This window comes from Neolamprologus multifasciatus, chromosome 2, assembly GCF_963576455.1.
Source record: "Neolamprologus multifasciatus chromosome 2, fNeoMul1.2, whole genome shotgun sequence".
Classification (NCBI taxonomy): domain Eukaryota; kingdom Metazoa; phylum Chordata; class Actinopteri; order Cichliformes; family Cichlidae; genus Neolamprologus; species Neolamprologus multifasciatus.
This window is the reverse complement of record NC_140440.1, coordinates 1,768,889-1,840,977: the sequence shown is the minus strand read 5'-3', so window position 1 is coordinate 1,840,977 and position 72,089 is coordinate 1,768,889. Positions and strand designations below refer to the sequence as shown.

Here is a 72,089-nt window from a genome sequence, read left to right as displayed (position 1 = left end):
ACCAAGGGTTTCTGTCCATCACTCATGGTGACTGCTCCCTACTGGGATATTGCTCTTTCAAATGCTCACATACAGACACTGTGAACCTCAGCACTTTTCCTATTGGCCACCCCCTACAGACTATATATCAACTCGCTATGGAAGTATCCCCAAGACCCCACAAGTTATAGACCCAAGACACATACACACTCACATACTGGTCGCAATTTATCACTATAGCTATAGAACAATCCTAGAGATCCCCCCCTACAGCTGAGGATATAGATGACAGAAAGGCACACAGACATATACCATCGTACTCAAAGCTGTTATTTGATAACTGAGCTGCCACCAGCCTCAGACTCCACTACAACTACCACTGAAGATATAGTGTAGTTAACATATACGTGTGTGAGCATGTCTCACAATTTCTCACTGATACTAGCCAGCATAATCACAAGAGCCCACAAATTACTTTCTGCTGGGAAAAAGCATTGTGGGTGCAAAAAGAACTGGCGCATAAACCTCAAATGGAAAGTTAGTCCTAAACACACAGACTGTTTCAGAGGCTAATAAAGGGTAAGTTCACTAACCCCGCCTCATCCCCTCACCCTCATCTCTCTGCAATGTTGGAATTGAATTTTTCCCTCAAGGCAACACACAGACACACACATACACACTTCTGTCAAGCCCTATTTCACACAGATTGCCATGGGATGTGAGAGTTATTACAGTGAAGCAGCTCAAGAGAGGCTTGACAGTAAATGTAATGAGAGGCCCAGCAGATGCTACAGATGCTGCAGGTTGGCTTTACCCTCAGAGAGAAGTGTCACTGAAGTTCTGTGTTTAAATGTGTCGTTCTTATACAGCTTTTCTTGCTGTATTTGGGAACATGACTATTTTGTCTTATACAATTGGCCCAGTATGGCGCATGTGCCATCTGGCTAGTTTCAGCTTGTTGTAAACCACAGTCATTTTCAATGTCTGTGTAATGGCTAGAGAAAGACAAAGTACAACATGATATACTAACACAGGAAAGTTCTAATGTCTGGTGTTGAGTGTGCCCAAGGTTTTTCAATGATTTGATTACCCAGAGATAGAGGTATAACGAAAAAACTATCACATAACTACATTTATAAATAAATTAGTGGTACTAAGTTAAGGTACAGATATAAAATAGACTCAGCATGGATACCAAGGATACTAAATACTATTCTAAAATAATAATAATAACAATAATAATAATAATAATAATAATAATAATAATAATAATAATAATAATTGTTTTTCACTTTATTGAAATACTCCAATTATTGACGCCTTAACAAAAAAGGTGCCAAAGTGTCACCAGCAGTGTAAAACTGGTTTCTGTAAGGAACAAACTGAAAAGGTATAAATAGGCACCTATGTCAAGGGTACAATGGCAATAACTGAAAGCTTATCACCACAGTGACAAGCCATCTTAAGATACAATAATGTGCTTATTTTCTGAAAGTCCAGCTTACCCCCAGAAATCAATGTTTTGGTTGAGAGAGGGTGACCTATGCAATAGTAGGAAGGTAAACATATATTTCAAATGACTGAAAAGAAAAATCCTTATAAGATGAGACACATACTAAAGTTTACTTGGTAAGAACCCCTTTGTTTGAACCACAGCTGTCCAAAAAGTATTAAATACACAACAGAGAGCCATTGTAGATGTATGTATGACTCATATACATTTCCTTCCTGCTGGAAATACTCGCTAGACACTAATGTCCATTAATCTCCAGCTGGGGAGAATTTCTGCCCTTATTAGATAGTGAAAACACAAAACAGTGAGGAAATGAGGGGAGATGAGTGAGGGAATGATGTGAAAAACAATACCCCCAGCCAACTGGAACTAGAACTTAAACCCCTGGGCCACCAGTATGACTCAACTGTAATGTTAATTTGAGTGGCCTTTGAACTGGACCTTTGCATTGGGAGGTAGCTATTATAACCACTGAGTCACACAAGCAGAAGAAATGTGTCATCTGTAAGAATAATAGAACCTGAATGTTAGTGTAAGTATAGATGTATAGGTTATAGAATTGTTTCTTCTTGCTAATCCATCTTTTTTAATGATGATTGTAGACAGTATTTTTTTAGCAATGCAAATGAAAATGTCAAAATTTTATTTCTATAGCATATTTAAAGACATATTCTTCTGTATTGAGAATGTGGTTATTGTTGTTGTGTTTTCTGCACCCGCATGTACAAATATTGCAGATGATTACACAGTTGCCGGACAGGCAGGATTGATGATTCATTGTCTGTAGGATAGATAATTACATTCATAGTGTTTTATGTTTCTACTTTTTAAACCAAGAAAATAAAGTTTAAACCAGAGTTACTTATTTTGGTGACTGATGACTAACTTATTCAAGTCACTAAATAGCTGGGTGACATACCATTTAAAACTTCAAAAGCAGGTAAAATAATCTTCAGATCAATTCAAAAATGGACAAGGGGGCATTCTGATCATGCTCTGGTATTCAACAGAGCCGTCCAAAGGATGATCATGCTACAAACATGATTCATGCCAGCTCTGTAGGACTGCATCCAGTGCCAAACAGGTTACAGGCCTGGCCAGCGGGTACAAAAGAACAGGAGGGCCAGCAGGTGGGACCCAGTGATGACGTCCAAATGCTGGAGAGTAGAGAAAGATGGCAAGATGGTAGTGGTATGACAATCAGTCAGGCCAACAGATTTAAGGTAAGTCTTGACGCATATCAGGATTCCATCTTATTTTCCTCGTCTTTTTGAGTGTCTCCTACAGAGAAATGTGAGTGGTACCAAGCTTAATCTGGGCATTCACTCTGCGATTTTTTCAGTCGCGTTATTCAGCTCCTGCTCAAACTGAACATTTTGCCAGCTTTAGGCAGACAGGTCTATCTCCCACTAGCTGAGTAAGACTTCCTGGCTTGTTTCTTGTTTCTCAGTTTACCTGGTTTAGTGTTTGGCAATCATGGAAAATAGAGCAGAGCCATTAGGACAACATAAAAGAGGAAAAATAACAACAAACAATAGGAAGAGAAACTGAGACAGAAGGCTTGTTGTCCACACTGCTGCCATATTAGATAGAAATGGAAACGTCAAAGAGGACCAAAATCTTTTCCTTCTTTAACTCTCTACAAGCCAGCAAATTGACCTCTGAATACTACAAGGGTAAAAATAAGACGCTGCACACTTATTGATGGTTTAAACCACTTTGCGCTTCAGTAAAACGTCAACAGCAGGTTGCTGCCAGTTTCTCACAAACAAGAATACTACAGCAATAGTCTGGGTGGCCTGAAAGAGACTTGGTTTCTAATCAATACAGCAGCCTTCTTAAAATGCAGGACTCAGTCTTTAATGTGAACCACAAAGTCAATATATGATGGATGGGACAGATTTATTTGGACACTGGTATTTCACCTGCAGTGCTGGCATGTCAGGGGAGGTCCAAAGCCTCCAAACCTAAAGGGAAAATTGCATTAACTTTAGACTGATGAATAAAGGACAATTACTCTTTCACAGAAGAATGATTAATGCAAATGTTTTCAGCAAATCAAGAATCTACCATAACACCAGTGTGCCTTCAAAGTACACAACCAGTTATACTGTATGAGTTTTATCGAGACGTTTTAGGACATTTGCAATCAGAGGTTGCTGTATGGTCTGTATTACATATACTGTATTATGTGTGTTTCCCATTCTCCTTGGACTTAGCTTAGACTTCATATCAGAAGAATTATTTTTTCTCTGCCTTTTGAAAGCTCACTGGCATTGGATGCAAGGGTAAAATTCACACTCAGAAGTTAGGCAAGGCATCCTTTTTTTTCTTTCGTAATGCACAAAAGATATTCAATAAATGGCCAGAGCATAGCATATATAATTGAATTTTGAAGTCTATATATTCCACGGGTCTTTACATCAAAATAATTGTGGGCAAACCCACAGATATGTGAAAAGAATAAGAACTTCTGCTTAGACTGTGTGGCCTGAAAGAGACTTGGTTTCTAATCAATACAGCAGCCTCATTTTTTTTTTAAAAATGAAGCACACATAAAACAGTTACTTAATCATTTCCAGTCTCTCACATTATTTGTAGGAATTAAGACCCACTGTTCTTTACAGCGTTGCTTCTGTTCGTTTAAGTTTGCAGACATTCTTAAGGTCTGGACTTTAAGTGAGCGATTGCGACACCTCAATTCTTTTCTTTTTCAGCCATTCTTTCTGTGAGGTCAAACGCACAGCAACTGAAAAAACAAACAAACAGATGTCCTTAAATTTACTTACTTCAATTTAGTTGTATTTATCTAGCGCCAAATCACAATAACAGTTGCCTCATGGCCTCGTCACCCTGGAATACTTTGGTACAGAGAGAAATTTATGGTCAACTGGTCTGACTTAAAAGTGCCCTGGCTGTGAGGTTAAAAAATCAGACCAAGTCGTAGTCTCTCTATCACTGTGCCTGAAGTTGGTATGAGATGTTTCATGAAATGTGACACTGTGTATTATAGCCAAACATCTTCACTTTAGTCTGATCTGTCCCCCTAAAAGACCCTTTCTCCTGACAGCACTTCAACAAGTTGTGCTTGTTCTGTCTTTTCCTAATTTTACTGTTATGAATTTAAAATGCTACTTAACATAGTAGCTAAACAAGGCCCGTAGAGCATTGTGTAGTCGGACTGTAGGGTGAATATGGAAAGATTGTGGCATTGTGTTAACACACGCATAAATGCTCCAGCAAACTGCCAAAACCCCTTTTCTGGAGATGGTCACACTTGCCGATGATCAGTTAATCAAGTGCGTAGCACCTGGCAGCTACTTTCCATCTTCATTTCTATGGAAACAGTAAGGATGTACATAGTGTTTCATATGACTGCATCTACTGCCTATGAAATTGTTTTTCACATGACTGTAGATGCACTCTAGGGTCCAAATATGTGAAGCACGGAGTTTACACATTTTAACTGGGTCAGGCACTGCCACAGGCCTGTTTGACAGTGTGGCTAAAGCCCATGTGGATCCAAGTGGAATCAAACAATAGTCGTAATATGTTATATATTTTGTTTGAATGAGGTTCTTTATTATGTTAATTGCGTTACAATTACTGTAACTACAAATGTAGTTATGTGATATACAATGACTGTAAAATGTTGTTGATCTATTGCCTAGTTTGATACAGAATGTTTTTTTCTTACTCTCATTTTCACCTCCTAAAATGTTTATTTGTTCTATTTTTTGTATGTATAAATGAATTATTTTTAACTTCAGTTTATATTATTACATTCATTTTAGTACATCATTATATTTCTGCTTGACTGCAGCTGCTTGTTGATGGATGGGCACAACATACTGCTTGCTGCTGGCTCACTTAGTCTATTTAGTCATGCCTGGCTGTGTCAGGGCCTTTTTTAATAAACTCAATTTACAAATCGTGGCATTGGGTAGGTTTTCCATGGCTTCATCTCAGATCAGGTCCACTAGTTTAGAGCTGAATAGAACTACTAGTTTTGCAGGTCGTGATTTGAAGGTTAAAGGGATGCAAACACCAGAGTACAACTTCTAAGTAGAATAAGTTCTTCATAGTGTTCTCACACTTATGGGCTCAAAATAGCAAGTGCAAGTATGGAAATACACAGTTTGAGACACAGCATAAGTTTGGAAGGAAAGTAACCATCAGTATTAGACAAAAGGTCAGGTAAAGATTTATTAATAGCCACTGTTATTCTTTCACAGTTTCGTATTGGGCCAGTACTTTCCCAGTTATTTTGTTCCAAGGTATGATTGCACTAACACTCCCAGCTAATAAATCCATAATCTCCACCTTTACTATTTCAAAGGTTTGCTTTTATTTCCTGTTTATATTGTAATGACAAGTAAAATAAAATCAACAGTGTTCTTTTGGAGCTTCATTGTTTTCATCTGATCTTGCATTTCGGTGATGAGTCAAGTTAAACAAGTTAAACTTGCATTGACTTGTCATCTCTCCATAGAATTTCCATTTGTACAGTTGGCAAGAATGTGTCTAAAAGACTTAACAAAAAGTGTGTCTCCTCATATATTTTCTCATTTTAACTTTTACTCTAAATACATGCAGGTGTGAACAAAATATGTTGTGACAGAATGTTTCTCAGAGCAATGCAAAGATCAGAGCTGTGATATTAAGGGTTGAGGGGGAATGCTGTAAAATGTTTGGCCAACAAATTTAGCACTGTCACCCCACATGCAGTGGTTAATCAAAGTATGCCTGTATTTGGCAAAGGGTGGTAATACGTAACAAGATTATCAGAATTAGCATATACATCAAACAAGTATTTGTTGGTGTCTGCAGAGCATTCACCATATAATTTTATTAACACCCTCACTCATCATCTACATGTATACAACCATCTTTTCTCTTCCACTCATGCCATGAGTAGAGTCAGAAAACTATTAAAAATGTATTTTTTTGTTTTAGAGATCTTACAACATGACATGACATACAAACACTTATATCAAATCTGGGGTGGGATCTGGTACAAAGGCCTTGGCTGGAAAAAAATAACAGTAATATAAAATCTCCCTTGTACAATATTTCTGTGGAAAGAACATCTTTGCCATTCTATTCAAATTTGTTAATTACATCACAAAATTTCACTCTTTGGGGGGTGGATGGCTTGGTTAGGAAAATGAGCTACATAGATGCTGTAATTTTGGGTGTCAGTGGGAAATGTTTTAGCTCAGCTGATTGGAAGAAACTTTGTTTTTTTGCTGAAGGTGCTTGTAATCAACAGAGCCCTGGATTAATAAACTGGAGCTCTTTTTGTACAGAAAAAAAGAATTAGCTACTGCCAAGGCTGAAATTTCTCTCCACATCTTACATGACTTGGGACAATGAAGATGCAGAAGGTTATCTGGATTAGTTGTGATATTTTCTTGAGAACATCATGAAGATTTTTGACATTTTTCTTATTTCATATCCATGAAATGACCTGTAAAAGTACTAGCCTAAAGCTCTGTTCAACAAAATGAATGAAAGCTACAAATAATCACAAGGAAAAAACAATAGAAATGTAAAATACCATTAATAATGATATGATGCCAAGTAAAAGGAAGGCTAGTCTTCATTCTTGGATGAAGAAGAAACTTAGGAAACTATGAGCCTACAATCAGAGACTGCAAACAGCAGTGCGTTCAGTAAGAAGCTGAGTCTGGAGATTATTTCATCCCCTGCTGAATTTGTATGTTTTGTTCAGTTTTTACTCTCATGGTAGTTTCACTTTAATGGATGGAGAATCCAGACAAATCATATATTTATATATTTTATATATTATTTTATATAATTCAATTCAATTCAATTCAATTCAATTTTATTTATATAGCGCCAAATCACAACAAATGTCGCCTCAAGGCGCTTCATAGATACCTTCAAGATATAAAACTTGGATGACACTGAGTGAAGTAAGTCGCCTACAACCCACCCAGAATTCTAGCTCCGGCTGACTGGTTGTGTGCTTGTGGCACATAGAATCAATCAATCAGTCAATTAGAATACATCATGCACTGTCTACAACCTTTTAACTAAAGCTGCTAACAAACAAAAAAAATGCTGTGTTTGTTTCTCAGAGCTCACCATCAGTTCAGAAATATTTCGCTTGTGTTTTCAGTTATTGTTGAAATTCTTTGGATGCTGCACAGCTGGGACTAGACTCTCAAACTCTCCAAGATAAAGATGATTCATGACTGCAGATTTCAATAAGAAATATTCAGTGAAGGATGTCCTCCTGCAGGTGCTGTCTTACAGCTTAAATCATCTACAAACAGCTCCGATGCCAGACAGCGTTTTGTGTGAGTAGGTGTTCACATTATATTCACTTTTGCACATCCTTCATGTATTGCGTATCCTTCTGATCTGAGCAAACATATGAAACCAGACATGAATAAAGGTCATTTATTGCCAGCTGTGCGTCACCTACCACACATAATCACACATCCCCTCCCTGCTGCACCTCTTCAGCCTAACGTGACACAGCAAAGAAGGAAAAACACACATTTGACCTTGTGTTTGCTGGATGTGGGCTGGTGGGGACACTGATGCATTAACACATTGTGCCACAATAGTGTAGACTGATAAATTGACACTGAAAAGCCAGTAAGCATAGCCACCCATCTACAATGACTCTCAAGGATTAGATTTGCAGTCTGCTCAGTCTGGGCATTAAAGCATTCTTTAATGCCCAGACTGAGAAGAGATGCCATTAGTCTGGACTAACACAGACAGAACTATATGTCTTCCTATATATTTTTAAATAAAGTTCTCTGTCAGTACTTTTATGTGTACTTCACTGACTTTGTCTCTCTCCTTTTTTCATAGATTCACTGTGTTCTTGCAGGCTGAAATTATCTTATTGAGTCAAGCTTCAATAAAACTGAAATGCATTCCCTTCAAATAGCTCTCCTCTGTAAACACATTTTTCTACCTATTTTATCTGCAATCATTCAGACACATCTGAAAAGGCTGAGCTCATATGAACCAGTCAGCAATGTGGAAAAAAACAGCACCAAGATTTCTGCCACTATGAACAGTAGTTTTCTTTTGTTGTTGTTTAGTGGAATAAAAAACACTTCAATACAACTATTCATCTTTAAAAATATTTCCATATTTCTTTAATGAAAATGAAAAATATCTGTTGCAAGCTGCTGCAGCTTTAGCGTCAGTGCCAGGTGAAAATCACTTCAGTGACACAAATACTTTATATCCCTTGCTATCAACTTAAGTGAAGCATTAAAAACCATTTAAACTTAAACTTTTTAGCGACAGAGTCAGATGATGAGGGAAATTTCCCTTTGTTCCAGATCATCATGAACAGAAACCCACAATGCACAATGGAAAAATGTTGTGTTGACAGTTAAGCATCAGTCACACAGGCCTAGAGAGCAGTTGGAGATATGTGCGTAGGTTCTGGTCATAAGGGAGAAATGTGCGCTTGCAGACCACTTGGCGAGCAGTTCCTGGACGTTGTGTGTGAAACTAATGACAATGAGCCTGCTGCACCAAAACCCTCTTGTCTTCTTCTTGCAACATCTCTAGCTTTTTGGTAAGAATGCCTGTTTTTTTGCATGTAAGATGCTGACTTGTCTGCACTCAATAACCACATAGTGACTTCAGTGATGTGCAACACGAACCAGAAATGGAGACCATTCAAATTAAAAGCTGTACCTTATCACTGAAATCAAAACATTTCAAAATGTGCATGTTTCACTCTGAAGCTGGTTTGCATCTCACTCTTTACAGTTTCTCAACCATTCCACTCAACCGGTTACACATTTTTCCCTAGTGACTAGTGATTGCATGGGGTCTCTAACCTGTCTATACTTCTCATTTAGGACAGCTCAAAATCAGACACTGTAGTTTTCACCAGGTTTTACATATGTGAGGTGATCAAGAGTCTTGTGGTTCCCTGGAACAGACTCCATTATATTTCTTTCTCACTCTTACATTTGTGAAGCCCAGTATAGTCTTTTCAAAATTAAAGGATTTAGGAAATTTACTTTTTTGTTGCAATGGTTAACTAACCAAATTAAGTATTTTAAACCATCCAAATAATGACATGGATCATTAGGATTATAAGCATGGGTACGGCTTTAACGGAACCATTTAATGATCCCTTGAGAATATCTCCTCTGGGGGGGATTAAATGACTCCCAGAGCTTTACATTTCAGCAGTTACTTATATAAATTAAGTTAATTATATAAATAATATTAATGAGAATCACTTTAGAGTTTCTCTATTGTACACCCATGTGATGTTTAATTAGAAAAGGAGCTGTTGTAGCTATTTATTATTCAACGTTTTATTACAAAAGATCTGCTTTCACGTCGACTTCTTTCTCTGTCCCCACCATTTCTATCTCCACTCTTTATTTCCTTTGTTTTTTGGATTTGGACATTTCATTTTCCCACCTGTGTGAAAACACTACAAATTGTATTAGCTTTGTGTTCGTCTGTTTTCTAAGCACACACTGCGGCTGCTCTCCCACACGGAGCGTGCTGCTGCTCTCATCTTGAACATTTTCTGGCAATAATGAATTAAGCTTAAGAACCAAAGTGCAGTTTTACAGCTAGATGGTCTAACATGTCCTTTCACAAATGTGTTATAAAAGTCAGAAAAAAAATCACTCAGAATTTTATCAAGCTAAAGTATCACTCAACACAAGGGCTCTTAAACTGCTTCTAGCCAGGGATCCAAATGAAATTCAGCCTGGGACCAAAAGAAAAATATGATTCTGTCACCACAGCACTCTGTCTCATTACAATTTATTAGCTCTCGCATCATGCGGTAGCACTGCTGAAACTACAGCTTAGGCAGACAATTACAAGCTTTTTCAATGGGTGAGCAGGAGTAGCAGTTTCAATTTAAATGCATTGAATTGTACAACAAATTCAAAACACAATATATCTCTTCAATAATTAAATTATGGATTTAAAAAACAGAAGAAGAAAAACACAAGGTGTTTTTTTGTGATTATGGATATGTTCAGTTTTTACTGGTGCTTCAGTTTTTATTACTGGAGAGACAGTACATCACAAGTATCTCATATGTTTTCAGTTTAACGGAACAGGTGACTTTGAAACCCACAGCATATGATTCACATCATTTCCATTAAACCATTCAGTGAGTCACGGTGGTTTTCTCTGACCCTAACCCCCAATCAGATGAGTAGTGACATGTTTAGCCGCATGTGCTCTTTAAACAGCTGGCTGTCTGAGTGGGAGTTTTGCTCTGTGTGATATCACTGAATGTTTTTCCATAACTCATCTCATTTCAAGATTACTGTATTTATTACTGTGATTACTGTGGCTCCTATATCCTTTCTCTGCTCTCTTTCCTTTCACCCTCAACTTGTTGCGGTGGATGACCGTCCCTCCCTGAGCCAGATTTGGCTCAGGAAGGAGTTTCTTCCTGTTAAAAGAGAAATTTTCCTTCCCACTGTTGCCAAATGTTTGCTCACACGGGGTCATATTATTGTTGGTGTTTCCTTCTAATATTCTAGGGTCTTTACCTTACAATACACACCACCTTGAGGTGATTGCTGTTGTGAATTGGCGCTACATAAATATAACTGAATTGAATTGAGCCCTTGTGTACAGAGGAAGGAGGTTTTGTCAGTCTGAAAGAGGACATCCCCTTCAAACTGGATTTGATAATAACATAAAATGATTCCTAACAAAAACCTGGTCTTGATTTTCTTACCCTTCCCCTCCCTGTAAATGTCATGGTTTCAAGAGTTTTGGGGATTTGTGAAAAAAAGAAACAAGCAAATGCGGTGACGATGCATCTTTTTGTTTGCTCATATTAAATTTATCTTTGTGTGTGATCATCTGGTTCATTTAACCAGTGTGCTCAAGTACAATTAAACATATCATGCACTGGACCACTTGAAAAGATGAACCCAGGTGCAGTTCACCTGGCCTCTATGCCCAGAAACACAAGTTCAACGCTACCTTAAGGACAGTTGCATCTGTGAAACTGAACTGCAAACTGGAAATATGTAAGCCTTGTGAGGCAACAATGTTTAGTCACTAAAAGCAACCCCAATTAAACCAGAAAACACATAAATCCACAAACCTCAACCTCTGTGAGAACGCCTTTCAAATCTGTGTGTGCATGAGAGGAGATGCTCAGGATAAAGGACACTTGAGCTGTGTCCCAAAACGTCGGCTGCATCCTCCGGAGGCCGCATTTGAAGGCCGATTACGTCACAGCCAGGCGACGAAGGCTGTCCCAATTCGTCGACTCCTTCAAATGTGGCCGACAAATGCGTCCTTCATTTTCCCGAATTTGAAGGATGGGTCGGGTGTGTCCTTCATGGCCCACCATTTCATAGCGTGGCCCAGCCAAATTTCAGCTGCCAACAATGGCAGTCGCTACTAAGTTTTAAAATTACTCTTGTTAATCTTTCTGGGCCACAAAATAAACTTTTAACATATTTTAAGGCGAGAAAGTAGCTGTGTAAATTACAAATGGTTGTGCCAACGTTTTCATCTGTTACCCACCAGCCGGGTCCTCCGAAGGATGTAGCCGACGTTTTGGGACACAGCTTTGGTGTCACTTGGTGTTCGCTTGCTCTCTGGTAGAGTATCACTTCCTGTTCCTGCTCAAACACAGTGGTGTTTCTGAGTAGTTTATCTGCTTAGCAATTTAATTAAAAACTTTTAAATACATTCTTTTTTCATAGTATAATCTTCACGTGCTTCATCCAAAGCGCACTTTCTGTGTACTCACTACCTAATTTATAGCCAAAGTATTCACTCACTGTCTCTGTACTGTTTCGCTAGCTTAGCTTAGATCGTAGCTGACCCGTTAGCACCATGGCTACTTCACCTGTCCCTCCTGCACTTTCTTGCTCATTGTGTCAGATGTTTAGTTACTCCTCGGCCTCCTTTAGCAGTAATGATATCTGTAACAAATGTAGCATATTTGCAGCTCTGGAGGCCAGGATTACTGAATTGGAGACTTGGCTTCGCACCCTTCATTCACCCGTAGCTAGCCAGGCCCCTGTAGCTGGTGCAGCTGCAGATAGCGTAGGCCCCGCTAGCTGTTCCCCGGCAGACCCCAAGCAGCTGGGAAAGAGGGCGGCTGGGTGACGGTGAGGAGGAAGCATAGTCCTAAACAGAAGCCCCAGGTACACCACCAACCTGTTCATGTGTCTAACCGTTTTTCCCCACTCGGTGACACACCCGCTGGGGGTCAAACTCTGGTAATTGGTGATTCTGTTCTCAGACGTGAAGCTAGAGACACCGGCAACCATAGTCAATTGTCTTCCAGGGGCCAGAGCAGGCGACATTGAAGGAAATTGAAAACTGCTGGCTAAGGGTAAACGTAAATTCAGTAAAATCATAATTCACGGCGGCAGTAATGACACACGGTTATGCAAATCGGAGGTCACTAAAATCAATATTGAATCGGTGTGTAACTTTGCCAAAACAATGTCGGACTCTGTAGTTTTCTCTGGTCCCCTCACCAATCAGACCAGGAGTGACATGTTTAGCCGCATGTTCTCCTTAAATTGCTGGCTGTCTGAGTGGTGTCCCAGAAACGATGTGGGCTTCATAGATAATTGGCAAACCTTCTGGAGGAAACCTGGTCTTGTTAGGAGAGACGGCATCCATCCCACTTTGGATGGAGCAGCTCTCATTTCTAGAAATATCGACAAATTTATTAAACCCCTCAAAATATGACTATCCAGAGTTGGGACCAGGAAGAAGAGTTGCAGTCTTACACGCCTCTCTGCAGCTTCTCTCCTCCTGCTAACCCCCCCCCCCCCCCCCCCGAATAAAAAAAACCCCCATCTCCATAGAGACTGTGTCAGTTCCCAAAAATGCAAAAAACTAACTAAAAGCCAGCAATAAACAACTTAAACATAAACAATTACAAAGAAAGAACAATACAGTATCCACATCTGAACCAAAGAGTAAAACAGTGAAGTGTGGATCATTAAATATTAGGTCTCTCTCCTCCAAGTCTCTGTTAGTACATGACTTAATAATTGATCAACAAATTGATTTACTCTGCCTTACAGAAACCTGGTTGCAGCAGGATGATTATGTTAGTTTAAATGAATCAACACCCCCGAGTCATTCTAACTACCAGAAATCTCGAAGCACAGGTCGAGGGGGCGGTGTGGCAGCAATTTTTCACACCAGCTTATTAATTAACAAAAGACCAAGACAGACTTTTAATTCATTTGAAAGTCTGATGCTTAACATTGTCCACCCCAGCTGTAAAACTCAGAAGAAACCAGTCTTACTTGTTATCATCTATCGTCCACCTGGGCCTTACACAGAGTTTCTGTCTGATTTCTCAGACTTTTTATCTGATTTAGTTCTGAGCTCAGATAAAATAATTATTGTGGGTGATTTTAACATCCATGTAGATGCTAAAAATGACAGCCTCAACATGGCATTTAATCTGTTATTAGACTCAATTGGCTTCTCTCAAAATGTAAAAGAACCCACCCACCACTTTAATCACACTCTAGATCTTGTTTTAACATATGGCATAGAAACTGAACATTTAACAGTGTTTCCTGAAAACCCTCTCCTGTCTGATCATTTCTTGATAACATTTACATTTACAATAATTGATTACGCAGCAGTGGAGAGTGGACTTTATCAAAGTAGATGTCTTTCTGAAAGCGCTGTAACTAAGTTTAAGAATATAATCCAGCCACTGTTATCATCGTCAATGCCCTGTACCAACACAGAGCAGAGCAGCTATCTGAATGCTACTCCAACAGAGGTCGATTATCTTGTTAATAATTTCACCTCCTCACTACGTACGACTCTGGATACTGTAGCTCCAGTGAAAACTAAGGTCTCTAATCAGAAGTACCTGACCCCGTGGTATAATTCTCAAACACGTACCCTAAAGCAGATGACTCGTAATCTGGAGAGGAAATGGCGTGTCACAAATTTAAAAGATCATCATTTAGCCTGGAGAAATAGTTTGTTGCTTTATAAGAAAGCCCTCCGCAAAGCCAGAACATCTTACTATTCATCACTGATTGAAGAAAATAAGAACAACCCCAGGTTTCTCTTCAGCACTGTAGCCAGGCTGACAAACAGTCAGAGCTCTGTTGAGCCAACCATCCCTTTAACGTTAACTAGTGATGACTTCATGAACTTCTTCACAAATAAATTTTTTATCATTAGAGAAAAAATTACCAAAGAGATGATTAATCTCACAGATGTAATATTATCTACAGCTACTCTTAGTTCCATTGATGTTAAGTTAGACTCTTTTTCTCCAATTGATCTTTCTGAGTTAACTTCAATAATTACTTCCTCCAAACCATCAACGTGTCTTTTAGACCCCATTCCTACAAAACTGCTCAAAGAAGTCCTGCCATTAATTAATTCTTCGATCTTAAATATGATCAACCTATCTCTAATAATCGGCTATGTACCACAGGCCTTCAAGCTGGCTGTAGTTAAACCTTTACTCAAAAAGCCATCTCTAGACCCAGCAGTCTTAGCTAATTATAGGCCAATCTCCAACCTTCCTTTCATATCAAAAATCCTTGAAAGAGTAGTTGTCAAACAGCTAACAGATCATCTGCAGAGGAATGGTTTATTTGAAGAGTTTCAGTCAGGTTTCAGAGTTCATCACAGCACAGAAACAGCTTTAGTGAAGGTTACAAATGATCTTCTTATGGCCTCTGACAGTGGACTCATCTCTGTGCTTGTCCTGCTAGACCTTAGTGCAGCATTCGATACTGTTGACCATAATATCCTATTAGAGTGATTAAAACATGCTGTAGGTATTACAGGTACTGTGCTGCAGTGGTTTGTATCATATCTATCTAATAGACTCCAATTTGTGCATGTAAATGGAGAGTCCTCTTCACACACTGAGGTTAATTATGGAGTTCCACAGGGTTCAGTGCTAGGACCAATTCTGTTTACATTATACATGCTTCCCCTAGGCAGCATCATTAGAAGACATAGCATACATGTAAGGAGAAAAACCTCAGGAAAGCAAAGAATCACGGGCCCAGAGTTAATTCATGTACATGGACGATTGCCTGACCACGTTCCGTCGACTACAGAAACGTGCAGGCAAAGCGCGCCAGGCATCTGGTCAGACTTTATTATATACTGTCCTACTCACGTAACACTCATGGGTGGAGTACAAGTTAGGAAAAAACAACTTCTTATCTGGTGATTGCATACGAGGCTGCACAGGATGCAGCCTTGCAAGACAAGGAGGAACAAGTTGATTAACGATCTTGTAGTGGGTTAAAACAATACATGTGGGTGTTGTCTAAACTTGAGCAACTTCCTCATGTGATCACTTTGTTCCAGCTAAAGAATTTGCTGACACGCTATGTACAGGCATTTCTGTGCAATTCAAATAAGCTAAACATAAACATTTATCACTGTTGAATATTAATAAAATTCAAAATCTTTTAACATTCCCGCCTGTTTTTAGCAGATTTGAATTGTACAGCAAAACACATATCATTTATCAGGACATAACTTCTTACAACATGTATTTTCAGTTAGTTCATCATAGAGTGCATTTGCTGGTTTTTATGGGCAACTTAGACTCTTGTATCAGAGTCTACATCATAGTCATCAGTAAGTAACTACTTGTCTTTCACATTTTCAGTTACTACATAATTAGTTGCACTTCATCTTCATTTAACAAATAGGAAAAGAAGTCTTCATGATCTTCATCGGTTTGTGGTACATCTGCGTATGTTGTGAGTGATAAACTCATCATCTGTGAAATTACAGCCTTTAAACAAGGTATAGCACAAGTAAAGAAAAGCAAAATAAAATAAAATATAATAAAGTAAAATAAAACCAGGAAAACTCCAATGCTGATCAACAGTCTCTTTAGAATCTGAAGCCATGTTTAAAGAATGTACATTATCTGGCATGTAGGTGCAGCACATGGTGTTGAATAAGACACACAATCCTCCTTTCTCAGCCAGGATCATGTCCAGTGCTACACGATATTGCATTACAGCAATTCGGAGAGCGTCCATTTCTTGGTTATGTCCCTCGTTGACCTTGCAGGATGCATTGAGGAACAAGCCGAATCTTTAGTCCAGTGTCTCACTTCCGAGAGCATGTTTTCCAGTCCCTATCCATGGGAAAAGGGCGTGGAGAACTTTCTGTCCTGTGATAGGAATAGTTATGACTCTTCTACTGCAGAAAAAACCCCTCTGTGGAAAGGGTGCTGGGTCCAGTTATCTTACTGCTGTTATGATCCCAGCAGTCTTCAGAGTGTCATCGTATGCACAGTACAGTGACACAGCATTAGGTGATGTTCATAGGAAACTGCTGTCATCACCACCATAGCTTCTGGTTCCTGTGCTTTTCACATAATCATGATGTCATCCTCGGACTCCCCCTGCGCTGTCGATGGAGCTTGGCACGCTCCCCTCATCCTTCAGGTGCCCGTCTGTTGTCCAAAATCTCCTCTGTTGTCCTCTGGAAATCCCCCTTGGCACAGCGCTCATTCCAACGCAGCTTCAGTTCCTTGCTGCGGCTCCAAAGTCTAATCTCATGATGGGCCCCAACCAGCTTGACCTTTGACCTCAACCACTGCCTGGGCTGTCAGCCATGCCTGGAATGGTTCTTGCTTCTCACCGGGCCTCTGAAGATTTCTCAGGAGATGACTGCTGCACCTGTATTTCCTTGCTAGGAGGAAAAACTTCTATTTGGAGAGCATGTCAACAATCATCAAACCACATTCTTTAGTTCAGTGAACTTCACTTATAGGCCATCACAGCCTCATCTGAACATGGATGCACCACTTGCATAGGTTTAATACCCATAAATGAACTGTTAATCACACAAATCGCTGCAAAAATCATATAAAACATAGTTTAATGTTAATTCATTGTTCATGTTAATCCTGGACCCCTCCTCTTGACGCATGGACACTCCCATGAGTCAACTCATCAAAACCAGATTCCTGTCTTAAAGAAAAAGGTTAGCTAGATCATGTCCCAGGCAACATCAGGGCATCTCCTCCTCTGGAGCAGCACCACCTCGGACCTATAATCCTGCAGTAAAAGATGTTAGTGTGATTTGCATATTAAGTTTGCTTAAAAACTGGCTCCACCAGGAGCCTGCATACACACCATCATGGCCTGAAAAACAAGATCTGGAAGTGAAATCAAAATAACTTTCACATTTTCCCCAAAACACAGTGTAACAGCATCACCACTCATAACCTGTAAACACAGTTTCTTCACACATAAACCCAGAAATCCTGTAGTAGAAAAGCATTAACTAGTTGTTCTGGTATAAATCACATGATCAAGTCACATGAAGAACTGTAATGCTGTAGAAAAGAAATATAAATGTTAGCGCTGCGCAGGTGTATACACTCTTTCTCACAGTAATCTCTGTGAGCAACACAAACCCATGAATAACACACCCCTGGTAGATTCACAAACACAGAAAGTGGCATTTAAAAGTCAAATCGGTATGCAACCTCGGATGTTGCTGTCATCTTTCTGCTCCTGTAAAAGAAACACATAAATTCATCCACCCTTTTGGCCTGTCTAGGTGGAGGTTAACTTTGAGTCGTGGTCAAGTCTTGTCAGCTTTTACCACCCAGTCAGTTTGTTTTTATTTCCATTTATTCATTCATTCATCCATTCTTTCTTTGCTGATAGTGGAAACTATCGCCGCATTTGGTTTCCATCCTCAGCAAAATGACGTCATTTCAAAAGAAAAAAGAAGAATTTTAGATCGGATTACCTACCTAGAGTCTCCACTCTAACAAACTCCAACACATCTCATTCACTCGTGCTAAGAATTCAGTCACCTTTCATTAATCTAAGAACGATCAACTAATTTGCATATAGCTATTAACCCACTAAGATGACAGGACAACAGAAATGCATATTCAAAATGTTATCACAAAAATAGAATTTCCCTCATACAGTAAATTACTTGTTCTGCATCAAACAAGCAGAAAACATCTCCCAATTTACTGTATTAACAACTAAATTTATTGTCTGATCACTGGTTGGTCAAACCAGAATCTTTTTTCCCCACAAAAGTTAAACTGTTGTCCTGCAACCTAGAGAGTCAATTTTTTTTATTGGATAAATTCAGCATTTGATAACAAGTGTCTGTTAAATTCACACTATTTTAACACTGATGAAAGATAACAAGCTAATTTTCATTGCATGTGTTTGTGTTATTAGGCAGGTTTAATCAATGTCTGTGGAGCTGCATATCCAGCAGAGCATGTTCTTAAAGCTGCCTTTCCTACACATTTCTCTGCTATTATTTAATCATTTTGTAACTAATGTGCTATGAGTCCATTGATCTTTGCATCACACTAAGTGACTTGGACAAGATGGTAAACAGACTCACATGCTTAAGATGTTGTCTAATCTTCATGAGCTCTCTTGTGTTTGGAAGTGTTAGTAGGGTTAATGCATGTTCTGCTTGTGTGTGTGTGATTTTGTATGTTTCTTTTTGCAGTGTTTCAGACTCCTTCACAATTTTTCCACTTAAGCAGTCAGTTTTGTTTTTCCCAGGTTTGCTAACCCAAATTTTGATTTCCCACTTTAAACACCAGCATTCTCACTTACTCTCACTGTTGTCCTCTCCCACTTCAACAGTCCAACAGCCGGCAGTTCTCCTTCAGCTTTGTCCTGTGTTCCACTGTCTCTTCTTGCCATTTTCTCCAAAGGTGGCAAATGTCAAACTCCAACAGTCTCCTCAGTTCTCCTCAAACGTTCTTGTCACATGCACAGTGAATTTGCAGCTTGTTGGAAACACAGTGCCATTCATCCAGTCAGGCGGGATGATGGGTTTGCTCTTCTTCTCTGATGCTGTTTGTCCACACTGCTGCTGCTTGCTGGGACTCTTTGCCCAGGACTTTGCTGCTGTCTCTTTATCTGCCATGTTATTGCTCTTTGGAGCTGCATTCCTTGTCTTCAGGGAGGAGTGAGAGCTCGCTTGTGAGTTTAAGAGACACATGGTGCTGTAAATAAGTTAGCCAGAAACTTGGCCTGAATGTTTCTAATGATGTTAAACTGTAACTTTCTTCCGACCGCTGCATGTGGAAAATTGATTCAGGTCTGCTTTTCACCTGAAAGTGAAAAATTAAGACATTTTCATTATTATTATCACTGCTTAACCAACACACACAACTCTCTCTCTCTGTTTTTGTGAACTGTCCTATCTTAAAAGCAGAAAATGAGATTGTAGTTGTTCTTGGCTGATAAACACAAAACCTTTTTCCTATGATTATTTTTCATCTACAATGTAAATTTTGTCTCTTTTTTTACTCTTTTTTTTTTTTTCAATAGCTGGTGACCTGCAGAATCACCGCTCTCACAATCAGAGGCAATTACTTTTACACAGCGCACAAAAACACTGTGACGTCAGACACATTAACACTCACTTTTTTCATCTGCGTAAATAAATCATTTGGCCAATGGCATGTGCTATCGTGATCCATAAATATGATCACAAGTTTATTTAACTATTTTTCAACCCACCAAAACAAATAAACAAAAACATGATGCTGAAGCTATGAACACTGTGCATATATGAGTCAAGATGCAGGAAAACTGCTCACGGAAACTCTGCACATTCCAGTTATCACAGTTCTATTTCCCTCTCTTTGAAGAGTTCTCAGCCAGCTCCTGATCTGATAATGTGTAGCTTGCTCATCAGCTCAGAAAGACCACAACGCAACCTCACACAGTGGTTGCGTGCTTTGCCCCACAGTGGCAAAGACTTGCACTTTCATATTCAATTCAGCTTCTCCGTCATGTAGTTTTCAGCTGTTTCATACAGGGTTCAGCATATTAGTTGTTATTATAGGTTTGCTCTATATCTGAACCAAGACGACAGTCTTTCAAACAGGTCAAGTGCCTCTATACACGTAATTAGTTAAAATATTTACCTATTTTACTTCATATGTCATTGTACTGAATTTGAGCAACCCTAAACTTAATGCAGATTACTTTCAACAATTATCCACCTCACATCATAACTGACTGAGGTGCCTCTTCATATTAATATTATTTCATCATTAACACCAGTTTACAGGTTGTTATCCTTGCTATTATTAGTATGAATACATTAAAGATAAGTTGTAATTTAATTTTGCCGTTCGTTTATTTTTCATTATTCAGTCAGGTCTGTTTCCAACCCTTTTTAAACTACTTTAAACTACTTTGATCTCCATGTATAAACACTAATTTGTCCGGCGCCTGGACATTTTTCTCTAGCCACTGCTCGCTAGCAGTGAGTTTGGTGGGCTGATTACCCATTATCACACAACTGCAGAGCCGTCTCTGGCACGAGACGCGGGGGTGGTTGCTGACACGCCCTTCTACTTCATACTACTCATGAAGCGGTGTCAGTTTTATGGGATGAAACCCAACCTTTCCCCTTTGTCACCAGTACTTGAGCTCCTTACAGTAAATAAAAAGACAGTAACAATGGAAGTAGTTCAGCAACTTATTGTGCTGTCAAAAAATCACTTACTTCCGACACACAGAAAACACAGACATTTACACACAGTCGCGCAGATCCTTACGGCGGATCACTCCTAAACCCTTACGGCGGGTGAGACCTTTAACGTGTTTTACTTTACAATCCTTTCGGCGGATTAGTCCTATGAGCTCTTGTAGTGGGTCAACCTTATTACATGTATTTTTAAAAATCCGTACAGTGGATTAGACTGTCAAACCCTTTCGTTTTACGCGAGTGTGATTGAGTGGATTCTTTACCTTTCCAAGATCTCTCCGTCTATGTTTGAGGTCTTACACTGGATCCCAGCGTCGTGGACCGCTTAACCGGCCTGGACCCGAATTTTTTACGTCCCAGGACTTTCACTCCTTCCTTGAGGAGGCTGTCGACAGTCTGCGGTACGCCCCCCCCCCCCCCCACGGCGACAGGATACAGGTAGATCTCTGGTTTGGAGTCACAACAATCGAGTTGCTTTTTCCAACTCCGGCTCGGAGGACCAAGAAATGTAAGGAGAAAAACCTCAGGAAAGCAAAGAATCACGGGCCCAGAGTTAATTCATGTACATGGACGATTGCCTGACCACGTTCCGTCGACTACAGAAACGTGCAGGCAAAGCGTGCCAGGCATCTGGTCAGACTTTATTATATACTGCCCTACTCACGTAACACTCATGGGTGGAGTACAAGTTAGGAAAAAACAACTTCTTATCTGGTGATTGCATACGAGGCTGCACAGGATGCAGCCTTGCAAGACAAGGAGGAACAAATTGATTAACGATCTTGTAGTGGGTTAAAACAATACATGTGGGTGTTGTCTAAACTTGAGCAACTTCCTCATGTGATCACTTTGTTCCAGCTAAAGAATTTGCTGACACGCTATGTACAGGCATTTCTGTGCAATTCAAATAAGCTAAACATAAACATTTATCACTGTTGAATATTAATGAAATTCAAAATCTTTTAACAATACATTTTCACTGCTATGCAGAAGACACCCAGCTCTATCTGTCCATGAAGCCAGATAACACACACCAATTAGTTAAACTGCAAGAATGTCTGAAAGACATAAAGACCTGGATGGCCGCTAACTGTCTGCTTCTTAATTCAGATAAAACTGAGGTTATTGTACTCGGCCCTGAAAATCTTAGAAATATGGTATCTAACCAGATTCTTACCATCCAATAGTATAGTAGTAATGCTGTGATGAACCTTGGTGTGATTTTTGACCAGGATATGTCCTTCAACGCACATATTAAACAAATATGTAAGACTGCTTTCTTCCATTTGCGCAACATCTCTAAAATTAGAAATATCCTGTCTCTTAGTGATGCTGAAAAACTAGTTCATGCATTTATTACTTCCAGGCTGGACTACTGCAATTCATTATTATCAGGATGTCCAAAAAACCCGCTGAAAAGCCTTCAGCTAATCCAAAATACTACAGCAAGAGTACTGACAGGGACTAGAAAGAGAGAACATATTTCTCCTGTATTGGCTTCCCTTCATTGGCTTCCTGTTAAATCCAGAATTGAATTCAAAATCCTGCTCCTCACATACAAGGTCTTAAATAATCAGGCCCCATCTTATCTTAATGACTTTGTAGTACCATATAACCCTATTAGAGCACTCCGCTCTCGCACTGCAGGCCTACTTGTTGTTTCTAGAGTATTTAAAAGTAGAATGGGAGGGAGAGCCTTCAGTTTTCAGGCCCCTCTTCTGTGGAACCAGCTTCCAGTTTGGATTCGGGAGACAGACACTATCTCTACTTTTTAAGATTAGGCTTAAAACTTTCCTTTTTGCTAAAGCATATAGTTAGGGCTGGACCAGGTGACCCTGAATCCTCCCTTAGTTATGCTGCAATAGACGTAGGCTGCTGGGGGATTCCCATGATGCATTGAGTTTTTCCTTTCCAGTCACCTTTCTCACTCACTATGTGTTAATAGACTCTCTGCATTGAATCATATCTGTTATTAATCTCTGTCTCTCTTCCACAGCATGTCTTTTATCCTGTCTTCCTTCTCTCACCCCAACCGGTTGCAGCAGATGGCCGCCCCTCCCTGAGCCTGGTTCTGCCAGAGGTTTCTTCCTGTTAAAAGAGTTTTTCCTTCCCACTGTCGCCAAAGTGCTTGCTCATAGGGGGTCTTATGCATAGCTGGACTGGTCATCAGGCATACCGGGCATTTGCCCGGTGGGCTGATGGTGATTTTTCGTTTTTATGGGCCGATGTTTTTTTTTTTTTTTTTCATTTTTTGCCCGTAACGGTATAAACACTGAAAGGTGGTGGATTGGCAGATTCAGTAACATTAGAAAGTGGTGGAGGCCGGCAGATGCAACACGCTGGCAGGTGGATGACGGAAAGGCAGGAGGAGCAGAGACCCGAGGTGGTGAACTGAACTTCAGGTAAGAATTTATGACCTGCAGTGTATCTGGGTCAGATATAAACCAAGTTTAGGTGGAGTTTACTTTCGTTGTGCTGACTTTTTACAGTCAGTTACAATAACTCGTACTGCGTACTAGCTAGCATGACGGAGTTTATATACTGCTGGGCGGGTGCTATGATATTATTGATGTTGAACTTGTTTTATCTTATTTTATTTGTGAGGTTAGTTATTAGAGTTTCCAACCGTCCTGTAAAAAACGGAATTGTCTGGTATTCAGAGAAAATATTGCGCATTTCGTATTGAAGTGAAAAGGAACATAGTTTGTCCCGAACTTCAGCTAGAATGAAAAAGACACAAAGCTGGAGTTATTCTGTGTCTTTGCTGCACAGCTGCCTCTTCTTCTCTCATTCTCCCCCCTCCCTCTCCTGTTTCTTACTTCAATCATGAAACTGATCAATGATCAGCTGATTAGCTTTTCTCTCTTGTTTGTTTATTGCCCACTTTGCGCCAGAAAGAAGAAACCAGCAGATGTCGCGTTAAACAACAGCAGCACGTTTAAGCTTGATCAGCTGTTGTTAGAATTTATTTAATATTAATTTCTAGTATCAGCTGATGTTTGCTGGAGCCACAGCTGTAAAAGCTGCTGCTCATGATATCGGTTTGGATATCTGGTGAGAGGGAAACATGAAGATGAAACCAGGAGATGTCCTTACTGGATCATCAGAGCTGAACAGGTGATGGAGATACAGGTTTACCTTTTAGGTGATATGAATGAGTTGAAGGGAAGTTATGAACTGTTTCTGAGAGACAAATAACACCAGGATCCTTTTCTAAGTACCTGACAGCTGGTAACTGTGCAGGGGCGGATCTAGCAAAGTTTTGCCAGGGGGCCAGGTAGGGCATTAACACGGAAAGGGGGGCACAAAGAAATACTTTTCTTTCTTATTCTCATTTAAATGTCTCACTTTTAACAAATAATTATCTGAATCTTGCAAAAAATGTTTTCATCTGATGTAAAATGTATAGAAATCCAATATTGTACATAGTAATTTTTTTAGGGTCCCATCATAATTTCTTCAGAAGTAGCTAAGTAGTAGTATATGATGCCAGTATTGTCCCACATTTTCTAGATACTGTACCCGTACTGTGTGTAAAATGCCATCAAAAAGTCAATTAAGTTTTATTCTTTCTCACCTGCCTTTCTCTCCTTTCACTTTTTAAAGGTTGCCATGTTAGAAAAAAATATTTTGCCCTGCCATGCTGTTTATTGATGTGGCAAATGAATGGTTTATGAAAATATATCTAAATCTGTCATCAGTAATCAGTAATGATCATGTCTCACCTCTAGTCTTCTCTGTCTTAATTTCAGGTTTTCACCATGTGTTGTAGATAGTTCAGGAGGTTAACTCGACCAAACAGTCTACTTTCGGGTACTGTTTAGAATACCAGAATAGGGAGGATGTGTAGGTTTAAGTTTATTAGATTGATACATATATACCAACAAGACAGTGTACATCACTGTGACAACAGCGTTTGTTTTCATTCAAAGGCTTTATGGTTTTTCCTATAATACCTGGTGGGCTGGTCTCTAGTCAAAATGCCCAGGCTGATTTTTTGTCCCAGTCCAGCCCTGGTCATCTGATTGTTGGGTTTTTCTCTGTATCTATGAAGCGCCTTGAGGCGACTTTTGTTGTGATTTGCTCTCATTTACTGTTTTAACTGTTTGGTGGTTGTTGAAATAGTTTTGTGAGCTTTAACCTGACACTCTGACTTTTCGGGCAAAATATATTGTATCAGGATATAATGAATCGATATCGCTTTATTCAAGCTAAATTCCATTTTAATTGGAAAACTGATTTTTTTAAGTCGACCCCTATTTATTACCAATATTCTGCATCAGCAGTCCATCAAAACTAAAATTTCACAAGTAAAGTCAAGAATGTGTAACTATTTCAATTGGACAACATTCTTAACGCTTTAGACGTGACAGTTGTTTAGAGAAAAATATGTGTTTTTTTGTTTTGGGTTTTTTGGTATGGTAGAGTCCTTCTCTTTTAGTAGTCATTCTTTTGATACATTTCTGAAACCTGTAACAATCACAGAGTAAACCCCCGCACAGCACCACATTCACAGGCATATGTCAAAACCATTAAAACAGCGATCCTTCAGTCTGTCTGCTCAAGAAATCATTTTCATCCATCTGTTTCTCTACCACATCAGACAACTCCCTCACTCCCATTTCTCATCTCATCCATTTCAACATTTCCTCTGCTTGACCCGGCACTTTTTGTTGTGCCCTAACACTACACCGACTGTGAGGACTCAATATAGGTATGTTTACTCTGAGGCAAACAGCAAAAACATGAAAACTCTCTACCTAGACTAAGACAATGAAGATTTAGGTATTTTTGTAGCCCTGTTGCACATAATCTGCATTACTCTTAAGGCCTGGTAGCAACACAAACTGTTCATGTTCATCTACGCAATCTATTTGGAACAGCAGCTATACAGACCGTGAATTAGCTCTGGTTTGAGTATCTCAGTAACCAGAAATCTGTTTTTGCCAGGTATGGAGAGAAATACCAGTGCATTCACTTAACCTGTGCTCAGATTTTATGAATTTAAAGTACAACACACTGCCTGGTTGAGAAAACTAAAACGAAACTATTGCTGCACAGTAGTTGCAGAAAAATAGACAGACAGGCATTATGAGGTTGTTTATTTATTACCATTATGGAGGCACTTTATTTTCTCTGAAATGAGTGTAAATGTTATTTCAATAAAGAGAGACTGATAAATATGTAGTGTTGTAGAGCTTAAGTAATATATTATTTAGTTTGTTAGTTTCCCCAATAATGGTCAGAGATTGGACAGGACTCTGGTTGTGGTAATTCTGGAGTAGATGGTAAACAAAGACTGTGAAAAGACTTTATGTGGATAAAGTGGTCCTGGAAAGGTTATAAGAATTAGATACTAAAGGGGAGAAAACCAAAAAAGCATTAAGTATTGAGGAACTACTATCAGAGAGTATCAGATAAGGCGGCCAAGAAGAGAACTGAATCAAAATGATGATGGCAGAATGAGTGGCATCATGGGAAAGTAGAAGTGACAAAAAGATTGGAACAGAAGGAATAGCCTAAACATCCAGGACTGCAGGTCGATGAACACTGGTTCTCCTTATATAACAAGTGCAAAGGGTCATTTTAATATCCTTTTGACCACCCACATACATGCAAGCAAAGCAGATTTAACCATCTTAGATGTATGTCTGGAACCATGACTGCAATGTGCCTTAGAACGTTACAAAGCTTGCAGTCTGTTGAGTATGATCAGATGAATCTAAATGTTTCAGAAGTGGCAGTTCAGCCTGATAAAACACCACTGATTGAAAGAATCCTGGAAAGCGTTCCCTTCCAATTACAGTGTGGTATAGAGCATTTAATATTAGGGTTCAGTTGGAAATGGTCACTGTATACAGGATAATCCTTTAATTATAGTCTGCCTACCCCTCAGCTTTGACAGTCTCAGCTTTAAAGCAGCTATCTTGAGATGCTAACAGCTGTCATTCCTCAATCAGACAGTTGCTTTGAATGTTAATAGTCCATTAAATGGGTATTATGAGATGACATCAATCAAATATGCTTCAGATTAGGAAAAGTGACTCTACCAGTCGGGTCCTAATTGATAATGGGCAATAAGTAACCCGCATAGGTGTAGGTGTGTTTTGCAGTTTTTTAAATAAATTAATGTAGTATTACAAAAAACATAAAATGATCCTTTTATAATTATAGTAATAAAGTGCCTATAACTAACCACACATCAACTGAAAATAAAACTCAAAAAAACTCCAAAGTTTCACACTGTGCATGAACCCTAGACTCCTGGGTAAATGTTCAGAAGATGATTTATGGAACCAGTCATCCCAATGTCCAGTGCTAACTATTGTTTCTCTTTTTTATTGAGAGCACACAAATATGAATGCTTTTTTTCACCACCACTTTTTAATAAAGTGATTGTTGTCTACTGAGTTGCTACTGGAGGAATCCCCCATTTGCATGTGGTGTTCCTGACCCCCTATTGACAACATTTTGGGTGGTGCATCACATCCATGCAACCTTACTGAACTTCATTCACCTTCAGCTTCATTGTGACCAATGTGCAAGGGGATACAAGTATACCCAATGCCTTTCCTCCAGGTCAGCTCCAGTTATTGCCCCTCACCAGAAGATTAGTTTCAGATCTCAAGCTGTGCATTGCGATTTCGACTATATTTAGCCAGGATCTCTCAAACCCGCACCCTAAAGGCAACCTTGACAGTTAGCAATTGGATCACCAGGGTCTGTGTCTATTGGCACCCAACCCCTATAGCACTGGGTGGTGGGCCCAAGTTATTAATTCAAGCTGCTCCCGGCTGGGGCCCATGTATTAATGTCTGGCCGCCTGGTTTTCCCCTTGAGTCCCCCTCTCAGCAGGATAACTTTATCCCTTGTTTGCTTTCTGTTCATGGGTGCTTTCCAAAATGCTATCTATTTGTCTAACAGGTCAGACAAATAGCAGGGAGATGCTATCAAGTCCAAATAGCCCCTGACAATACAGCTCCTTGGATCATAAGGGCACACAAACCCTCTCATGGTACCATCATTCTCGTGGTAAGGTGGCGATTAAGGCAGAAGAAATTACATCCTGATGTAAGAACTGCTTCAATATTGTTTAGCTTTTTATTGATGGGCATACTGGGTTAAAAACAATTTAATTGCTCTTTAAGTCTCACCTGATTAAATTAATTGCAGTGATTTCATCAAATTAATTCTACAATTTGAAATGCTGATGAAACTAGACCCATAATATTCCTAGTTAGGTTTATTATTTGCCCATTCACAAAGATTTCTGCAGGCTCTCTAGTGTTACCATAGTTTACCCTGCTTTGCCCTTTGCTTTCGTTTTCTCTCTCCAACACACCCACACATTCACGCTTCGGGTACAGTTGTCTTCAGTGGCCTGTGATTGAGTTGACAAATGTGCTGTGGAGAAGCACTGACAATATATACCCACCTGGTCTCATGGTGAAACCTGCAGGCTTTTCTACCCAGCACTCCTTCACCCCATCAATCATAGCCGAAATGTGAGGTGGCTATCATTCTCAGTAAAAAATAAACAAAGAAAAGGCTGGCTCACAGTCATCATTATGTGCATCACTCTCTATCATCATTTTCCTCACGGATGCTATTAGGTGATATATTTAGATTGCAGGTGGGTCTCAGTCAGGATTAACTTTAAAAATATACTTGTGAAATAGCCTACCGCTTCTACAGCAGCTGTCTTTACAGCCGATGCTCTTTTTTTTCCAATTCATGGAACATAACCAGAGCTGGACCAGTCCTGTCAGACTCAGACATGGAGAAAATCATCCTCACCTTTGTGTCTTCACGCCTGGCCTGCTGTCACAGTCCTCAGGCAGGCTGCAGTAAGGCCACTGCACCAGCTGAGAATGCTGCCTGCAGGCTTCACCACAGCTCCCACATCACTCCCTTCCTGATTCTACTTTCACAGGAATGAGTTAGATAACCCTTCACAAATCGCATATCAGTCATGCCATGGTGTTGCTCCAAGTTCTATACAGGAGTACAAATTATGCACCTTTAACCTGAGGTCATCTAAAGATGGCCTTCTCTATTTAGGTTCAAATCAAAAGAAGATTTAATTTTTTTGTGTGAAAGAAAGAAAATTTTAAGCAAAAGAAAAAACTGACTGGGTTTAATCTAATGTTAACTATCCTGTCCACCTAATATTTTCAATCTTTCAGATGAACTGCATATGAAAGATGGACATAGCTTCAAAGTCTACCTTGTGACTGACATATTGCTATTCTATGATGGTGACATGTTTGTCGGGTTCTCAGACAGATCCACCCTTTGGTTTCAAAACACAAAGACAGTGACAACAAAAGCAATCAGCTCGAGCTGCTTGGACCTCAAGTTGACTACTGCTAAAAAAGTATATTTGCATAAAATCCATAACTTGTACCTAATTTTGCATCTTTCTTTAAAAGGCAAATTATTTTCACAGTGGTGGACTGTTGCCCGATAGGAAAAATCTCAGCTGGGCCTTTGTGTGTAGAGTTTGCATGTTCTTCTTGTGCGTGCCAAACATATGCATGTTAGCTTAACTGATCATTCTACTTTAACCACAGATGTGAATTAAATAAAGTGCTCTATGAATGTATGCTAAAAATATGTCTTGTAGTCTGAAGCGCTGTATAAATGAAAGTACATAACACTGAAGTAAAGATTTCTCACCAGAAGTTCCAGACTGATCTCCATTAAGGAACAAACCACAGGAGTACAAATAAGTACACTCTGCAAACGGTACAATGCTGGTACGGCAGAGTGTAAAGCTCCAGTGAAAAGCCATTTTAGCCTGAAAGGCATAAGCTAGTTTTTATAACATGAAAGTGCTTGAAGGATTTGGGGAAGTAAGTTTTATGTTCCTGGACTTCACAATTACTTGATGAGTGAAAAAAATAGGCAACATATGGGTGCATATAATGTACTACTACACTGTTTAGCGTAATTAAAGGAACACTTTGAAAACACATCAGATCTCAATGGGGAAAAATCCTACTGGAATCTTTACTGATGTGTAATAAAACTTTGTAATGTGTTAGGAACAAAAGGATGTCACATCATTATGTAGAAATAAAACTAAGTAGTTTGTATGGCCCCAACATGCTTCTGTGCATGCCTGACAACAGTGCATGATCCGAATAAGCCAACAGATGGTGAGATATCCTTCCAGATCTGGACCAAGGCATCACAGTCTGGACAGTCTGAGGTACAACCTGGCAACATTGGATAGACGGAAACATAATGTCCCAGGGGTGTTCTGTTGGATTTAAGTCAGTCGAGCATGGGTGCCAATTAGTGCTATCAACTCCTACATCCTCCAGGAATTGTCTGAATACTCTTGTCACATGAATCCCGAAATTGGTGTGCGTCAGGAAGAACCCAGAACTCACTGCACCAGCAATGCTCTGACAGTGAGTCTAAGGATTTCATCCTGATACCTAATAACAATCAGGATGCTGTTGCCTATAGAGGTCTGTGCATCCCTTCATGGATATGCCTCCCCAGACCATCCCTGACCAACCACAAAACCAGACATGGTGCATAATGTTAAAGGCAGCATAACCTTCTCCATGGCTTTTCGAAAACATTTCACATCTGTCACATGTGCTCAGGGTAAACCTGCTCTCATGTATGAAAAGCACACGACTCCAGTGATGGACCTGCCAATTCAGGTATTCTATGGCAAATGCCAGTCAGACTCCACTATGCCAGGCAGTGAGTACAGGGCCCACTGGGAGACCTAGGGCTCTCGGGAAGTCTGTGCCAACAGGAACAGGATGAATAAAAATGAAACAAAGGAGCAGACAAAGGTCCTGCTGATGGGTTAAGGACATTCTATGGCCATGTTCAGCACTCCCAGAGTTTAAAAAAAACAAAAACAGTCAGAAACGAAGGGGAATAAAGAACGGCAGTGGTCCCCACCTGTAAAAGTATTCCTGTTTTGGCAGTTGTTCATTAAGTTTATTTTATGTTAATTGGTGTTAATTTCATTAACACCAAAGCAACTGAAACTGATTAACAGTCCCTCTATGACATAACTGAACAGATCAATATCCCAGAAGTTTCACTTGCTTGACGCTGTACTCTGATTAAAAATTGTTCTTTTAAATGTTTTATATTAATCTCTAATGGGCTCTGTTAATTAGAATAATTTCAATTTTTATCTGAGTTTACTTCTTCCTGACATTAATAGCATCTCTGTACAGTAAAGGGGTGTGTGAACATGAAAGCGACATACGACAAAAGAAAAGTAACAGTGAGAAAATCATGAGACACATGAAGATTGTAAAGAGGCCTTTCCTGCCTCCTAGTGGTGTCATGGGTAACATATACATATATTCAAAAAAGAAAGCTACAAACGCATCTTCTCATGATAGACAAAATGATTTCTGTAATTCAGTTTCTGTATTACTGCATTTACACTTTTTGCACGTTTTGCAGCTATACGGCGTCATTGCATTTGTATTTTCAGCAGTGCGGGTAAGAATGTGCTGAATGCACTTTAAATTGTTACAATTGTGGCTTTTAAGTGATATTGTGTAACAGCTTCCAGTTTGAACTTACTTTGAAAAGTAATCTTAAACTTTAGAGAGCAGACACCCCCCCCCACCAAACTTCCATTTCTAAAACCACACACACACTGATAAACTTATAGCATCCCTTATTTCTAGATAAAACTTTCTCCTTGCTTGCAGAGACAGGAGTAAAATTCGCATTCACTTTGGGAAAAGATAAGTTTGCTATGCGGTCGGAGTCAATAAAAAAGACGTATCGTTTTGCGGGCTGCTGGTTTCCTTCTCAGCCCGTGTGTGTGTGTGTGTGTTGACTGTGTAGGTGACGTAACGGCCCCATGGGCTCCTTCCTCTCTCTCTCAAACACACACGAACGCAGTCGGGCAGCAGCAGCAGCAGCAGACGCTCAGTGCTGCTCTCAGTGTGCGGAGCGGAGGAGGAGGACAACACAGGCTGTAGTTATGTCTCAGCTCCGGGAATATTTCTCTCCTGTACTTCTCTTTCAATCACAGCGCTGCTTTTTCTCCTGTTTTCTTTCTGCGAACTCACTTTTGCCCTCCTCTTTTCTTTAAAAGGGAAAACGAAGAAAAAGAAAGAAGGTTATAAGGACTGCCAGTCGTTCGTCATGGTGCGTCTTTGCGCAATTTTTCTGGATCTTTTTTAAGTGCTTTTTCCTGCCTGGACTATAATGGAGCGCCTCTTCTGCGTGGAGTGGAAACGAGGCAGCGTTTCGCGGCCACTGTCTCCCTGTGAATATTTGGCTGCAGCTGCTGCTGATCTGCGTGAAGCCGCTGAATAAATCGGAGCTCTCTTAAAGGAAAAAGAGGGTTGCAGTAAGCGGCTTTTTTTCTCTGCCTCTGACAATGTGCCAAGTTCATCCAACAAGCAGGATCCCGGCGATTCGCGGTGGTTTGTGTCTTTTGCTTGTCAAGGATAGATTACATTTGTGAGGGATTTAAAACAGTTTTTGGAAATCATCGTGAAGGTCAATGGAAAGATTTGCGCATCCCCTGTGCGTCACGGTCCCATTTTTTATACCAAATAACGGCGGTGCGCCTTTTCCCCCCGCGCGCCTCTGAGCTTGTATGAGCGCGTGTTTGTGTCCGTGTGAGCGCCTCTACCTCCTTTTTTCTCCCCTCTCTCCCTACAGTGAGGACTCACTCCCAGTTTTTTTTCTTTTTTTTCCCACCCCCATATCTTCCATCCCAGGCTCGTGCAGCAAACTTAAATGCTGGATCTATATTTCAGCGACCTTTCCTGGCTGTAAAAATGCTGAGCGGCGTCCTTTTGCTGAGCGTCCTCACGGTCACCAGCCTGTCACCGTCCAAAACGGAGAGCCGCAAAACTTCAGCCTCCAAAGATATCTGCAAGACGCGCTGCGTCTGCGAAGAGCGAGAGAACATCCTGAACATCAACTGCGAGAATAAAGGATTTACCACCGTCAGCCAGTTTCAGGCGCCTCCCAATAAAATCTCCCAGCTTTTTCTGAACGGAAACTTCCTGTCACGGCTCAGCGCAAATGAGTTCGTCAATTACGGCAATGTCACCTCGTTGCATCTGGGAAATAACGGCTTGCAGGAGATCCGACCGGGCGCTTTTAATGGGCTCCGCTTCCTGAAGCGGCTCCACTTGAACAACAATAACTTGGAGGTGATTAAAGAGGACACGTTTACGGGATTGGAGAGTTTGGAGTATTTACAGGCAGATTATAATTATATCAGTGCCATCGAGCCAGGCGCTTTCAGTAAGCTGAACAAGCTCAAAGTATTGATCCTCAACGACAACCTGCTGTTGTCTCTGCCTCCTAATATCTTCCGCTTTGTGCTCCTCACGCATTTGGATTTACGTGGTAACCGACTGAAGATGCTGCCCTTTGCGGGGGTCCTGGAGCACATAGGTGGCATCATGGAGATTCAGCTAGAGGAGAACCCGTGGAACTGCACCTGTGATCTAATCCCCCTCAAATCCTGGCTGGACACCATCTCTGTGTTTGTGGGGGACATAGTGTGTGAGACGCCATTCAGGCTGCATGGCAAAGACATCACACAGCTCATAAAGCAGGATCTGTGCCCCCGCAGGAACGCAGGGGAGCGTGTTCACCCTGCCTCCGACTCTCATTTTCCAGGGGCCCTGGCCCCGACCTACCACCCTGGTATTAACACCCCCACCCGAGCCCCAAAAGCTTCTCGCCCTCCCAAAATGCGCTACAGACCCACCCCTCGCCTCTCAAAGGACAAACACGTCTTTGGGCCCATAATGGTTTACCAAACACGCTCCCCTGTGCCCATGCTGTGTCCCAGTGTGTGCGTTTGCACGTCACAAAATCCAGAGAGTGGACTGAACATCAATTGCCAAGAGCGGAAGTTACACAACATTACTGAGCTTCACCCCAAGCCCTCCTACCCAAAGAAACTCCACCTCACTGGTAACTATTTACAAATGATTTACAGAACTGATCTGACTGAGTACAGCTCGCTGGAGCTGCTGCATTTAGGGAATAACAGGATAGCAGTGATTCAAGAAGGCGCTTTTGAGAATCTCACAAACCTCAGACGGTTATATCTGAATGGGAATTATATTGAATCACTCTCTCAGTCTCTCTTTGCTGGTCTGCAGTCTCTCCAGTATCTCTACTTGGAATATAACATCATCAAGGAAATTTTACCACAAACATTTAACTCACTTCACAACCTTCAGCTGCTGTTTCTCAACAACAACCTGCTGCGATCCCTCCCTGACAACGTGTTCGGGGGCACCATGCTAACAAGACTCAACCTGCGGAATAATCATTTCTCCTACCTTCCGGTTCGTGGTGTTCTAGACCAGCTGTCTGCATTCATTCAGATCGACCTGCAGGAGAACCCCTGGGACTGCACCTGTGACATCGTCGCCCTCAAAAACTGGATGGAGCTGTCCAGTACCAGCGTGGTGGTTAATGAAATCACCTGTGATTCCCCCTCGAAGCATGCGGGGCGCCTGCTGCGCTCCCTTCGCAATGAGGCCATCTGCCCTGAGCCCAGCGAGGTGCCCCCACTGCAGCAGGCACCCCCTACGAAAGCTCCCACATTAATCAGCCCTCGCACTGAACCCCCCACCCCCTCTTCCTCTTCTTCTTCTCCCTCTTCTTCCCCGTCTTCTTCTTTCAGCTCAGTCAGCCCCACTGAATCCCGCCTCCACACCCCTGAGTTACACCCCGAGGTCCCCCTTTCAGTCCTCATACTTGGGCTCCTTGTGGTTTTCATCTTGTCGGTCTGCTTTGGCGCTGGCCTCTTTGTTTTTGTTCTAAAACGGCGCAAAGGGGTCGAACACATCCCCACAGGAGCTAACAACTTAGATCTCAACTCTTTCCAAGTGCAGTATGGCTCCTACGCTCCTGAACCAACCCAAGACAAAAGCTCTGAAAGCCACGTTTATAACTACATTCCCCCGCCCGTGGGCTCCATGTGCCAAAACCCTATTTACATGCAGAAGGATGGTGAACAGGTGGCTTATTACCGCAACCTGAAGGAGCTCAGCTTTGGGCCTCTGGACACAAAGAAGGACGACATCCTCCACCGCAGCCCAGGGGCCTACACCATCAGCACAGTGGATTTTATGGATAAATCTCCAACGTCATGTGGCTTGGTCACCCCGGAGCCTCCTGAGATGTTGTATCAGAACTTAGGGGAAAGGCCCAACAAAGAGCTCCCCACAACGGCAGGCATCCCTCCATTCACCTACAACTTTTGCACTCTGCCTAAGAGACCTTGCATCGTGCCCCCCTATGAGGCTGCCACAGCACGGAGGCACATCAGCAGCCAGGACAGGGTGAACAAAACTGTGTTGTATGGCACCCCGAGGAAATACTTTGGGCCCGAACACCCTTCTAAAAACGAGCACCCACTCCTGCTCCCTGGGAAGCTAAAAGCAGAACCCGACTACCTGGAGGTTCTGGAGAAACAGACTGCCATGAGCCAACTGTAAGATAGTGACAACGGCCGCATTCGTAATAATCACGCTGTTACTGTAATAATAGCCCTCTCTATATATCTATCTTATCTATCTGTGTTCAATCCTACATGACAGACTGGAAGTGAACAGAAGCCTCTGATGATCTTTTTTTCTCTCTCTCTTGCTTTTCTTCTCTCTCTTTTTTCTTTCCAAGATGTATAAAAGAAATATAAGAAGTATATTATTATGCAGGTCTATTTTTTTCTTCTGGAAGGTATAAATTATTTCTTCATTTTTGGAAAAAGGATATTCTAAAAAAAAGAAAAAGACTTTGATGACAGCAGGTATCCAAAATGGGCAGGACTGTGTACAAAAACTGTATTTTATTTTCCCAGTGACAAAGACAAAAAGAGTTATTCTTTGTAGAAGAGGATTGACATTCCTGTACATATTTAGCCTACACAGATAAATGGTGAGTGTTAAAACCATCAAAGAAAACCTTTTCAACACCCGAGAAATGGCGAAATCATATGATACTTATCCCAGAAAGTGCCTTTGCACTCAACTATTTTAGCAACGATGCTCTCTGCAAACTGGAAATGTCCTTTTTTTTCTTTTTCAAAGTGCTGTATTTTAAAGAAATCTTTATGTAAAATAGAAGATTTATTTGTCCGTTTCAAAAGAAAAAAAAGAAAAAAAGTGAACTCGAGACTGGGTGTGAAGTTATATGTTGGTTCCTGCCAGGGAAGACCATATTATTTTGCTATGTGTCTTTGGAGCTGTACAACTTCTAGACAACATTGTATGCTATAGGGGAGCAATACAGTGCGGCAAAGCAGCGCAATTAAATTTTCACTGAAGCACTTTGTCAAGATCCTGAGCTGGGAGTGAATTTTGTTTCCACTGTGCATGATTATTTTTGGATGTGGCGTTACGCTGTGCCGACTGCTGTGTGTGTGTGTGTGTGTGTGTGTGGTTACAGCCAGAGAAAATGAAAATAGAGCCTGCCTGCAGCTCCTCCTCCTCCTCTCTCACTCACTCTGTCTGTAATGAAATGTGATGGGCCCTCTAATGATTGACGAGATTTCTTTTTTTCCCCTTTTCTCCTGCAGCTGAAAGATATTTGCTGCATTCCTACCAAGCAGCAGATGTCAGTGAATGTCGGCTTCTGCTCAGTCATCATTTGCTTGTCCAGGGAGTTTACAGAAGTGTTGGCGAGTCATGTCCAAGTGACCCCTAAGACATTTTTTTATTTTTATTTTTCTTGACTGTCTGACCAGATTTAGCCCAAAGATCTACATGTGTTTCTTAGTGCTCTGGGTCTGGGTTCGGGTTTGCTGGCTGTCTTGCAGATGTACTGAAGTGGAAAACTGGCTAATCATGTCTAAGGCTGTCAGACTATAATCCTGACTGAAAGGGTCAGGATTATAACCTTGATATCAGAGGGCTGAAGAACTGAATATGGTTGAAAAGTGAAATGGGAAAAGTCATCATTGTAAAACAAAGCTTGGATCAATTCTTTCAACCTTGAATTGTGTCTATGGGGAAGTTTTCTGTAGATTAAAGCTTGAAAAAGAAATAGTGGATAGTCAAATTAGCCATGTACTGCACACCAGGCAGATTTTAGAGCAGGGGAAAACTGGGTTAAATTTTCTACAGACATGATGGTTTAGACTTTTAGATCATACCTAGCTATATTTTCTGTGTTTGTAGAGCAAACAAATGCAGCATTTGATCAACCTTCGTTTGTCTTTGAGATGGCAATCATCATACAGCTACTCATCATGTACAAACCAGTACTAATGGGCTCTTTAAAAAATAGAACATTGTTATATATATCTACATATAAATGATTCTTTCTATTTCATGGTAAAATTTGCTTGAGACCGTCTCACTCAATATATATATATATATATATATTAATGATGTTAGTTTGGAGACGCATGCTCGTATTTTTGAAACACCAACATGTGATGCACGTATCTCTCACACTTTAAGTTTTGAACCAACTTTAGCCTTTATTTAATTCTTTCTAATGTGCAGAAAAGATTTTCAACCAAATTTAGACATAAAGGAACGCTTCTTTAGAGGTCACAACTAGATTTATCCCTAAAATCAATCCTGCTTGGTGGACAGGATTTGTAGCAATGTGGCAGAAGAAGACGGCCTCTATTTTCCCTTTGTGACTCAATATACGTGATGACTTCTTTTTCTAAACATCTTTTCACCTTTCACTTTATAGCCTCATAACATCACCTGGTGGCTGGCAAATCACAGGGGTAGAGTTAGGGTTGGACTGCATTCTTGGCAGTTTAGAAGACATTATCTTCTGAGTCTCTTACATACATTTTGACCTTATACATCTTGTGTCAGGAAATTTCTTTTTGGGTATTGCAAATAGGTGAAACTTGCACATAAAGAAGTCAATGTAAACCAGCTCCAGGTCTCATCGGGTCACCAGCAATCATGTGGATGTTAAGAGTTTAACCAGATGTCAGTGTTTTGTAGTTCTCTGGCAAAGCTGCCTTTTTAAGTTATTTTCAAGAACCTTTTGCAAGGTGGGAGCTTCTTTGTGGCTAACTTAGCCATTCAACACTTCCTTGAAAATCCATCCCCAGTGTGGGTCACTACAAGGTTCAGTTTTTTCTTCAACAGGGTCAAGGGTTTGTCCAAATATATCTTAAGTGCTGCTTGTATTGGCAGAAAAGAAACCAGCTGGACTTGAGGGAGGTATGTAAATAGAGAATGTGGCTTTTTCTTTTAACAACTGCTCCTTCTTGAGCATTTTAATCTTGCAGGAGAGAAGAACTGTCGTTAATGTTGCAATTAAAAGTAGTAGGTAGCCCCTTGTGAGTAAGCAGTAAAAGGAAACTTGAAATAGAGGGCAGGCTGCAGTATGCAGAGGGCTGACAGCATTTCTCCACATGTAATGCCAGCTATTTGGGTTCTATTTGGCTACTTTGTGAACTTTGCATTGAATAGAATTGTTCTCAGGGTGGGGGTACCATTTTGAGGAGCAGTAAAAGAAAATGTGCTGCACAGCATTAAGAGGTCTGATTTTCCATGACAGCAAGCTGCTGTTGGAAAATGACTGCTGTTTGTGTCATCCCCCTCTACACTTTTTGGCCTGTCCTCCTCTCGTTCGCAGGCGTGCGACATGGATGAACTCTGCAGGCCACTCTAATGCTAATTCTGTTTTCTGCCCTTCAAGTCCTACCCAAGTTGACATTGGCTCTTTGTATTCTGTGTGAATGGCCTCCCAGCAGCCGAATTCTTCTCTTCCCTCACTTCTTCCTTTTGTATGTCCTTTGGCTTGCTGCCCTCCTTCACCTCCTCCTCTGTCTTTTGTCCTTGTTTTCCTGCCTCTGCTGGATAACTCCAGGCTATTGTGTTGCTGTCCAGGGTGCTGAAATGTTGTCGGTAACAGGGCCTCGTTCCAATCTGATGGCTGGGACCAGCAGAGAGTCTCACGCCAAGGAGATGAGTACGTTTTTACTCCATTTCATTGAAACGGTTGTATTTTCCAGTGTTCTTTTTTTGTCTGTTTTAATTCAGCTAGAAATCCTTGCTCTAAAATAGGTCTGCTTAAGCTTAAAGGCATTGGGCGAGCCGTGCATATTGCATATGTACGGTTACATGTGCTGGTTTGCTACAAGATGATCTGGTTGCACTGAATCATATGAGAAACTATAGTTTAGAAAAAAACACCTTTCAAATGGAAAGCAGATTTTCAGATCTTTTTACCACATCTCCCAGTCGTGCAATGACAGAACTATGGACTTTCTTTTTTTGCTTGATTTTTTTTAATCTTGTATGCTTGATGTCTTCATTTTTATGGTGAACCTATGTCACTTTCTTTTTTGTTCACCAATCAGTTGTTGGCCCTCGCATGGCACCAGTTCCACAGGTCTGTGCTGTTGACCTTTGAATGATGTAAGGCCTGTGCATAAGATGAATTCTTACAACAATTCTCTTTGTAGCTACACAAATGGACGCAAACATGTGACCATGAATCAAATATCAGCTGGCTGCAGCTTTCAACAGTAGTTTTGTCAGAACATTGGTGCTCAGACCTGCAGGTTCGGCCCTCCTGGTCCTCTCCTGAACCTCCAGAGCATAACCGTGATGTTCACCATCAACATAAGCTGGTGGAGTTTGAGTTCATCCAGATGCAGAAAAAGATACTGATTGGAGAAACAGCTGCATGAAATCTAGGACTACCACAACAGCAATCTGGTCAATAAACCTGCCAGTTGGGAAAATGACAAGAAAGTCCTGGGTTGGCTTGTTACCAGTGACTGAACTTTCAAAACAACGATATGAAAACCAAAAATGGTAATTTACTATATGAGAAAATATACCTGGGCTAAAGAACAAGATCATCATAGTTCAACATTTATCCCAGCAAAAGTAAATGAACTGGTACATAAATAGTGCTTTTCTACTTTATTTGAGCGCTCAAAGCACTTTCTTATTTCAAGCCTCATTCACACAAGTGCTTTTTACCCAACATTCACACACTCACACACAAGAACTACATCAACTGACCATAATTATCTATTTGTCCAATGAGAGTTGAGCTACTTACATCACTGGATCATTGGATTGCAAAGTTCCCGTATTATTTTTGTAAACTAGTATTAGCAGGCAGGAGCCTGACTTTCTCTCAGTAGGCAGTTTTTTGAAATAATATGGTTTGCAGCCAGACTGTGTTCCTGAGCAAACACACTGCAACCCTGAACAGGTAATAATAATAAAACAAAGCTCTTTCTTTTTAATGTTGTTCTGCTATTCCCACTGAAACACCTCATTTACTCCAAATCCTCACATTTTCTCTACCCGTTCCCCTCTCTTTCTTCTTCCTCCCTCTCTCGCTCATGGCCCCTTAACTTTTCTTTTTTGAGACAGCGTATCGAGTTGCTTTCATCCACGGTTTCTGGTGCAAAGGCGCATGGCGTGCGAGAGGGTAGGGGAATGCTGCGGTAAGCTAAGCTGTGAATGCTGTCATGCGGGCTTCCTTTTTAACAAGCTTCACCATTTCAGCTGCCGCGTGAATGGGAGGGGAGAAGCAAGAGATAGGGAGAGAGAGGGAGTGCTGTTCATTCCTCTCCTTTTCTGAAAATGGAGTGATTTTCCTTCCTTGGGCACAATAGGTCCTCTGTGTCTTTTTAGTAGCTGTGAAGGAAAGAGAGGGAATGCTAGCACGCGGACATGAACACACACACACACACACGCACACACACAGAGGGGATAGAAAGGAGGGTTGGAACATGTGCAGCCTTGCACACCAATGAGGAAGCTTTCTCCCCAGAACACTCTCCTCTCTTATCTTGCAGCTCTGGGACTACTGTGTGTGTGTGTGTGTGTGTGTGTGTCAGTGTGTGAGACAGAGAGAGAGAGAGAGAGAGTGTATTCATATATTCATATATGCCAGGAGTGAACATCAGTAATTTTTTTTCTGTTTCTGTGCAATTCAAATGTATAAACAGGTATTTGAAATTCTCACTCTCTCTCTCCCTGCCTCTCTCGCCCCTCACCTCACTCTGTCCCCTTGTCTCTTTCAGTGATATGATAGAAGACTATAAATTGGTATTCCTATAGTGCGGCTCAATGAGTGGATAAGCGATTCAGAGATGACTTTGAAGCATAAGGGCTGCTGCTTTGAGTTGATTTATAATAGGCATTTCAGTGGGACTTTTCTGTATCTGTGTGTGCACACGTGTGTGTGTGTGTTTACTTTTTTTTTTCCTTTTCTCAACTTTTGTGCATGACTTCTGCTTTCACATACAGTATATGTTTTTAATCGTTTTGCTGCAGACTGCTGCAATCCATTTGGTTTTCCTACTCTGTTTGTGTGTGTGTGTGTGTGTGTGTGTGTGTGTGTGTGTAGCCGTTCTCCATCAGTCTGTTTAGCCATTCCACTTTACTTGTACTTGTAGTGTTCACATTATCCTCTGCTGTCATTTGTCATTCACAGATTTGTGCCTTAATTTGAGTTACAGTACCATCGTTTCACTTCTTTTTTTTTTTTTTAATGTCGCCCTCCCTAATGCCTCGAGGTCTGAAGTTACCGGGGAGTCATATTTATGTGAGGTGGATAGTGGGGAGGTGATTTATTTAATCTCTTCCATCTTAAAATGTGTAAAAGAGCGACATTAGTGCTGAGCCTGAAGCATTTGTAGCTGAAGTATAGATCCAGCTCTGCTCAGAGGTGCCTCAGTTGGGACTACAGATGAGACACAGATGGCAGGAAGATTGCTGTGCCTTTTTTCTGCTGCTTCTCATGGACTTATGTGAAATCAGGGCATTTTTGTGATTTGCTTGTGAGCACATTACACAGGGTTTGTTTCTGTTTTACACTTTAATACTTTTCTACCTGTTGAGGTACAAAGGCTTGCCACTGGTCTTGCACCTTCTGAGGTACACTTAATGTACCCCACAAACAGGGGGTACACATTTGTAGCTTATGGAGTTTGTAACATCAGGTGAGAATTTTGTAGCTTAATGTAGCAATAGAAAAAAAATTCCGTGCCATGCAGGGATGCATTAAGCTGCTTCATATATTTGATAGTGTTTTTCTGGTCATATTGATCTGTGCTAACATGCATGTGTCAAACTTGTCAAATTGTATTAATAGGTTTCCATTTATCTTAAATAAATTTGAAACAATAACCTTATGAGATCTAAGTACTCCTAAATCAAACTGCGTGTGATCAGATTATAACATTTGTGGGTTTTTTAAAAAAATTGTTCTCCTAAGAATTTACAATCAGGGGACAGAAGAGGCCAAAATCATCACTGGTATTGACCCAAACCCAAACCATACCATATTTTTCTGTTGTAGAGGAAGGTGAAAAGGGATCTCTGGTAAAAAAAAAAAAAAAAAGTGAATAGTTTTTGAGGTGTGTCAGTTTGTGAAAACCTTGGAGGACAGTTTAATAAAAATAAGTTCATAAGTTGCATTTTTCAATTGCAGTGTTAGAAACCTGGGTTATCATTGATGACTTACCCCAACTGCAGTTTTGCCCAAGTAAAACATAACATAAGTGTTATTATTCCACATGTTTTGTATCATATTCCTAAAAATATTCAGCAAAGGTAATCCTTTAACTCCTGGTAACCTAAGTACAAAGTGTGGTCAGACAGGAAGACTTGTCTGAACACATACAGGAAGCACTTTTTAAAAAACATTTTCTGTTATCTACTGTCAATATGATATTTTTACTTTGAGTCCAATGGAAAAAAAAACTAAAATGGGATGGATGTTAAGAATTATCAATAAAGTAAATGCCATTGACACAGTGAGCAGTAGAAGATCTGTTAGTTCAGCTTGATAAATTGAGTCAGCATGTTGAAGTCGGGTAAAAATGCAGCCACTTCATATCCGGCCTCAGGTCTCATTTAACATTTCAAACAGGTTCAATCAGCTCAGATCTGAAAGGCACACTATTGTTGCAGTTCAAGTCTCGGTCTTAGAAAACACTTCCATGAAAGCCACTAAAATGTTGCTCTGTCTTAACTCAGGGGGTCTCAGTCTTAGCTTCATTTTTTCTCAGTTACTTTGTTTTTAAGTGAGTAGATTCACATGTAATCCAGTCATCTGGGAATGTCAGCAACAGATTTAAAATGCTCCAACACTCTGTTAACTGGAAGACTAAATTACCTTTATCAACCTAAAATAAGTTCTTATTCAGTGGAAGGACCTGTCTGACCTTTTTTAATGACTGCCATCTGGTGTGTGTATGTAGTAAATGTGAACAGTTTTGAAAAGGAACTTCTTCAAGCAAGCAATGTGACATGTGTGCTCAAAACTAACTACTTTAGAAAGCATTAACATTGCTCAGTCTTAGCAACTTAAACAGGCACTTGTATTTTCAATGTTAGCAGACTCAAGCCTGCTTTTGTAATTTCGAGAGGGAACTGCAGTGTGCTGAGCTTTCTTCAGTAAAACAGCCAAGAGCAGAGGCATCACAGTTAACCAAGCAGGAGGGAGACATGCTCTGAATGCAAGGCACAGCCCACTGAGGTGGTTACATGTTATCAAAGTGTAATTACCTTGTTCACATGTAATTACAGAGCCTGATTAATACCTAATGGAGCCATGATTGCCCTTGATTAGATTATTGATTTGCAGTGTTTTAAAGGCAGTGAGTACACAGCCATGTTAACAGCTGTCTGGCTTAGTGTGTTTTAATGGTTACTGATCATCTTAAGTTGGTTTTAATACTAACAGTAGTTTATATGTAATGATTATATGCAATATTGGACTTTAATAAAAACCTCAAAGAGGTTGAAGTCACTGAGGATTTTCAGATTTATACAATAGATCCATCTACTAGGCGACTGAGGGGCAGCACTGGTAGTACCAAATATTTTTCTTTTGTTTGTTTGCTTTGTTTTATTTTATTCTTTATTGTAAATTTAGTAACTGCCTGGGTGTTGCTCAGGAGGTAGAGCAGGTCATCTACTAATTGGAAAGCTGGTGGTTCAATCCCTGGCTGCTCCGGTGTACATGCCAAACATCCTTGGGCATCAATTGCAGTGTTAATGCTAGACAGAAAGCACAGAAAAAAGTGTTTGTAAGAATGGGTGAATGAGGCATGTTGTATAAAGTGCTTTGAGTGCTAAGAATCAGTCCATTTACCAAAACCCCTTGTGACAAAGTCACTACAATTTTACACCTAAGATGGTTAAGACAGTAGAGCAAGCTACAGAAAAGGCACATGGCCATGCAACTGTTGTATGTGTAAACAAGTAACTCTGTAAATGTAGAATTTGTCAGGGGAGCTGTTTGACCCTTTTTCTGACCCTGCAGTAACAAATCGCTGTATTTATGGACCTGTGTGTCCAAATTTAGACAAGAAAAGCTGGGTTTGTCTTTGCTTTTTTTGACTTTATCGCACGATTTTAAATGACATTCAGAGCTACCTGGAGAGCTTGTTTACACTAAAATGATATTTCTGTTGTTTAAGGACTTTAAACTGTACCTACCCTGGATATATTCGTGGTAGGTATATGGTTTCTCGTGTGTTGTGCTAAACGACACAAAAAAAAACCACTCCCTCACCTAGTCAGAGGGGTATGACAGAGTTGTATTCGACAGTCGGTTTTATCAGCTGCTCTTTGTTCTGAGTGTCTTCAGGCAGTGATGTTGTGTATATGACACTGACTGCAGCAGCTGATTTCTAGATTGATAAAAAAATGTTCAGCTTGTCTGTGTAAAGGGTTGAATGTCAGAAGTGTTTGAAGCAGAGAGGCAGATTGTGTTCCTCTGCAGTCTCAGGTCTCTGTTTGTCTGTGGTGTTAGCTGATTGTATTCTAACAGGATCCTGTGGGGGAAAAAATAATTCTTAAAATTCACATTTGACTTTAGAGGTGACAGTAAGAGTTCAGGACAAGATGATGTGTTAAATAAGATACATAGGTACATATGGAAAGATACCAGTGACTAAGTAACGGACACTGGTATACTGGACGCTGCTTTTCTGGAGATGGAAAGGTTGTGGCACGAGATAGGAGACTCATTTGGTTTCGAGTCATTCTAGCTCCTACATGCTGCATTACTCTAATCAAGGTTCTTGTACTTTCCCCTATCAGTCTACAGGATTGGATATCAGAGGTGCTGAACCTGGTTGTATCTTTTTCAGGGATGGAAGCGATACTGCTTTGATCCAAAATGCTTTGGTATTAGATGTCAGAAGTTGTTTGACAAGTTATATTGGATCGTGCCTGCACTGTGAGAGTAAAAAAAAAGAAAAGAAGAAAAAACACCAGATTTTAACTCATAAGGAAGCAGTAAACCAAACTGTGTTGAGTCTACCAAAAAGAAGAAGGATAGATGTTTGTGTTTGAGCAAGGTTCAAGGTTACTTTATTTATACCCGTAGGTAAATTAGCTTTGCAGAAAAATTATAGCATTTGGCATCCCTTCATAAAACACACACCTATTGAAACCGGACAGGCACATATTTGGTAATTAGATAAGATGAATCAAATATGTGCCTCTTCGGTAAACCTAACAGCTTTCAAAGGAAAGGTTTTGCACTCTAATGCAGGGATATTTTCGCAGGCTGTTCTGTTTTTTAATGACCTGCATAAAACAGCAGGGTTAGAACACATTGTGATGAAGTAAGATGTGCATTTTGTAGTCCATCTTCTGCACATTGTAGTTTCAACAAAGTGGACGTCCGGTATAACATAGTTTAACCCTCTGGGGCAAGGGCGTAGATTTGGCATGGACGGAAGGGACGTGTCCCCACCAATATCCAGCGATTATTGAATTGTCCCCACCAATAATTTGATCTCTTCGAGTAAAGAAAAACAAACCCGATAGTAAGAAAAAAACGATCTGTCAGCGTCTCATTCAGCGAGCGGAGCAGAAAGAGTTAAATTACGTTCTCTACTGGAGTCCTACGTCATGTGACAAATATGGCCAATGTGATTGGCTGAGCCTTTCAGGGAGCTCTGTTTAGTTTCAGCAGTGGCAAACCTGCGCTGCGAGGAGGAGAGGAGGACGGCAGCGCAAAGGAAGAACCTGGATATAAGAAATTGTTTTTCAAAGAAACCTGTAAGTCACTTAAAGTCAAGTTCACTCATATAATATGTCCGTCACAATATCGTTACAGGCTATGCTAGGCCATACATGCCAACACTCACGATTTTTCCGGGGAATCCCGAATTTCAGTGCCCCTCCCAAAAATCTCCCGGGGCGACCATTCTCCCCCCAATTTCTCCCTATTTTCCACCCGGACAACAAAACTGAAAACCATATCCCAGACTGGCCCAGCCAATTCCAGTTTCCAACAATGGCTACTATTACTGCAGCTACTTAGTTTTAATATTACTCTTACTCTTACCCAGAAAGAGTAATATTACTCTTATTACTCTTTCTGGGTCGCAAAATAAACTTTTAACACATTTTCAGGTGAGAATGTAGCTGTGTAAACGTCAAATAACTTTTCACAACTAAAGCACTGCTTTAGTTGTGTTTTATTTGTTGGTGAGTAAATCGTTTTGGCTGAGATTAAAGTTATTAGATTAAATTAGATTAAATAAAACTTTATTAATCCCTCGGGAGGATTCCTCTGGGGTTCTCACATAGCTGAATAAACTGCTGTGTGAAAACAGCAGTTTATTCGACCATCTACGCCAGCGTCCAGTTATATTTTAGACAGCAAGGAGCAGACGGCAGGTGACGTAATTCTGAAGGCTAGACCGTCCTTTCACAGTCGCTCATTTCCGGTCTACCCGGCTTTCGGAGGACCCGGCCCACTTAGACCACAAAGGCCGGGTCCTCAGGTGGACGCAGCCTCTGAATTTGGACACCCCCGGCCTGTTTCCGGCCAGACAATAATAACGGTGACATTTAACTTATTTTATCCGATAAATAAACACTGTAAGATTCAAGTTTTTTGTATATATATGTACATGTATATCCCCCCAGCCCCTTTGAATGTGTCCCTAATTCTGAGGTCTCAAGGTTGGCAAGTAGGTGCTAGGCTTGGTCCACATCAGTCTAAAATTGTATGTAACCATGAATAATGTGATGCCATGTCCACCAGGAGACACTGGACAGTATAGATGTAAAACCAATATGCCAGCAGTTCATTTTAGCTACTGAGAGGAGCAGGCATGTGTTTGTTGTGTGGGGCACCAGTAGTCCATGTCTGTTGCTGTAACAGTAGTTCATGTTTAGAATAAAACATCCCGGCTCACTGATCTGATAGAGGGCAGTAGTGCCTAAAATGTTGCATAATGTTGCTGAGAGATCTTTTACTTTGTGGTAATCTTAGATGAGTAGTTTTATGGACAAAACCCACCAGATCATTCAGTGTTCCCTTAGTGCTAATGTGTCAGAGATGTTGATGTACTATAACTGAAGTAATGTTGTTAAGTCCTTAAAGTCATATTCTTTTATTGTCATGACTGTATTTGAAGCTATTTTTACTTATGTATACCTGATTTATATGGAATATGGCTGAAGTAAAGTAAAGCCTAAAGTCATTTGTTTAATAGTAATTTAACATTATATAATTCACATATAAAACTATGAATTGTAATTTTAAATGGTTTAAAAGCATGTAGAATAGCATATGTAGGCAAGTATATTTCTCCTTTTTTATCAAGAAGCAAAAACAAAAAGGAAAAAATTAGAAACGGGGCAGGGGTCGATGGTTGAATCATCCGTCCCCACCAATGCCACAACCAAAACTACACCCTTGCTCTGGGGTCCAGGGTATAATTGGCTGTTTTTAACTACTTTTGATTTTACCTCTATATTTCACCTTTAAAAACTATTTATCTTGCCCTGTTTGGTATCATTATTTTCAGCACAACCTCAAAGATCTGAATTTTTTCATTTTGGCATACTATATTAGCACAATTGATCTAAATTCAGACAAAAAATTCAAAATCCGAGTAGAAAAAAGTTATATTTTTTTTACTGTAAAACTCACAAACATTTTTAACAAATCATTTTCATAACTTGAAATGCAAATACAAAAGTTATATGGTACTATTTACCTAAAAATGCAGCCAAGGCCTCAGGCATTTTTTATATAATAATAATTTAATAATAAATTAAATCTATTTACAGAACAATCAGGTGTTCTGCATCAAATAAGAAGGCACACGAATTATTTGTGCCAGTCCAAAAAATAGTTTGTGTTCAGTATGAGACAGAGGAGAACAGCAAAGGCCTAAACCCTGCAGGTCTGACAGCAGGAGGTGTATCATCAATCCAGTTTTCCATGTGGGAACAGCGTTTACACTGGAATCTGCCTTTGATGGCATTTTTGGAACAAATGTGACATTCAGCAGTATAACTGACACACAATACAAGACAATAACTACACAACACACTAACTATAGCCTGCACAGCAAATTCAAAAGTGTTAAATGTTTTGGTGTTAGTAGTCTTAGAGTTAATTTTACTCTAAGTAGAGTCACATTCTTTTAATGTAACTCTGAGGTGTAAAATGATAGTAGTTAAAATCGAGTGTTAAAAATGAGTGTTTCTATTTCAAATCTGGAGGTGTTACAATGGAAACATTAACTCTTGACCTCTTAACTCTGAACTCCTACAGGGGCTATGACACCAATAGAGTAAATTCACAGACTCCGCCCCCTGCACGGCTCCAATCGAAGCTGAAGTGAAGCCGTTTCAGAACATTTTGCTCTACATATTTGAGTTGTTTGCCATGCTTGGTAAGTCATTTTTTCAAAGATTGTTTCAATTATTGTTATTAGCTTTTACTTCTGTGGCTCTTTGGAGTTGAGACAAAGCTGTGTGAAAGGCATTAGCCATGTTGCTCGCTGATAGCATAATATTCTGTTTTAGCTAGCTGAAAGGTATTGTTTGCGGGCAAATACCACAGCCTTGAAAAAAAGCTTGCAGGTGAATTTTCAGTCAAATTTCTTGGTTAAATACACCTAAAACAATGTCTAGAATGTGAAATGTTGGTATAATGGTGCTACTTGAAGCCTGAAAACGATCTCCCATAAAAAACGAGCAAACAGCAGTAGCAGATGTCCCGAGTCCCGACTGAGTTCTACGTTAGCATTTAGATCCCTCCAGAGTTTTGTGCACACGGTTTAGGTAAAAATTAAAAAGGTTGAGGTTTTACATTTAGTTCAGTATTACCTGTTGCCTGTGTCTTTGTCTTTTGGGAAAATACTTTACACAAGTAATGGCTCAAAAAGGATTCCTTTTTTTTTTTTACTGTGCTGCAATTGATTTGTGCCATTAATTAGTGTCAACTAATTTTTATTCAATCTCCACATAGGATATGCTTGTGAAGATGGAATATGGGGGAGAGCAGAAGTGCGTTGAAGTTCCACAAAGTGATGAATGAAGGACATGTCTATTGTATTTTGTATTTATTGAAATAAGTGATGAGAATGCTGTTATTTGCATTTACCAGCTCACCTATGTCAGACCTTTTGATAAACGAAATTCTAATGAAAGTGAGAACATGTACACTGTTACATCTTTAGAAAATGTTTTGAAATTGTGGTGCACAGTTCAGAATAAATGTTTTTCAAAAACCATTGCGTCTTTTTAGTAAATGTTTATTTCCAAAAGAAATTTCTAGAAGTTCAGAACAGTAAAATTCCCGCTTTTTAGAATTAATTAGAAGATAACTCTTATGTAGTTAAACTAAAATACTCTTTGAGAGTTAATATATAAACTCTTAACACCAAGTGTTAAATGATCAACTCCAGAGAGATTTGGTGTTTAACACTAAATCAGAGTTAACATACCAACTCTCCAAAAAGAGTTAAATTAACACTCTCTGGTGTGGACCCATATAGACACTTTAAAAGTGTTGAAATCAAATCTGACAGTGTTAATTTGGACATGCTGGATTTGCTGTGTGCAAACACACTAAACGTCACTAATGTCTCACATATGAAAACTTGCTTCCTCTCTCTTTCTTTTACTCGCCCGCTTTCCTTCCCTGGTGTCACTCCTAAAACTTCCCCTTCTCCCTAAACAACCAAGTGCCACATGTTGCAATATCATTTTTTTTTTTGATTGGCTGACATGGTAAACTTTAACACCAATAGGGAAGGGGTGCTTTTTCATTTTTTCACTCACAAGCAGAGAGTGTTTGCTAGCGCTGTCTGTAGTTTTTACTGTTCTTCCCGCTGTAAACACCACTGTTTTGTTCAGAAAAAAACATAGCGTGTATTTCTTTATCATAACTCTGGTTTTACATGGCCTATCGACACAATTCAAAAACTGGTATATAGTTTGAAGTCCACACTTTCTACCCAAGTTGAAATAGAGACTCTGAGTCGCTGCATCTTGTAGCTGTGTCGTCTTAAATTGGTCATGTGATTTTGATGCGCTGGCACGTCCCTCAACCCCAGAGGGTTAAGAATACTAGTATACGTTTGTTTCAGTTCTCAGCGCACAGCTCCTCTCGTCTCCTCCTTGTGCGGAGGTACATTTGAAAAGCACTCAGTATTCTCTGCTCATGTCCGAAGATTGTGTCAGTCAGTGCAGCATATAGAGTAAAGACAAACAGAGTGCTTGGATTTTGAACATTTTTGGAGACTGATTTTATTTTTTAAAGAACAATAAGGTAAGTTATCAAACTTGTATTAAATTTAAATTTGTACCTCACTGCTCCTGACATTACCGAAAGTCCGTTAACCTCTTAAGCCCCAACGCCCCCTGATACGGGGGCAAAAAGCAGGAGATCAGGTAGGCTTGGGGCTTAAGAGGTTAAAGTTAGCTCACTAATGCTAACTGACTTAGCTAATCATTGCTACACAGCCTCTTAATAGGTAAAACTTTACTCAATGAATGCGTTGAGGCTTCTTTTTGGCCATAAAAACTAGCTATCTTTATCCTGGCCCCTTCAAAATTTAGTTTGTTTGGATTAAAATGAAAAGTCACAAATTTGAATCTTGTTTTTTCTGCTTTGCTGAAGTTGACGCAGTAAATACAATTTGGTACTCTAAATGTTACAGCAGGTAAACTCCATGCAAAAACATAGCAATGACTGTCAGCTGCAGAGTTAATGCTCAGTAATGTTTGTTGTGAGCTACTCTGAAAAATCCATTGTTACTACAAGACTACTGTCTTATCTAACTTGTTTTGAGTACACTGTAAACCAGAATTTACAGTGTAAAAAACAGAAATATGTGCAGATCCAAAGAATATTTCAATTTATTAAAACCTGAATCTTATTTTGTATTCTTTGGGATCTATTGCTACTGTTTTGCTACAGTTTTACTCTGTTTGACTGCTTCTGCATTTATCAAAGAAACTCCTCTTCTAGAATCTTGATGCTGAAAGCTCCAAAGAAATGAAACTTTCATACTACTGTTTCACATTTAAAAACAAATCTGTCTTCATTAACTAACCTTTGCTCATGGCAGCTTCTCCTCTTTGCTAACTCATATAAGATTTGACTAGGGCTGGGTATCGTCACTGATTTCTAGAATCGATTCAATTCCGATTCACAAGGTCCTGAATCGATTCGATTCGATTCAATTGGATTTGAATCTGGAAAATTTTGCCTCAGTCAGAAATATTATAATTCAGATCAGTACATTTACATATTTTTGTATCTATAAAAAGGAAGCTGACACTTTCCAGACTTCCAGAGGTGTAAGCATCACAGCAGATGCCTTTGTGTCAAAGTAGCTGAAGATAAAACACAGAAAAACATGAAGGTGATTTTCCTGGCCTGGGATTTTATAAAAATATTCTGCAGTACATCAAAAACGAAAGAATTAACCAGCATATGAACATTACCTCTGAAGTTACAACGGTTTTATTAGAGACACAGCTAAGCGTTTTGCATTTTGCATAATTTTAAAAAGTTTAAATTTGTTCAGAAGCCTATTGAACGGCAGAAATTTGGTTTTCTTTTCGGAAGTAAGTAAAAGGAAAAAAAAAATCGGCCGACAGCGCTGTAAATAACGGTAGTCTTGTGCGTAACAACCAAGCAAATAATGCAGAAAACAGATTTCAGGGATAGAGGGGAAACTGTTCTTGAAGTATACAGAGAGAGAGAGAGAGAGAGCTGTGCATGAAGTGTGATTTTATCGTGGTGGAAGCAAAACAGCAAAAGTAAGAGGGAATTCATGACGATGTTTATGTGAAGCGCAGTTTGGATCTTCTTTTGCTGCTGGTTTTTGCTGCTCCAATATTGTTTGGAGAGAGATAAAACTAACAGCTTTAGAATCAGTGCAAAAAGGGCATAAACACAAAGCGCGGACCCGCCAAAACATCAGAATCAGCGAGCTGTCGGCTTTCAGCCCTGACCGTGTCCGTGCCGTCGGGTGAGAAAGGCGACATCTCACTGATTCTGATCCGCAGGTCTGCACTTTGTGTTCACGTCTTTGTGCAGAATCCGTGTACCTGCTCTCATTTACTGTTTTAGCTGTTTGCTGGTTGTCAAAGTTTTGTGACGTTTCACCTGAGATTCTGGTAAATATTTCGGGCAAAATACATTTATATTAAAAAATCGATTTAGGATTTTAATGAATCGATATCACGTTATCTAAGCCAGAATCGATTTTAATCGATAAATCGATTATCAAAACCCACCCCTAGATTTAACCATCAGAAATAACTCTATAGATAGATATAAAACTTACATTTTTTCTAAAAATGTAAGGTATATTTTGTAGAATAAATTTTAAAAGCCAAAACACAAATATTCAGATAACATAAGTTTAGTGTAAAGGATTAAGAGGGTTAAGGAATGAGTGGTTTCATCTGGATGGAGTAGTCTCACTGGAAGTAATACATGCTTTTCCTGGATTTTTAGTTTGGCTTCTTAAGCTGTTTTTGGGATTAGGTTTCCTTTCAATCTTAAGTTTCCATCACGGTCAAAAAGAACCTAGACAGACAGATATTTCCTGTGACAGGAGGATGTGAAGAGGTGAATCAATTACGCTCAGACAGCAACATGCTGGGGAGAATATAGACTGGTTAAGACATAGAGAGGCTAGAAAAAAACAGCACAGAGCAGAGTGGTGGAGGCCCGGAATAAGGAGGAGTAAAAGGAAATGCAGAGGAGAGAATCAATACTCTTGGTTCAATAGACCGATTGGACTGGGTTTTGCTAAAAAGGTGTGTGTAGGAATGAATGTGTGTACTATAGTGTGTTTAGACTCATGGTTCTGGGTAGTTGGGTGGATTATACAGGGTGGGCCATTTATATGGATACACCGTAATAACATGAGAATTGTTGGTGATATTAAAGTCCTGTTTGTGGCACATTAGTATATGTGAGGGTGCAAACTCCTCAAGTTGGGTGGTGACCATGGTGGCCATTTAGAAGTCGGCCATCTTGGATACAACTTTTGTTTTTTCAATAGGAAGAGGGCCATGTGACACATACAACTTATCGGTAATGTCACAAGAAAAACAATGGTGTGCTTGGTTTCAACGTAACTTTATTCTTTCATGAGTTATTTACAAGTTTCTGACCACTTATAAAATGTGTTCAATGTGCTGCCCATTGTGTTGGATTGTCAATGCAACCCTCCTCTCCCACTCTTCACACACTGATAGCAACACCGCAGGAGAAATGCCAGCACAGGCATCCAGTATCCGTAGTTTCAGGTGCTGCACATCCCGTATCTTCACACCATAGACAATTGCCTTCAGATGACCCCAAAGATAAAAGTCTAAGGGGGTCTGATCGGGAGACCTTGGGGCCCATTCAACTGGCACGACGACCAATCCACTTTCCAGGAAACTGTTCATCTAGAAATGCTCGGACCTGGCACCCATTATGTGGTGGTGCACCATCTTGCTGGAAAAACTCAGGGAACGTGCCAGCTTCAGTGCATAAAGAGGGAAACACATCATCATGTAGCAATTTCAAATATCCAGTGGCCTTGGGGTTTCCATTGATGAAGAATGGACCCACTATTGTTGTACCCCATATACCACACCAAACCATCACTTTTGTTGTTCCAACAGTCTTGGAGGGATCCATCCAATGTGGGTTAGTGTCAGAGCAATAGTGGTGGTTTTGTTTGTTAACTTCACCATTCTCATAAAAGTTTGCCTCATCACTGAACAAAATCTTCTGCGTGAACTGAGGGTCCCGTTCCAATATTTGTTTTATCCATTCTGCAAATTCTGTGCGCCGATCTGGGTCATCCTCGTTGAGATGCTGCATAGCTGGAGTTTGTAAGGGTGCCAATTGTGAGTAGCTAATATCCGCCGACGGGATGTTTGACTAATGCCACTCTCCAGTGACATGCGGCGAGTGCTACGCTGTGGGCTCTTGCTGAATGAAGCTAGGACAGCCACTGATGTTTCTTCATTAGTGACAGTTTTCTTGCGTCCACATTTTGGCAAATCCAACACTGAACCAGTTTCACGAAACTTAGCAAGCAGTTTGCTAACTGTAGCATGGGAGATGGGTGGTCTTGTAGCATTGAAATCTGCTGCAATGACCCGGTTACTGTGTTCACCAGATATCAACACAATTTAGATCCGCTACTCACGTGTTAACCTCTTCGACATGTCAATGGCTGTGAACAAAGAGAAACTTGTAAATAACTTATGAAAGAATAAAGTTACGCTGAAACCAAGCACAGCATTGTGTTTCTTGTGACATTACCAATAAGTTTGATGTGTCACATTGCCCTCTTCCTATTGAGAAAACAAAAGTACAAAAGTACTGAACAAAAGTATCCAAGATGGCCGACTTCTAAATGGCCACCATGGTCACCACCCATCTTGAGGAGTTTGTCCCCTCAAATATACTAATGTGCCACAAACAGGACTTTAATATCATAAGTTTAAAAAACAAATCATTCAATAGCAACAGGGAGAGAGGAAGGGACAACAAATCAAGCCCACCCCGAGGCCGATTCAGTCATTCAGAGTTAATTTTCTCTAATTGAGTCACATCTTTTTATATGAATCACTTTAGATCTGCTCTTACTCTTGTTTTTGGCTGTTTGTTGGAACTGTGTTTACCTGGCAATGAAAAAATTCATATCTGACCTTTTCTTATTGTAATGATGTAAATTAACCCAACTTGCTTTGCACTGAACTTGACTGAATCCATTTGCCTAACAAGTAACCCACGAGTGACTCCTAATCACTTGTGTTTATACACTGCTGTACATCCATCAGATGCAGTGCAGGAAACAGATTGTCAGTAGCCGTGTTCTATCATTTATGTGTAGATAGTGCTAGAGGATTGCACTCCATCCTGCAGTCTTTCTTTTTTTCCCCTGTTCTTCTGCAATTTTTAATCTGGAAGTCTGGTGGAGAACCCCTTTTAACCTCTTAACATCCAACAGTGGACCACTTCAGGGTAATGGCAGGGTTAGGCTGCATTGTAGCTACCTATTAAACATGCATAGTTTGAGAAACTCAACCATATCTTTCTAGTCAAATTTGAAATGCATTTTGACCTTTATTCTGCTTAACAATTCCTCTACTTTAAATATGTTCTATGGGTGTTTCAAATAAGCAAAAAATAACCCCAAAATCATATGCTGGGTTAGATCAGTGTTTCCTAACCACTGTGCCGCGGAAGATTATTTGGTTTCACCTGATTGGTACTCTAAGCCAGCGATCCCCAAAACCCGGGCCACGGACCGGTATCGGTCATTTGAGGCTCGGGTGAGAAATTCATGGTTTTCAGGGTTTTTATCGTTTTTTAGCGTTTCTTTTTTAATTGCTTTTAACTCGGTTTCCCTGGGTCTTTTCCCGTGTGTTATGAATAAATCATCTTCTTTTCAGTACCAGTACTGGTTTTATTTTGTTGTATTTATCCGTGACACCTTAAAGGCCGTGAAAATATTGTTGGATGTAAACCGGTCCGTGGCGCAAAAAAGGATGTGGACCGCTACTCTAAGCGACCAGCATGAGTAATGGGCAGAACAATTACATTCCCTTCCACTAGAGGGCAGTACAACTTCTTGCTCCAGTTAAATGGGTTGCCAGCTGCCAGTAAATTGGAAGAAGAAGAAGAAGAAGAAATTACATAGCCATGCTGCGAGTGAGACAATGCAGCGCATAATATCGATAGGTAAATATTTGGGGGAAAAAAATAGTCAGTCTGACCTGATGTGTTTGTTGTGACATTTTTGTTTGGTGGTGTGCCAAGTGATTCTTGTAATGGGAAATATGTGCCTTGGCTCCAAAAGGTTGGGAAACACTGGGTTAGATGTAAGGCTAATCCTTAAGGCTAAATAAATAGGCCACTACCAGCAGATGGTTGCAAAAAGGTTAAGCCCCTTACAACTGGTACTTTATTTTTGTATATTTTCATAAGTAATTGACCCGATTAGGTATAAGCCATCATTTATTAACCCAAGCCCAAGTTTTGAAGAAAAAGGTGCTTTTCTACACTGAGGATTTGGGAGAGAAATTTTCAAAAGCCAAATATTACATAGTCTGATAGTTTTAGGCTTCTCAGGATTAATGGCATATATTTCAAAATAGTTTAACCACTGAGTCTGTGAAGGTTCTCAGTCATCCAGGTGATCGTAGTCTAAGGAGCTTGGAAAGAAAAGCATCTGGACTTCTTTAAGTTGCTTGAAAATGTTTCACCTCTAATCTGAGAAGCTTCTTCAATTCTAAGGTCAAATGGTGGAGAGTGCCAGATTTAAAATGCATGTAGGTCACAATCATCCAAGGTTTGAACTCATTGTGGAACCTAGCCCTATCATGTGATTTCCAAATGGCCCAGGATGTGACGTGGCGTTAAGGCATCTTGGAAGGGATCTCAAAACTGGATTATAGATGGCAGACAGTTGGTGTCGTAAGACACAGAAATCTGAAACATGCCTCTAAAACATATAAAATGCAATGGATTGTTATCCATACAGATTACAAATAGCTTCTTAATCAATTCCCAAGACTATCAACCAGAGGACTCATGCGTTAATGAGATCTAGGCAACAAAACTATGGTGGGCAAAAAAAGGACCTTCAAAATCCTCCAGGTCACCTCCAGCTCTACCAGAGGATTCAGGTGGGGTTCTATTTTAGCCACACGCTAAAGAAATTTGGCATTTACTTTATAGCATTTCATATAATTTCCACCTTGTTTGGGACACCCAGATAAACAAACTTTTAACAGAAACTGTAGTGTGCAGCATCACAGTATATCCTCTGCAGACCAGGGTTTTAATAGTTTTGCAATACGCATTAGTTTTTATTTTTATTTAATTTTGACTTCAGATTTTCAATTTTATATCAGTTTTAATTAGTTTTTACCAATTGTTTGCTAGTTTAGTTTAGTTTTTATTTTTTGAAAATCCTTAGTTTCAGTTTAGTTTTGATTAGTTTCAGTTATAGTTTTAGTTGTGTTTGCAATAATTAAGTGTAACAAAATCCCAGTTTCATCATATCATATAATGAGACACAGCAAGAAAAAAACCTGGAAACGAAACTTCATTTTCACCCTTGACTACTGTATGACACACACACATCAACGAAAACGAAACACATTTTTGCTATAAATTCAGTTAATTTTAGTTAGTTTTGTGAACACTCATTACAGTTTTAGTTAGTTTTCCTTTTTTCGCAAAGTCTCGTTTTTATTTTTATTTCCGTTAACAAAAAAGTTTTTTCACTTCTAGTTTTCGTTATTTTGTTAGTTTTTGTTAACGATAATAACCTTGCTGCAGACCCAATTTATTTTAAATGAGTGGTAGAGGGCAAAAAGGAAAGAAAAAAAATGTTAGCGTGGAAAGAAAAAGAACAGCTAAGACTAATAGTAGTGATTTGCGACAAGAAGAGAACACAGAGGATGCAAAATAAGAAGTGACAGTAGCGAGACAGAGGAATGAAATGGTAATTAATCTTATTAAAGAAAAATGAAGGACAACAACGGGTACCACAGTCGTAAAAAAAAAATAACAGCAAGGAAAAAGAAAGAGCAAGATAGAGAAGAAAACAAAGAAAAAGTGAGAGATGAAATTAGTGAATCAGTTAACGGTTAAGAAGAAATGATGAAGGAAAGAAACAGATGATCAGCAGAGGGATGCGTCAATGGATTCATTAACACTGGCACTTCAGCCTGAGGATTGGGTTACAGTTAAATCAGCAGGATTTAAAGAGTCAAATAAAAATTGAAAAAGAAACATTTGAAACATCATACAATTTCCTTATCACTGCTAAACTCATTTTCATAAGGAACATCTTTAATAGAATTATTACTGAGGCTGACAAGGATCACTGGCAAATACATTTCAGATTAATTATGCGTTTGTAATGAACACATGGAAGGAAGGGAAGGAGGAAGGTCAGCAGGAAGCATAGTTAAAAAAAGAAGAAAAGGGGTTTTAACTTTCCTTCTCTGACAACTTATAGCCATGTACGCTTCTCAAATGAAGTTTGAAGCCCAGATTTACAATGAACACACATTTAAAACTCACAATAAACCAATAAAAGCCTATTACATTGAAACCAAAGTAAAATGCTAAACTAATTTCCTCTACATGAACCTCCAGCTGCATAGAACTGCATAATTTTATAAGAACAGAGCAGTCGATAGTTATTTTATTGTTATGGGCTGTATGGATAGCAAATGGATGAAAGTATGAATGCATATCCCCGCTAACCCTACTTAACAGTCATTTTTTTTTCCTTCTTACGATAACTTCTAGGTAGCAGCAAGTTACTATTATCCACTGACTGATTCATTCACTTGTTTAGACCATTTTCTTCATTGCATAATGTTCCTGTTTCATGTAGAGTCATTCTTCTCCCTGCGTCTTCTATGACTGAATTTTTGTTTTGTTTTTAGTACTTTTTTGCTTTTTTGCAAGATCCAGTCCATGTATATACATTTGGTGCATAAGACTATAACAAGATCTATGGAATCTCCTGGTGTTCCTGCAGAAAGACACGAAATATTGTTGCACCAAGCTATCAAACTGTAGACTTTGATTAGTAAGGGATGTGTTTGTCTTATGAAATTGTGATTATGACTGTGATATAATAGACATCTTGTTATAGGTCATATAAGGAAGTGGACTGTGAACACATATTGACCTATCATCCCCAAGCCCCCAGGACAGAACTTGAGTAAAGCAGTTTTGCTTCACTGGTTACAGTTTGTGCATTTATCACATGAGAAACACAATAACTGGAGAAGGAATGACTGCACTGTACATTCTAATTAGTTACCTTAAAAAGAAAGTATGTAAACAAGTACAGTGGAATAGGAACTTATTTTGTACTAGCAATCAATGTTTATAGTACAGTTTACTTGCACTTAAGTCTTTAGTTACATTATGAAAACTGTACCGAATATTTTAATATTGCACTCTTAAAATAGTAACGACTACTCAGAATGACTACTTTTTATTAACTTACGTGAAAGTTTCTGCAACCAGTGCTGTTCCGACAGGTCAAGCAAGACAGGCAATTCAGTTCAATTCCATTTTATTTATGGTTTAAAATCATTTTCAGAGCATCTGGAAACATTTATTTAGCTATGTTTAGACATTTGATTTTGTAGAAGTCTGTTATTTTCTACACCAGGCAGAGCATCAATCACTGAATAAATGTGACACTGTCTTTCATGACATTAGGGTTGTCCAAGTAAAGAAAGCATTAGCAGTCCAGATGTACTGTAGCTTAATCAGTGACAGCAACACTAAAACAACAGCAACACTAGAAAAGCGCTATATGAGAACCAGTCCATTTACCATTTACCATCTCTGCAGTCAGTGCAGTCATTATTTGCATGGAGTCAACTGCTGTAACACCTGGAGGACCAAACTGCATTCATTTTGTCAACTTCAGCTAAACATTAAAATTTATTGGAGTTAATATAATGTTTTTGGCCACTCAAGGGGCCAGGAAAGGATAGTTATATTCATCCATAGATGAATGTGATGTTAATGGTCTTGCTGTACAGCAGCTATTAGTTATTACTTTGTGCAAATCCAGGGGCGCCTCCAGAATGTTTTCATAGGGGTGGCCATATGGGGGCCACTAAAAATATTGGGGTGGCACATCAAAAACAGAATTTCTAGATTTATTATGCTGTTGTCAAATATAGGTTACTTGGAAAAATAAGGCCAGTGCACCATCATCAATGACATCTCAGATCTTAAATGCTTCTAAAGAACAGTGGGGCAAAGAGGAAAGAAGCTTACCAAGGCCTTATAAGTGAAACACATCATGGTGGGAAAAAAAACTCTACATATAAGAATACTTTTTGCATTCATTGTCACGTTTTAGTTAATGGACTCAGGCGCAGACCGGGAATCTTTGCAGAGTTAACAATCAGTTTATTTACACAACGACACCTGGTGATACTATTTACAACGTGTTGGAGGGAGGGGAGGGGGGTCCAGGGTTCCGGGGTATGTGAGGGGAAAGACGGGAATCAGACGCACTCGTCCACACAGAAACAGGCAGGCAGGGAAAGGTCCGGGGTAGATCTGCACACAGAGACGGGGGTTAATGACGAACAGACGGAAACAACTTTATGGAGTTTAACTCACTAATGGTTGAGAGACTGACGCTGATAGCTCAACGATCCAGCGACGAGTGACACAGTGCTGCCGTCTTAAATCGGCCTTGCGATCACCCCGATAGGCAGCAGGTGCGTGGGCCAGGGGCGGGAGCCCATAATGAGCACCGCCCCGGCAGGTGAGAGAGAGAGAGAGAGAGAGAGAGAAAACATGTTGCCTAATACAGGATCAGCTGGTGAGGCACAGGGACCAAGACATTCATCAATTGTTCCATTTATTTCCGATTGACCAGTTGCATGCTGAGTAATTGTATGCGTGTAAATTTTGACTGTTTTGCTCATCTTAAAGTGATGACAACACACAGATGAAATTTGATCTGATTTAACATCACTTTAAAATGTCATGAAGCAAGAATGACTCCTTTTGTTAAATGCCTTTTGCCTTGACACTCTCCCTTTGTGTCTCATCCTTACATCCTCAATTTGTCTCTCTCGGGTGAGGTTCCTAGGTGCAAAGAGAGGAATTAGAGCTGTGTTAATATTAATGTGTGGTGGGGAATATAGCCAATACTGTAAAGTGCTTTGAGTAAAGATAAATAATAATATATTAATGCTTTCAGTTCACTCAATTATAAATCCAAGGTTGGGATTTCTGGCAGTGAAAGAACATATGCAAGTAGATCATTTCTTTACCTACTTAACAAACAAGCTTTGAGGAATTGCTTAAAATACCAATGCAACTGTGGCCTACACTGTAGAGGGTAACTTTGCCTCCACACCTAAACAGTAAAATGAGAACAGTCAAGGGTTACAGTGGGGTTTAGCAGGTGGGGGAACCCTAAGATCTGTGTAGTGGCTCAGCATAGGGACCCAGAAGATATTTGTTTAAAATCTTTTTTATTCCATGTAGGACAGGGCGATATATCGAGTTTTTAAATATATCGATATATTTTTATACCAGATATGAGATGTAACAATATTGTTTATATCGATATAGTCTATGTTGTGTTATAATTATACTTGTGGAACCGCAAGTTTACCTCTCTTTCGTCCACATTTGTGTCTACGCAACGTTATTCTGCCTCGCGTCTATCCTTCACTAAACACAACTCCCCCTGCAGGCTTCACCTGCAGGCAACGACAAGATGGACATGGCAGTTATCAAAGAGGAGCTGGTCGGTAAAAAGAAAACATTTGGAGATTACTATTTTAGTGTTGCAGTGTTATTCTTGTTAAAATGACGTTAACGCCATAACTGCATTAACACGGCAAATCTCCATTAATGAGTTGATGCCGTGCAGCTAGCACTACTAGTATTTTCACCATTTACAACAGCGCCATAAAGTGCAAAATGAAGAGTGTGTGTGAAAATGCTGTATCCCAGACCGCAAAGTCTCCAGCCTCCTGCCCCGAAACAAACGACCATACAAAACTCATATACCGTATTTTTTGGACTATAACCTTATACTAAAATCCTTTCATTTTCTCAAAAATCTACAGTGCGCCTTATGTATGAGTTCTGGTTGTGCTTACTGACCGATTTTATGTGGTACACAGCACTCAGCAATCTGACAAAAATGTTTTAGTACTACTTTGGTAAGCTACGAAGCCGCACCGCTTGATGGATTGTCGGAGCATTACAGCTAGATATGAATTACGAGATATGAATTTTGGGTCATATCGCCCAGACTTAATTCCATGTGTCCTACATAACAGATTCAAGCTAAGTGCATTAATTCTAATTATAATATTATTAGTAGGGGTGCAACAATACCCGTATCGATATTGAACCGTTCGATACAGTGCTTTCGGTTCAGTACACTTATGTATCAAACAATATAAAATTTTTAATTTATTTTATCTTTCTTGTACTTTCTTTCTGACGATGCTGTCTGTGTTGAGCGCTCAGTGGATCTGCGCTCAACAGTGCAGCCTAGGCGAAGTAGTCGAACGCAGATTCACTGACCGCAGGGTAAGCTAGCGAGACAGAAGTTAAGCTGTTGTTGCAACATGGCAAATTGAACCTCCCCCACCCTCATTCAGATCTGGCGTTTGGAACTATTTTGGTTTTCATGTGACGTATGACCCTGAAGGTAAGCGCGTCATGGACAAAAGTAAAACAGTATGTCGGATGTGCCACGCAATGCTCAGTTGGTGGGAACTAGTGCGTTAGCGCAGTTAGCTCGTTAACGTGTTGGCCGTCCAGCAGGCGGTCCACAATAGCTCGTTAACGGAGATTTGTGGCGTGTTGTGGCGTTAACGTCATTTCAACGAGATTAACGCTGACAGCACTAGTTGGAACACAAGGAATATGACTGCACATTTACTCCGACATCATCCTTGTGCAAAGACAAGTGGAAGCAGACAAAAACAACAAGCACGCATGCTACAAACTTTACCAGCATCATTTAGACAGCCGTTAGCACATGATTCTCCTTATGGGGACCTGATATGTTTAATATGCTGCTGAGAATATAGCCCAGAAGAAACGTATAGCATAGCTTTTATTTTGGAAAGAGCCACTTCTCTGTAATAAACTCTCTTTTCCAAAGATGAGTGATTTCTCGATCAGATAGATTTATTATTTTGTTGTTTCAGCAACATTAAATTTAAATACTGTACTTCTGAGTTAAAATATATATTTATAATTTTAATAAATTACAAATTAAAAAGGCATGAACATTTTTTTTGTACCGAAAAAATATCGAACCGAACCGAACCGTGAATTTTGTGTATCGTTGCACCCCTAATTATTAGGGATGAATGAAATGTAGGTAGGATCCCCGGGTGTTTTATTTATGGTTTTGTAGGTGTGTGTGTAGGCATTAGTCTGATTATTCAGCTGAATGGGCACAGCAACACAGGTATCTGAACTTCTACTTAACCCTTTAAGACCTACCATAGAACCAAGTCCGCCAGAGCTTATATTATAGTTTTACATGCTATAGTGCCATTTTTGGGAGCATTTCAAGTTGCTATACATCAATACAACCATTACAGCCTAGATTTTCATAATATGTATGCATTAAGTGCATAGTAATTACATAAATTGCAAAAAAGTGCAATAAACTACAAAAAAAATGAAAATTGTTTTTGTTTTTTTAACATATATTTCTAGTTAGAGAAATTTAAGAGGCTTATCCCTCAAAACTGTAAATACAAAAAAGTTGCACAAAATAGTTTCCCACCACAGGAAATTAATTTTGAGTGTCTTCATAGTTTTATTTTTGAAATACACCAATTTTTATATACTGCAGGAAAAACGAAAATAAATATTATAATGCAAATTTGCAAAAAAGCATGTGCATCAAAATAAACTATTTCCAGCAGTGCAATATTAGTCCTAAGCATTTCAGAAACCACACAGAAAGTCATAAAGTCAAACATAAGTTTTAAAAACACCAGTATAGGCTCATGAGGCCCTGATGGTAAAAAACTACATTTCCGCGAAAATGACGTCACTTCCGGTTTCGGGCAGGTCATGGCGGCCATGCGATAGTTCGCGCCAGCATCTATTCCAATGTAGGAAGTGTTATGAACAACATCGGCAAAGCGTGTTTCTGGAATATTATGTTTTTGTTGCTGCAAGTGCTTTTTATGCAGTTTTTGCAAAGCTATATGTGGAAGGAAACTGTGACCAAGGACAAGCTGATGGCAAAAGATGTAAGTACAACTCCTCCGGTTTTATATGCAAAAAAAATTATTGCGCTAGCTTATGTGGTTGCAGTGCTACCGGGATTTAAAAGTAGTTGCGCAAAACGGAGTGTGCCCGCTCTGACCGGTTTTAAAGGGTTAAGTAAAGAAAGTCTGTACTTTTGCCACCTTTTCTCAAAGTACACCTTCCATTTTTTCAACACTCTCTCTTTCCATGTCAATCCTTAATAGGGATGGGTATCGTTAGGTTTTATCCGATACCAGTACCAAACCGGTACTTTTGAAACAGTGCCGGTGCTTAAACGGTGCTGAAAACGGTCCTTAAAGAATGGAGAACACAAAATTGGTCCAAAAACCTCTCATGTTCAGCTGTTTTTGTGAGGAACCTTGGAGTCATTTTTGACCAGGATATGTCCTTCAACGCACATATTAAACAAATATGTAAGACTGCGTTCTTCCATTTGCGCAACATCTCTAAAATTAGAAATATCCTGTCTCAGAGTGACGCTGAAAAACTAGTTCATGCATTTATTACTTCCAGGCTAGACTACTGCAATTCATTATTATCAGGATGTCCAAAAAACTCACTGAAAAGCCTTCAGTTAATCCAAAATGCTGCAGCAAGAGTACTGACAGGGACTAGAAAGAGAGAGCATATTTCTCCTGTTTTGGCTTCCCTTCATTGGCTTCCTGTTAAATCCAGAATTGAATTCAAAATCCTGCTCCTCACATACAAGGTCTTAAATAATCAGGCCCCATCTTATCTTAATGACCTTGTAGTACCATATCACCCTATTAGAGCACTTCGCTCTCGCTCTGCAGGCCTACTTGTTGTTCCTAGAGTATTTAAAAGTAGAATGGGAGGGAGAGCCTTCAGTTTTCAGGCCCCTCTTCTGTGGAACCAGCTCCCAGTTTGGATTCAGGAGACAGACACTATCTCTACTTTTAAGATTAGGCTTAAAACCTTCCTTTTTGCTAAAGCATATAGTTAGGGCTGGACCAGGTGACCCTGAATCCTCCCTTAGTTATGCTGCAATAGATGTAGGCTGCCGGGGGATTCCCATGATGCATTGAGTTTTTCCTTTCCAGTCACCTTTCTCACTCACTATGTATTAACAGACCTCTCTGTATTGAATCGTATCTGTTATTAATCTCTGTCTCTCTTCCACAGCATGTCTTTATCCTGTCTTCCTTCTCTCACCCCAACCGGTCGCAGCAGATGGCCGCCCCTCCCTGAGCCTGGTTCTGCCGGAGGTTTCTTCCTGTTAAAAGGGAGTTTTTCCTTCCCACTGTCGCCAAAGTGCTTGCTCATAGGGGGTCATATGATTGTTGGGCTTTTCTCTGTATCTATGAAGCGCCTTGAGGCGACTTTTGTTGTGATTTGGCGCTATATAAATAAAATTGAATTGAATTGAATTGAATTGAATTGTTTTTTTGTAAAAAGATAACAATGTTAGCCTTTTCTGCAGATATAGGGGATTTATGGCATCACTCTTGGCTGGAAGCAGTGCTTAATCAATGGAAAAAAACACGTTTTCCACTTTTTCTTTGGTCATTTTAGCCTTTTTGGCCAGGGTGAAGGGAGTACCTGCCATCAAACAAGAAGACAGCCGCATGTAACTACAACAGTGTTTGCTAGTTCACCTTACATGCTTTAATTTAATAACGTGGTTAGCCTACTCAACGTCAATTACACACGTACAACATTAAGCTACTCACGCAGAGAAGAACGGCTGCTGCTGCCATCATCATCCGTCATCATTTCTGCTACACTGGCAGGACTAGGGGCCAGGACTCTCCTCTTCGGGTTTTTGGGGGATGTTGCTAACTCCGGGTCCGATAACAGGCAACCCATGGGCAGTAGATGTGCTCGGTGTGAGGTCTCGCAGCAAGCTATCAAATACGGCGCATTTCTCGGCTTTTAACAAAATACGCTACGTCACCAGGTGTTTCATCAGATTCGAGGAGTTACCTCCTTTGCACAGTATCACCTTAAAGCACTTGTTGCAGGCTGCTGAGTTTGCATCTTTTGCTGTGAAGTACAGCCAGACTTTGACCGCTTCGCCTTGGGCATTTTAAACCTGTAGCTCTGCTCTACAAGAACGTACGTACCTGGGGCCTACTATCCTCGGAAATGTAAAATGATTGGCTAGAATCTAAAGTGTATCACATCTCAGGGGGAAAAAAAGCACCGAAAAAAAGCACCGAAATAAAGCACCGAAATTTGCGCTGCTTTCCGGTTTGGTTACTACCGTTTATGTCAGAACCGGTGCCATCATGGCACCGGATAGCGGTACCCATCCCTAATCCTTAATCATCCTATTCTGCTGCACATCCTTTACAGCTCATTGTCTTTGTCTAGACGGTAGATGAATATGCTCTTCTTTCTTGTCAGCCTCGCATTCAAATTTTTTTTCATCTTCCTGACTATCCCACCCTTTCTGTTTGCCAACCTCTTCCTTTGAATACTTTCCTGTATTTCCACATTCCACCATCAAGTCTTTCTGTCTTCTTTCTTCTGGCCAGAAAAACATCAGGTATGTTCTTGGCAGTTTTCCTCACCTCTTCATCTGTACTTTCTCAGTCATCTGGTAACTCCTCCTGTCGTCCTGTCTCAACTTCTTGTGCAACATGCTTCCTTCCACTATTTACTCCTCGTCTCTGTCTTCACTTTCCTTTTCTTGATGTCCCACAGACTGCCATATGATGCTACCTAGCTACATCTCTTTCAGAATGTACCTTCATAAGACATAGTTAATCTGTATGTGTCACCCTTTTTAACTGAGTAGTCAAAAATCAGTCAAATCCACACTAATCTGTCATCCAAAGTAAAATAAAACAATATTTCAGAATCTACTCTTGTTGGGTTAAGTTAGGATCGTAAGGAAACTGGCAGTGGTAACTCAACTTAAAGAAGGAAAAAAAACCCACTCAGAATGAGATACTTACAACTACTTAAAGGAAAAAAGTGATTTGAGTGTATTCAACATTTAAATGATCCAAAACATAGACATGAACAAAACATTTAAATCATTTCAACATGTAATCTTCAACAAAGTGTCCATAAATGTATTAGGTAGGCTGTCCATTCAGTTCGTATTCAGTGTTCTTAGTAAGTGTTCAAGTTATTTGGATTGTCTTTAGTCACAGTTTTGCTTTTAGATGCATCAGTTTTTTGTGTTAAGTGGAATCAGATCTGACCCAAAAAAATTAAAAAGTAACAACATAAAGCGTCCTGAAAAAAAAAAAAACGTTAATCCTTAAAAAATTGCAAATTGTTGTATCCTACCACATTCCCAGGAAATAGGTGGCCTTCAGATTGAGAGCGTCCTTTGAGATGATAAGATGATGAGATAGCCTTTATTTGTCAGTTGCAGGTCTTTTGCCCACAACCGAGATGACAGACCTTGCCAACCGTACATACAATACACAAACATCACATTGGGGAGACAGGTCAGGCTAGGTAGCGAGGAAAAAAAAACCCTTGAAATGTGTTACACAGAAGGATAATACAGGAAAGCACAGATATCAACACACCATAGCACAATAAACACAGACAGCAACATGGGAAAGAGTTCCATCTGATCTGGGACCGCTGCAATCTTTCGACTGCGCCTCCAACTGACCCGATGTCCACATCAGAGGGGAGGTAAGCGTTGGAGGTGGCGTTGGATCCAGGGTAGGGAGGGTGATGCATCAGTGAGTGCTTATCAGTATCAGTATATGTATGTGTGTGTGTGTCCATAGTTCAGCTGAGACAGTGTTCTTCGCCCTGCCAGGCTAAGTAAACAGTCTTCCAGCCAATCCAGGTGGCCTTGCATGGAATGGGAAGGAACAGACTAAACACAGTCGTTATCAGGGTGTTTTGTTCAGCTCCGGCCTTGCAGCTGGCGCCAAAGGGGTATCCGCATAAGTGATGGTATTTTTTACTTTAGTGCGAACAGCTCATATGAATTTCAAAGCAGTTCTACAGTCCAACACTGGTCTCTCAATCTCCCGTTGGAGAGCCGCGAGTTTCGCCATACTTGCATTATGTGATGTTGTCATTTCTGAGAACTCATGGCAGTGTGCCTCCCCGAGATGTCATCCAATTTGCACCCAGAGATGTTACTCCGGGCTAGCCCTTCTGAGATGTATCCAGTCTGCAGTCAGAGATCATATTCTGAGTATTCACAGCAGCCGTAGCCTCTCCAAGATCTTATCCGTGCTGACTCAATGGGTCCATTTTGAGAAACTCACGCCTTTCCCATCGTTCCAATCCCAGTGGGCAGCCTTGTGGGGGTTTGAACAGCCGGTTCCGCTTTCTTAATTCTTTGATAAGTCAGGGCCAAGCCAGCTTCGATCAGCCAGAACCCTGTTACCATGGTTCCGAATAGGTAGATATCTTCAGCACTCAGGCTCACCCAAGCCCAAACTTCTCGTAGAGAAAGGGGTGTCAATTGCATTTAGGGACCAGTTGATCCAATCCATAATAACTCTTTTAGGTTTTAGAGAACAGACTGTGAGAGAATGTTCCACGAGAAAAAAAAAACACGAGACTAGACAAGGACATAAGCAGGGAAAATAAGGGAAAGGAGAAAAAGTGCGTCCGCCTCCTCCGAGAACCAAAGAAGATTTTTTTTTTTTTCTAGGCACCTCCACTGGCATACAGTCCTTAGATGGCATTGTTATTGGCCAATAACAATTTATCAACAACAGAAATACATTTCACTGCAAATGATGAAGCATGAAAAGTGTCTCACGTGGTGTGTCAGCTAAAACTTCACATGTAAGTGCATTAGCCCAGGGAGCACATGTGGGAACACTAGCATACTTTCCACAGGCTAACATAGCTAAGGAATCGTTAGCAGGTTCTACGACAAACATCACATTTCCGACAAACATAGTATCCTGACTGGTTTTATACTCCGAAACTGGACTGTGAATCACAAAGTAATCTGCAACTGTGAGACTCACCAGGATATTCTTCAAAGAAAACATTAATTCCGTAGCGCAACGAGTTACAGGACTGAATCTCCACACAGCTTTGCGCATCTAGCTCCGTGCAGGCGGATGCAGTGAAAGAAAGTCACCACGCACAGCGCTATGCTGCTGTCATGGTACATGGGAAAACTCAACACTAAACAAAACAGTAACACTAATACAATTGGCAATAAAATAACCATGGGTTATATATGCACCTTCCTCTAACCTTCTATGTTCCTCCTTCCTAAAGTACAACACAGTCATTTTTATTCTTTTTGCAAATCCCACCATCATTTGTCCTTCTGCATTTCTCTCTTTCACACCATACCTAGCCAAGAAGTCTGCTCCAATCGCCCATCTCTCTACCTTGGGGACAGTTTACCACTTAATCCAGCTGACTCCAGAATTCCTGTTTGTCTTGTAACTGACATACAGCTTGCTGTCATTATTGCTATATATACAATATTTCAGAGTCCAAAAGTCTGTTTTGTAACTTAGCACTTCAAGTATAAACATTAAACTCTACATGCAATTTCTCTTGTTTCAGTCTCACCTACCCTCCACTATTCCACAGGCATCTGATTAGTCTGCAGTTTACTTTATCTCAATTTACATAGACTTCACATTGCTGTAAATTGGACTGAATTCATCTGCAGTGATATTTTACAAGCAGACCTTCTATTCATTTCTAGCCTATTTAAAATAAGATTAGGTGTTTGGAAACAATCCCATCACCCAGGATGTGCACTGATTGTGATGAGTTTGGGGGAGAGGAAGGGTAATGATGACAAATAGCAAAAAGAGCTGAGAACAGAGTTTCTGAGTCTGTGTTTGCCACGCACACCTCAGCTGAGCTCCATTTACAGTTCATCAAAGCATGCCTCCATCTTATTTGCTCCTAATAAGCAGCCATGTTTCAAGACTTTTCTTTTTTTCCCCCAAATGTTCAATATGATTCTGCCTACATTAAGCTCAGGTTTGGAGGGAGCGAGAACAAGGAAGTGCTTCATGAACTCTTCTACTTCCTATTTTCTATTCTGTGCCACTCAGCTGAACTCTATTTGGATTGTATCATTGGATCTCCATCTAATTTCCCTCCTAATTAGTTGCCTTTTAGTTGCAGAGAATGTGCTGTCTTTTGCCCAGTGAAGCTGCTGGAGTCTGTTGACATGCCAGCACTGGAGTGTGAGCAAGAGAGAGAAAGAGTGAGTGTGTGTGCATGTGTGTGTATGCTGTTTGTGAGAGGCTAAATCAATAGCCAATATCAGATAGGGATGTTTAAGGGTCTTTCTCTCCAAGGAGGGAACAGTTAAGGCCTCTTGGAAAAAACGCTCAGGGCGAGGTTCATGTTACACACACAGACACACACAGACACACAAACACAGGCGGGTGTTGTGCTAGTGTGTTGGCAGTGCTTGCACAGCTACGGACTGCCTGTCTACCTGCAGAGTGGCTGTGTCCGAATTAAGGGGAAGGATGCTCATAAGGACACTACCTACGTCACAAGGTAGTGTCCTTAGACGGACGGGTAGTCAGGAAGTGAGCGGCTTTGGACAGCCCCCTTTTTTTCTCCATAGAAACTTTATTGAACAAACAATGAGTATCCAACATAACAGATGGGCTGTGGACAGCCTCCTAGTCTTCAACTCCGCCTTTACTTGCGTGTTTTTCCGGTCACTAGCGCCACAGCGCGAAAACTTTAAAATGGACCCAGAAATGTCACTCCGTTGTGTGGACAATTTTATTTCTCGAGGAGCTAGAAAAACCTGATCGTCGTCGCCCGCACGTTTTGTACCTTAGGCTCATCAGAGACAATCATATCCAGGAAAAATAATTTCCTTTAATCTACTTAGCTAATTACACGGATAATTTAATTATTGCCAGCGTTGTGCCAAAAAGTGTTCGCCTGCCAAAACTGATTTCCGTGTGCAATATGTGTAATATCTTTATGTATGTTGGTAAATAGACTTCGGTGAACATGGTTTACAAAGGGGTTTCCTTTGTACAATAATTACCTGTTGTTCAAGTATCTTTATAACTCTGGTTATAATGTAGGTACACTTGATATATTTGTTGCGCTGTCTGCTGTCCTCTTGACCAGATTACTCTTAAAAAATAAATTTCTAATGTCAACAAGATTGTTTGTGAACTGGATAAATAAAGGATATATAAAAGTCACTGCCAAAAACTGATTGCAGCTTCTACCTTGTTACAGGAATGTTGCTGGTGGCTCAAGGCGACTTGATATCATTAATGAGGGAAACATTTGATATATGTTTCACGTATTATAGACCAACAAGTTATTTATAGCAGGTTAAATATGAGCAATCAGTTTAGGGCAAAAACCGGAAATCAGTTTTTGGCAGACAATCGTTTTTTGGCACAACATCGGTCATTCTTACACATGTACTGTATCATATAAAATATATAAACTAAATATCTTTGAAACATATAGAATCTAACCGTCCAGGACCAGGTCACTCAGGTTAATCCTGTGTGAACAACTGTAAATATTGTTTTTTCATCTTTACATACTGTGTATTTGAAATATTCTTGTTTAATTGTTATTGTTATTTACTTTATTGCTATCAAATAAATATCCAAGTAATATTGTTCAAAGTTAGCGTTATGTTCATACTAGAGATGGACCGATCCGATATTACGTATCGGTATCGGTCCGATACTGACCCAAATTACTGGATCGGATATCGGCGAGAAATAAAAAATGTAATCCGATCCATTAAATATCAAAAAAGCACCTCACAAAGCTTGCTACACAGCGTAACTCGGCTCATAATGTAGCACGTCAGAGCAGTATGCGTCACGTGATAGAGCCGCTGTGTGTATTTGTAGCCTTGCTAGCAAACCAGCATTTCATCTCCGAGGAAGTTTTCCCAGAGAGAAGTAAAGCAAGTGTGTAAGTTCATCTCTGAATGTTTGTAAAGCATTCCCACCTTAAGCTTAACAACAGATATATGGAGCGACTGCCTCTCTCTCTCTCTCCTGCTGCTACTTCAATCGTGAAACTGCTTAATGATCAGCTGATCGGCTTTTCTGTCGAGAGTCCGTCTCTCTTCTTAGTTTTTGGCCCA

General features: G+C 40.1%; 1 protein-coding gene across 1 annotated transcript; it reads left to right on the top strand.

The window, feature by feature from the left end:
- The first annotated feature begins 31,876 nt into the window (after nucleotides 1-31,876).
- Nucleotides 31,877-52,080, top strand: slitrk2 (SLIT and NTRK-like family, member 2). Its single transcript, XM_085178785.1, has 3 exons — nucleotides 31,877-46,873; nucleotides 47,101-50,599; nucleotides 50,676-52,080. The coding sequence occupies exon 1, from the start codon at nucleotides 32,785-32,787 to the stop codon at nucleotides 35,476-35,478; it is 2,694 nt and encodes an 897-aa protein (XP_085034911.1). The 5' UTR covers nucleotides 31,877-32,784; the 3' UTR covers nucleotides 35,479-46,873; nucleotides 47,101-50,599; nucleotides 50,676-52,080.
- The last annotated feature ends 20,009 nt before the right edge of the window (nucleotides 52,081-72,089 follow it).

Coding starts and splice junctions, on each gene's coding strand:
- slitrk2 (XM_085178785.1), top strand. CDS start 32,785: ATGCTGAGCGGCGTCCTTTTGCTGAGCGTCCTCACGGTCACCAGCCTG.